At 31.6% G+C, this 72,089-nt stretch overlaps 2 protein-coding genes across 2 annotated transcripts; both read left to right on the top strand.

The window, feature by feature from the left end:
• The first annotated feature begins 24,504 nt into the window (after window positions 1-24,504).
• Window positions 24,505-52,064, top strand: LOC139526381 (microfibril-associated glycoprotein 4-like). Its single transcript, XM_071321521.1, has 7 exons — window positions 24,505-24,537; window positions 25,840-26,104; window positions 46,072-46,132; window positions 46,483-46,615; window positions 47,509-47,605; window positions 50,474-50,638; window positions 51,635-52,064. The coding sequence occupies exons 1-7, from the start codon at window positions 24,505-24,507 to the stop codon at window positions 51,886-51,888; spliced, it is 1,008 nt and encodes a 335-aa protein (XP_071177622.1). The 3' UTR covers window positions 51,889-52,064.
• A 12,681-nt stretch (window positions 52,065-64,745) lies between these two features.
• On the top strand, window positions 64,746-71,486 carry LOC139526082 (ficolin-2-like). Its single transcript, XM_071321238.1, has 6 exons — window positions 64,746-64,933; window positions 67,225-67,296; window positions 67,896-68,023; window positions 68,643-68,739; window positions 70,592-70,756; window positions 71,196-71,486. The coding sequence occupies exons 1-6, from the start codon at window positions 64,858-64,860 to the stop codon at window positions 71,447-71,449; spliced, it is 792 nt and encodes a 263-aa protein (XP_071177339.1). The 5' UTR covers window positions 64,746-64,857; the 3' UTR covers window positions 71,450-71,486.
• The last annotated feature ends 603 nt before the right edge of the window (window positions 71,487-72,089 follow it).

The following is a 72,089-nucleotide window of genomic DNA, read 5'->3' as shown; positions in this document are numbered from 1 at the left end:
CCCTTTTGAAATAAGTTTTCGAAAGGTACAGTCAGACTTGTAGACTATATCTCTGTATCTAAGGACGAATTTAGTATAGGGTTTTTGTAGAAACGAAATCACTGAATTAATAATTAACTTGTAAAAAGTAAAATCACAAAAATACTGAACTCCATGAAAATTCAAAATCAAACACATCAAACGAATGGACAACAACTGTCATATTCCCGACTTGGTACAGGCATTTTCTTGGGGAGAAAATGGTAGATTAAACCTGACTTTATTCTTGATCATTAAACGAATCAAAATAAAGATAAATGTTGTATGTATACATGGTATAGTTACAGAGGAAAAAGGAAGAACACGTGTTAATAACTTTCGAAACAAATTTTATAGTCACCTTGTATCTCTGCGACTAAATATGACAAAGGCTAAGGCTGAAAGAATAACACTTTAAAAATTCGATAGTATTTTTTACTATTTTTTTTAAGACTTCTCAAAACTTTAATAACTTGATAACGCAATGCATATACACTTTTGAGGTTTAAACTTAGTGTTAACTATGCCATCTGATAATAGGTAATACTCGACTTTGCAGTAAAAAAAAATCGCATCTTTTCTTAAAATATGTCCCAGTCCTAGTCGATACAAACGCTGTTCACAAGAATGTATTATGCATAAATCTAACATCATTAGAAAAATGAATTAAAAGGTACAAGGCTGATCAGGAGCCTGTATTTCAGTGGTTGTCGTATTTTTTATGTGTTACATATTTGTTTTTTCGTTCATTTTTTTTTTATATAAATAAGGCCGTTAGTTTTCTCGTTTGAATTGTTTAACATGGTCATTTCGGGGCCTTTTATAGCTGACTATGCGGTATGGGCTTTGCTCATTGTTGAAGGCCGTACGGTGACCTATAGTTGTTAATTTCTGTGTCATGTTGGTCTCTTGTGGACGGTTAACTCATTGGTAATCAAACCACATCTTCTTTTTTATATTATGAGTTGAGAAGATTTTTTTTCTCCAAAATATTAAGATAATTTCGGAGAAATTTGTTTGAAAAAGAGAATCCTTTTTATCTTATTTTTTTTAGACCATCTTCGTAAAACATGCTGCCGGTACCATGAAATTAATTCGTATTGTAAAATAAAAGAAACTTACGAAAGTAGCTTCATGTATAATGATTATGACAAAAATATATGCAAACAATGTCCTCAATTAATTGAACTAATTGCTAAGCACTTACCTGTGTTGTAAATTTGACTGAAAATGCCCAACCGTACCAGAAGTTGTTTATTTATAAAAACTGATAAAGTTTTTGACCTGGTTATTAATGTAAATACATCAAATTTAAACTGAACAAATGTTAGTTCCCGTAATATACACAAGATAACTCTTATCATGCATTTACTTATGTCACATAAAACATGACAGCCGTCACTTTCAATATAAACAACGCACAAAAATTAACAAATATCAATATCAATACCTATACCACAATAAGACTAGTAAAGGTTTATTATACAAAAGCAATAATGTTTTTTTAAGATATTCATCTGAAAGAATATAAGGTCTTTAAAAGTATAAAACAACATTTCTGGATGTTGTATGTTCTTTGTAGAAGATAAAGAATGTTATTCTGGTAAACAAGATACACAGATAGTCCGAGAAGATCAAGTAAGGGGTGAAATAGCCTATTCACAACCCAACATTTATTATTGTATTAAAGTTAAAATTTCCTGAATTTCAAACATTCATATTAGATAATGTATTTTATTTTCGAATAAAGTTACAGACCGTCAATGTCAAAACCAAGACTTATCTTTGTGGATGCTATATAAACTATCAACATACATTTGGTTCTACCATGATAAGGGGACGACCATTTGATATTCGGGGGGGGGGGGGGGGGGGGGCAGGAGGATTTGTTTTGGATCGGTTATTTATTTTTGTAAACTAAGAGGACATGCTATCTATTTTCTGCACTATTGAAGCAAGATTTTTGATTTTCATTAAAGCAAGGGATTGATTATTTATTTTCAAAACAAATATTTATAATATTCGAAAACATACAATTTTTTAATTATTTGTTTATAAATTATAAATAATACATGTATAGTTAAGTCATCATGTACCATTTAATCAGAATTGATCATCATCGTCTGCAGAAAGGAATCTTCTATATTCCCAACTGCATATACATGGATTGTTTCCAGACACTATATTAAATATTGATTGTATCTAGCCTGTTTAAAAGGTATTGGCAAAACCTGGAACGCCTAGCGGAGCGAGGCAAATTTTTTTTTAAGGGTTTTGGAGCCACTGAAGGCACAAGCAGTTTAAAAAGAAATGATGCAAAATCATGCTTTCTGGGTGTTCCCCAGACCCTTTCTTATTTTTGGTCTCAAAACAAAATGTATACATTCAGTGTAAGACTTAAGTTTTAAGGGACAACATCAATAGACCAATATGCATAATAAAGCAAAAATGTAATTTACATAGTTGAAGTCTGGGGCTCCTGTTTTTTTTAAAACTAATGATCAAGTTAATAACAAAATTACTAAATTACAAAAGGAATGCAACACTAACAGAATACAGAAGGGCAATCAATGAACAAAAGACAAATAAATAAGAAACATTGATCCCGAAAAATCAGGGGCTACGTCTTAGGGAGAACAGAATGTTACTTGCAAGGCACTCGACGTGAAAACAATTTGATGGAGACAAGCGTTTGGTTTGAAATTTTCTACATGAGGCATTTGCCTCAATGTACATTGTAGTTACGGCCCTGTTAAATAAAAGTGAGGTAAGTGTTGCTGAGAAAACATACCTCAAGTTAAATGAAGCCAATTTACAGACATTTCAAGTATATCTAAATAATATTTATACTTTTATTATTAAGCAATTTGGTCAGTGTTTGCCGAAGGCGATTTTTTTTTGAAAAAAGATGAATTTATGAAGAATCTGGTGCCATCTCATACTTTTGATTAGACCTGCTGAGTTATTTATTTTCAATACATTGCAAGTCAGGTAATTTATTTTCAAACTACCACAGAATAAACCATTTATTTTTGTGATTATCAAGGCTGAGTTATTTATTCTCAAAATCCTCCTGACAACCCTCCCCACCAGAATATCAAATGGTCGTCCCCTAACGATTCTGACAACTTTAATTGAATACCAACATTACCAAAGCGTATTTAATTGACAGCTTTTTGTCGACCTGACTTGAAATCATATACTGAGATTACACACGGAATCAGCATGCGTAGGTGGTAGAGGTCCCTAAACTGGTAATTGTAACTATCACTTCTCTACAAAAGTATTAACAATTAAAGAGGTTCATGTTTTCGTTATACTACGGAATTAATTCGAATATGTATATATTTTCTCTGCATTGTATATATCTACAAACATAACACAATGATTTAAAAACAGAAAATATAGTACACATGGTACACACGTACACAATATTTTGTTCGTTTCATACAATTTCAATGACTCATGAAAAACACATAAGAAAAATAGTTTAGGATTTCGTGATGAAGAAACATCTATGTCTGAAAGTTCAGCTTGAATATCTCACAATAATGAATATTTGATGTGTTTGAGCTTAGGATTTTGCCATTTGATAGGGGACTTTCCTTTTTGAATTTTCCTCGGAGTTCACATGTTCAGTATTTTTGTGATTCTACTTTCTGAAAAGAATACATCTTTTTATACAAAACCCCTTTATCAATATTGATAAACATGTTTTCTTTAAAACGATTGGATCATTTGTGATACTTTTACGTTTTGGTCCTATCAGCACTCTTTAAAGCAACACACTAGTTAATTGACCAAGAGAATGTATGTTTACATCTCTGATACCAAGAGTGTCGCCAATAGTACTAAATCTATCAACCGTAAAACGTCATTGGATCTTGCTATCAACTGTAAAAAATTGGAAAGACCTACAAAAGTATTTGTAATTAATTATCCCATTATTAACTGACGGCATAGTAATAATATAAATTTAACATAAATCTATGCGTAAAAATCATACTAATATATGATTTACACTGGTTTTGCAAATATCTATCTTGTCTTATCATTTTCAAAAAATTATCTTCATACATTTAGTTCTGTTATTGCTTTGCTCATCAATCAGAGAGTTCTGCTATCATTATGCTTCTCAAGACAACCCAAAATTTACCGATGTTCCAATCTCGTTAATAAGAAACAAATCAAGGCAACATTGTATTTTAATGGACCGTACGTTGATCTTTGCACAACTGTCTTAATGGAGATTTAAAAAAAATAATCTATAATCAAATAAACGTAATTTATATTTTCAGATGAACATCCCTATGAAAAATATGAAAGCTGTATTTTCATACCAAATCTCTTCTAGGGATAACGATATCAGAAGTGGTTTGGCTTTTCCGAATTGTAATGAAATAATCAAAATTTACAGTCTTTTTATCTTGATATCAGTTCCTGTCAAGATTACAAAGCCGTAAAGAAAATTCAATTTTTCTGTAAACAGGAAAAGGTATTCTGAATATTTTAGACAAATCTATTTGACTGTAATTACACAAGAAAGACGGAAAGTAAAGTTGTCTTTGAAACTCTTTTATAACCCTTATAGCCATACATCTCAATAAAAAAGTCAGTAAATGACTGCTGCATTCAAAATGTTAAGCTTGCTATCTATACATTTGAGGCAAATATGCGTCGAATATTTAACTTCCCTGTTAAAATCTTTGTTTTTTAATTTGTTGTGACACTATGTAGACTCACAAACTTTTTTGGTTTCGGGCGCACATGTTTGAAATTTATTTGAATCATATACATATAATGCGTGCCTTGCACAGTCGGCGATCTCTGCTCCTTTCAATTGAGGTTCATGCGATTCCGATTGGTTTGTCCACTTTTACCAGGACTCGTTATATTTGAACTGATAATGGTGTATAATCTTATAATCTTCAAAGTGCAAACGTACTTTAATTTTTTAATTCGATCAAAAAGATTTTTAAACAAATGATTACGTGATAACAAACCAACGAGCTAAATGCTATTATTTGTAACAATGTGTACGTTATTCTTCGTTAATTTCTGTTCTCATTTGGTCTCTTGTGGAGAGTTTTCTCATTTTTCAATTGAACCTTATCTTCTTATTTTTATATAAGTGATTCTTCATCTACAACATTATCATTCTGACTATTCATTATATCTCAAGGCTAAATTATTGATATAAATATTTAAGTGGCTTAAAAAAAATCGAAACAACATTTTGTGTCTTTTTAAAAGGATTTTTTTGTTTGCTTGCTATTTCCATATCAAACAAAGGAAGTATCCCGATTAACACTTATAGATTAACCCATGATGTCAAAGTTACGAGGACCTGATACACCACAACAAGACAATATCGTCAGTTATCAGATAAAACAAGTGTTTTTCTTCTTTTACAGCTGTTACAGAAATTAATGTCCAATCGTACAATATAATATAAGTTTTTTATTTCAACTTTCCGGGTAGTAAAAATTTTAAAACCTCATGTAAGGTTCTAACAGTGTGCCAACTAGTAGGAAGCTTATATATTTTGGAGTTCGATGAGGTGTGGATGTTAATTATGAATGTATGATAATACTGCTGCACAACTATCTGTCGTCGGACAAAACAATGCAAATTTATCATGAAATCAACCATATTGTCTCTTGTATTTATATTCTTCAGCATATGAAATAAAGTAAAGTACATGTTCTCTTCAATTACAAACATGAATCACGTTTAAATGAATATAATTAACAAGGTGAAACTAAGATTAAGTACAATTTTAGTTTAACTTTTCAGTAGGTTTTTCCTCTTTGTTTTGACATGACTTAAGCCGTATTTTTGACTATCCGTCCTATTCATTTCCTAAAATGAGCAAACACATTTTCACTTAGTCCAGTGTTAGCAATCTTTTGCATGCTGTTCTCAATTTCATTTTCTCAATTTTGCATACGATGTCTAAAAAAATTCCCACAGAAAAACTGATGATGTGCTAGGATTGAGGGACGTAAACAAATATCAAAGAAAATTCGGCATCACGTCAGCAATAGTGCAAGTAATGCACTGGCAATATTAGATACTAGCATATTTAAGATAAGGTTCAAAAACCTTCTTTAAAATGTGAATGTACCATGAATCAAATTCATAAAATGTGAATGTACCATGAATCAAATTCACAAAATTACGTTGTATGTCACTGTAAAAAATAATATTCTATTTTGTTTTATAGGTAACCCAAGTGCACCTATTCGTGTAAGCAGCGATGTTTTTACTTGTTTTTGAAAACCAGAAACCGTCATATCTCAGAAATCATACGTTCTAAAAGAGGAACATCCCAAAATGGTATTTCATGTCATGACGATATTATCAAGGGTGCTGTTTGTCCTTGAATACCAAGAATAAACACGGATGACTTCAGACAACCATAGGCTATTCTTGAGATTGTCTTTTACAGTGTTGTACCACGATTTGAATTTCAGCATGATTTCAAATGTCAGTTAATGACAACCCTTTTTGATCTTAAACGACAATCATTTAGTAGTAGGAATTTTACAGAAACAGAAGAGAAAATCCGATTAGGATGTACACCCGTTTTAGACTGTTTAAGTAGAGCCAGTACATGCTGATGATATGCCAGCATCAATTATAACGTCCAACAATCCAGCAAACAATATGGAAAGGATTGACAAATGATGTTTCTAACACGTTATTGGACTTTGTTAGAAATATTAATAATGCAACAGTAAAAAGTTAATAAAAAGCACAAGACAATTTTATTTAAATATTCAAATTTATGTCAATTTTCACATGCTTTCTGATTGATATTGTTGTACTATATTGAGGTTTTTATCGGAAGATTCTTCCGCTAGAATTTCAAATGCTACCTTGAAATACATCTGTTAGATTTGTACTCATTTGTGTGTGCTTTTTTGGGTTTATTGTTTTAATCTATCTCATCAATTTCAGAGAAGTGTAAACAACCATAATAAAACGTGTATCTACACAGCTGTCCGAGTTAGGCAGAACTTATTGAAAGAAAACAGTTAGCTTTGTTTACGCAAGTTTTGATGTGCAAAGTAAATCCATATGAATATTTAAAAATAAGAAACTATATTTGATTTGGTTTGGAATTATCTCGGAAATTAATTCTTTATAACATGATATTTCAACATCTGATAAAAATGAATAACCATTGTACTAGTATATAAACGCAAATGAAACATGAAATTGAATAAGATGCAAAATTTACATTTGAAAGTTTTTCGATAAATTAAGGAAGACATTATAAATTTAAGATGTTCTTAGGAGGTTTTACAAGTGAAGAAAGTTCAGAATGTATAAAGAAAATAATTTTCATTGAAACCTTCGTTTTTGAGTATGTTTGTTTTTATAAAATATATTGATCAGATTGATAAGATTTAAAAAGATATAATCAAGATGATTGAAGACAAAACTGTTAACGAAAACAGATAAGTCATCCGTCTTCTTAATTCGAAGTACACACCATCTAATTATTGTATGTTTGTTACAAAATGTTTGTCTGATATCATGTTTAAGAAATGTGAATTTTTTATATATATCATTTCTACTTTATTAATTATTAAATTGTCATACACATAGCAGTGATATATAATCCTTATTTGTTTTTTGATTGTATATTATTGTTTACATATAATTGTATAAATGTGTGTTATAATACACATGTCACTATAATAGATAATTACTTACTTACTTACTTATTTGCAGATATCTTTTGTAATAATATTTTTTTGTTGACATCTGCTAGGTAAATACTAACAAACATGTACAAAGCAATGAAATAGAAGCAAAAATAGAGACATAATGTCCTATCCAATATGCATTTAGGCTTAATCTTACCAGTTTGTTAAATTTTAATGCAATTCACGTTGATGAAATTTACCGCCATACCTATTCGGAACACAAACTCTGGTCTTTTACTTTCCATTTTTTATATTTGCGTTTTGTAAAGCTGATTACTCCTACTGGATAAATTTTAAAATTAATGGGTTTGTATGTAGAACTTATATTTGTTTGTTTGAATAATGGATATACAGATACCGAAACAAGCTAGAGGTCAACTCTTTGAACTGATGATACGACCATACACCTCACTAATGCAATAAAACAATCGTACATTGAATCATATTGTTTGAAAAGCATTAGGATTGCTTCAATGGATTTATGTGTCAAAATTTCTTTAAAATGTTAAAACCGTGTAAGAAGTAAACGATGTCGCGAGAGGGTCGTCTGATTCTTTACTTTATCATGCACTCTTGATGATACAACACCTTAGTGTTGACATGAATTATGATTGACATGGTCGTCGTTATAGAGTATTGATAAACTGACACAACTATGACGTTTTTCTAAATTCTATTTGATAATTTTGGATCCTCAATGCTTCATACTTTCGTTGTTTATATTACTTTTTGATAAGAGTGTCACTGGTGAGTCGATTTAGAAGAACCGCCCGTTTTGCTACTTTACGGTCACCATACGGCCTTTTATATTCAGTAAAAAATCTTAACGCATAATCAGTTATAACAAGACCCAAAATCACAAATGTAAAACAATTCAAATGTCAAAACTAACGGCCTGATTTAAATGCAAGATAGTGACCGAAAACCAAATATTAAATACAGCAAAAAACAACAACCGCTGTTAGTATAGACTCATGCACAGACTCAAACAGAACATGTTTGCGGGCGCCAAACCATTTCTCTAACCTGAAACAATGGTGTTACATCACAGTATATGAACAAACTATAAAATCAGACAGAAAGGGCGTAACTCGTCAGAACGATATACAGCACAAAAAAAACCAAAAAAAACCCAACATAGAACAGACATGAAGGGTATTGGTTCATCCGACAACAATAATATAGGTCTGAGAGTACTCACAGTTACAAGCCTGATATCTTTAAAGAGTTTCTATATCGTTATAGATAACTTGTCCATAAAGTATGTACATCTTATATGATAACGTTTGAAAACTGTAAGAAAGTTTATCTATTTCTTTATAAATATCTTCAATACGCGTACGGTTAAGAATAGTTGACACTTGAAAAATAACGATACATTAAAACTTATGTATATATATATATGGATATTTTTCATACGTTCTGATCGCAGACTCATTTATATGTTTACAAGTGACCTTATGTTTTCTCATTGTAACAAATCGATCAAGCGAAAACAAATTCGGGTTAAAAACTTAGACCGATGGACACATATGTCAACTATAAGAGGAAAACAACGGACAACAGAAACACTGAAAATAAAAAGCATCAAATCCAAACGCTAACATATATAAAAACGGACTATTTTATAACTGCCATATTCCTGACTTGGTACTGGACATCAAGATTGTGTTCAAAGTACACGGATGCCCCATCCGCACTATCATTTTTCATGTTCAATGGACCGTTAGAATGGGGGAAAATCTCTAATTTGGCATATAAATTAGAAAGATCCTATCATAGGGAACATGTGTGCTATGTTTCAAGTAGATTGGACTTCAACTTCATCAAAAACTACCTCGACCAAAAACTTTAACCTGAAGCGGGACAGACGGACTGAATTACGGACGGCCGAACGAACGGACGAACGGACGAACAGACAGACGCAAAGACTAGAAAACATTATGCACATAAATAAGGCATAAAAAGTAAAATCACAAAAATATGGAGGATTTGATAGACGATAACAGATGTATTACAATTAAAATACACCGGTTGTATATCAAGAAATTGCTTAAAACAGTGCATAGAATATTTAATACATTATTAACTTTTAAAATAAACACCCCCAAAAAATTAACTAGCATTTAGATAATTAAAACTCATTTAAAAGTCACATTTCCACACCTATATTTGGGATGAAAAAGCAGTATCAAAGCCATCTAAAACCTATTTAAAGTTTACCCAACATCAATACAAATATGTATACCTCCAATTCAATTGCATAATTATTCAATATGTTATAAGCGGTAAGTTCCTTTAAATAGAAATTAAAAATAAAGAAGAATGACGTTCTTACTTTCCTTAAAAATTAACTTTTTCCAATAGCTGATATCATAATAAAAAAAGAAATTAAAAAAAATACCTAAAATTAAGAATAGAAATCATTTACAATTTACATAAATTTCCATAATGAATATTTTGTTAGTATAATAATGATGGTTAAAGGTAATCTACATACATTCACTAATGTTATCGTTTTGATCATATTTCCCAGAGTTCAGCCAAAATGGTATACTTGAATTAAGTCAACAGTAATTTACCAATGTTAAATCTCCTTAATTGGTTTAGAACAGACAAATCATGGTAACATTGCTGATAGGCGTTTTCTCGCTAACACTACGTTGCACTCTTTCCTGCACAACTGTCTCAAAAGAAATCCTCTAATATTTTGTTTTCACTATTTAAATCTCGAATAACCAGTTTCTTCCTTTAACATCTTTTCCAGCATAAATATTTTTTATTTCAATAACTCGTCAACAAATAAAATGTCATTTCTATTTTCATATGTCCATCCATATCAGAAATACTAAACAGTGTTTTCGTAAAAGAAATATTTCCTCTTGGATAACGATAGTAGACATGTCATGGATTTTCCAGATTGTTATGAAATAATCAAAATTTTCGAGTTTCTTTTTATCTTGCTATCAGTACAGTTAAGATTACAATTACTTAAAGAAATTTAGATTTTCTATAAACAGAAAATGGTATTCGAAATTTTCTTGACTGATACTTTTCACAGTAATAACATTAAAATTATGGAAAATAAAATTGCTTTTAAAACTATTTTATCACCCATATAGCCAAGGAATCGCAATGCAAAGCTTAATCATTGACAGCTTGATTAATTATGTATAGCATACTTTTTGACTGATTGCTTACATTATCGCCACCATTTCTACTCTAGTGGGTAGTTGTTTCATTTGCAATTATACCACATGTCTAATTTTTATATTTGTGTGTATTTGGACATGAACTTATGAAGCTATCCGGCAAAGATATGTTAAGGTAGATACATGGTATACCGCCATCTTGGATTGTACAATCACAGTACAAAATCGGTCTAGTTATTTGCCCTAATCTGCTATTTTTGAGACAGATTTGCAACTTAATGGTTAGACTGTTGGTTTATATTTGGAAAACTTGGTGATTTATTGTATTAACCAAAATATTTGAACAAATATCATTTTCTTTTGTTTTTAGAATCATTTTTTCAAATGAGTCATTTAAGGGGAGATAACTCTTTTAGTAAAAAAATTATACTGGACTAATAGGGAAAATTTTTATTTTTACTTGGTGTAAGAAAACAAGTTCTGTGACCCCCTTTTTTCTTTTTATTTTCTTAAAACATGTAATAAAACCTCTCTTCTCACAATTTATTCCAAAATTCTATCTCATAGAATTTTTTTTATGCACACAAGTGTGTTTTTTCATGTACAATCTAACCAAATTTAGACAATTTTCAACAACTCATAGCTTGAAAAATAGCACGGTGACCCATACTTTTTATTATATTTTTGAAAAAAGCATAGTAAAATCTTCATTTTGGCAGATTATAAGAAAATTCTGTCTCAAAAAGTATATACTTATGATCTACCTTAAATATTTTAAGTTTCGGACAAATGTAAGAAGAATATTCCAGCAACTCTGAACCTGGTATTATATACTAAGGCTTTCTACCTCAGGCATAGATTACCTTAGCTGTATTTGGCATAACTTTTGGGATTTTTTGTCTTTAATGCTCTTCGACTTCGTGCTTTATTTGGCCTTTTTGGCTTTTTTGGATTCGAGCGTCACTGATGAGTCTTTTGTGGGCGAAATTTTTTTGTCTGGCGTATACACAAAATTTAGTCCTGGTATTTATGATGAGTTTATATATTTGAAAGTCATTTAATTCATATACAGATGCCGCGAGCAAAGCCCTGGACACGCATTATGATCCACTCTAGCTGCAGATTTTGCGTTCCGATTGAAATACATATACTACTTCTACCAGGACTTGATAATGGCGTATATAAACTTCACAATGTAAACATCTTAAATTTTCAAAATAGATCAGGATGAGTTTTTAACTAATAATAACGTGCAAATAGACCACCAAGCTAAAGACGAAAAGGTTCTATACTATAAATGAACCTCGTCCATAAAGATTAATTAACATTTTGTGTTATTCAATGATTATTTATTATCACTCAATGTTATTTTATTGACATAACGTATAAATTATAATTAATTCCACAATTCCAAGAAAGGTTCATTGATGATGAAGTCGCTTTTGAAACAAACTTTTTGTGTTTATGAAAAAGGAAATTTTTGTTTGCTTAGCAATTTCCATATTAAATAACGGAAGTATCCTGCTTATCAATTTGGGATTATCCCAGGATGTCAAAGTTTTGATACCTTATACACCTGAACAAGCCATTATCATTAGTTATCAGATAATAAAAGAGTTTTCTTCTACAACAGCTTTTACAGAAATTGATATCTTATCGTACAATATGATTTATTTAAAGTTTGTTTATATCAACTTTCCCAGTAGTAGAAATTTTTAAAACCTCATTTATGGTTCTAATATTGCGCCAACTAAAAGAAGGCTTATATTTTGGAGTTATTTACCATGTTGAGGGGTGGCTTTGTGTTATGAATGTATGATAATAAAGCTGCACAACAATCGTCGGCAGACAAATTAATGCAACGTTATCACGAATTTAACCCAATTGCTACTTGTATTTATATTCTCCAGCATATAAGATAAAGTTAAGTACATGTATTTTTCAATTACAAACATGAATCACGTTTAAGGTGGTACCCAACACCTTCACTAGAATTAGTTTGGCTCGTTTAATTTTCATAAATTTTCATTCAATTTGACCCTTTGACAAAAATATAAAACTTTAAAAAAATGTGAACCAACCGTTTCATCAGAAAAATTACACTGGTTATATAGCAGTTTGCAGTAAACACTAATTTTGATCGTTGATCATTCACAACGCAACATAATTAAAACGTTTAGCTGATTTTACAGAGTTATCTCCCTGTAGTGTTAGGTACCACCTTAAATGAATATAATTAACACGATGAGATGAAAGATATAGTACAATTTTAATTTAACTCTTCAGTAGGTTTCTCCTCTTTGCTTTGACATAAATATAGCCGTATTTTTGACTATCCGTCCTATTCATTTTCTAAAAAATGAGCAAACACATTTTCACTTAGTTCAGTATTAGCAATCTTTTGCATGCTGTTCTCGATTCCATTATCTCAGTTTTGTATATGATGTCTAAACTGAATCCTCCATGAAAACTGATGATGTGTTAGGAATGAGGGACGTAAAAGATGTCAAAGGAAATTCGGCATCATGTCAGCAATAGTGCAAGTAATGCACTGGCATTAGTAGATACTAGAATATTCAAGATTAGGTTAAACAACCTTCCTTTAAATGTGAATGTACCATGAATCAATATCACAAAATAAAGCTGTATGTCACTGTAAAAAAAATATCTTCTATTTTAATTTATAGGTTACCCAAATGCGCCTATTCATTTTAAGCAGCGTATTTTACTTGTTTTTAAAACCAGAAACCGTCATATCTCATAAATCATACGTTCTAAAAGAGGAACATTCCAAAGTTGTATTTCATGTCATGACGATATTATCAAAGAAGCTGTTTGTCCAAGAAAACCTAGAATGATGACTTCAGACAACCATGGGCTATTCCTAACATGGTTTGTGACAGTTCTGTCCCGTGATTTGGATTTCAGCAATGCTTCAAATGTCAGGAAATAACAAATTTATATGGCTGTAAAATAACAACCATTTAGTAAAAGAGATTTGAATTTAACAAAAGAGAAATCAGAAAGGGATGTTAACAAGTTTTTGATAGCTCATGTTGAGCCAGTTCATACTAATGATATACTGGGATCGTATTTGTATTTGCATATTATTAAAAATATATTAAAAATGCAAAAAAGAGTCAATGAAAAACCAGAGGACATTTTTCAAATTTTCAAATTGATGTCAATCTTAAACAAGCTTTCTGATTGATGTTATTGAGGTTTGTATCGGTATAGTTCTTCCACTAAAATTTCAAATGCCACCTTGAGATCTATCTGAGAAATGTGTACTCTTTTTTGTGTGTTCTTTGTTTTTACCCAGCCATCTCTCTAATCTGAGACAGTGGTGTTACATTACAGCATATGAACAATCTATAAAATCCGACGGAAAAAGTGTAACTCATCATATCGATATTAGACACAAAACCACAGACTATTTATACATCCCACATCAAAATTAAAGGCACTTAATACAGATATGTTACAAGCCAGATATATTTGAAGAGGTAATATATCAATATAGATAACCTTTACAAAACGTATGTTCATCTTATATGATTACGTTTGAATACTATAAAAAAAGTTTATCTATTTCTTCATGTAAATTTTCATTACGGTTTAAAATGGTTGAAGAATAACGATACGTTAGAACTGGCTACTAGTATATTAAAACGTTTTGATCACAGACTAATTTATATGTTAACCAGATGCCTTATGTTTTCCCATTGATTTAGCGAAAACAAGTCTGGATTACAACCTTAAACCGAGGCAAACATATAAGGTATAAGAAGAAAATAACGGTACACCAGAATCACTGAATCTAAACAGCAACAAAAGAAACGCCAACATACATAGAAACAGACTATTTGATTACTACCATATTCCTGACCTGGTACTGGACATTATAATGGGTTGAACCTGTTTTATAGGCTATCAAAAACTCCCGCTTATATGGCATTTGGGAATACAGTACAAATAAGCGCAATATCACTCAAGACAGAGTAATACATACATAAATAATATAATAGTACATTTCAACATTGGAATTGTCTTTGCAGTGTTTTGTAGACTATTGTTTGCTCTTCCGTCATATTTTTTCTACCGTAATTTTTTTCTCACTTTTTTGTATCTGATTGCCTTTAATGCATTTTTTTTCTGATAAAAAATTTGGATATGTCGACTAAAAACCCCGAATGTAACTTAAAATGGAAGATTTTATAGACAACAACAGATGTACTATTATATAAAAAAACCATTGTAATTAATTAAATTAATGATTAAATCCGTGCATGGAATATCCAATACATAAATAATTTTCCTGAAATAAACACAATAAAATAAACAGAATTAGATTAAGTAGCATTTCAATAATTTAAACTTATTTTAAAAACAAATTTTCACAACTATACTTGAGGTGAAAAAGCAGTAACAAACCAAATTAAAAACCATTTGAAGTTTACTCAACATCTATATCAATATATACCTCCAATTCCATTGCATAATTATTAATTATGTACACATGGTAAATTACTTTGAATAGAAATAAAACAAAAGAAGGATGACGTTATAACTTTGCTTAACAATCAACTATCACAATATCTGATATCGTAATAATAGTAGAAATAAATCTAGATACTCAGCTACTTTTGCATAGGTACTATTTCTGTACTAAATTATGTAGTACTGGAAATTTACTTTTAATATTTAGTACCATTTCTTTACTTTAAAATTATTGTAATATTTAGGTACTTGAATTTTAAAGTACTTGATTTGTACTAAATATTTTGGTACAGAAATAATACAATATTCCATGCTTGAAAATCATAATTTTAAGAGATTTGAAATAGAAAAACTTTCAAAATGCTGAAAATGTAACAGTAGTAACCAAAAATCTGTAGTACCTAAATTTCAAGTACAAATAAAGTACTGTAAAATACAGGTACCTAAATATTACAATAATTTTAAAGTAACAAAATAGTACTGAATATTAAAAGTAAATTTCCAGTACTACAGATTTTTAGTACAGAAATAGTACCTACGCAAAAGTAGCTGTGTATCTTTCGTTCTAAAAGACCATCTCAAAATTGCATTTAATGTCACTGCGATATTATTAAGGCGCCGTTTGTCCGTGGATACCTAGAATTAATACAACCATACGTTATTCCTGAGATTGTTTGTTCCAGTGTCATTCCAAGATTTGAATTTCAGCACAGTTTCAAATGTCAGGAAATCACAATTAAAATTGATGTAAAACGGCAATAATTTATTACGAGTAACTTTACGGCCACAAAAGAAAGAATCAGCGTAGGATGCACGCCTTTTATGGATTGCACCACTAGAACAAGTACATGCCGATAAAATATTCATCAGTGTCAAACAATTCATTCAAGGAACAATTTGCTAACGATTGCATCGTAAAATTATGAAACAACAGGAACCAAAAGGTTTATATTTTTGATATTGTATTGATATTTTGTCGTATACTTCATATATTTTGTGCAGGTTAACCTTTCAATATCTAAATTGTCTTTGCAGTGTGTTTGATCTCCCGTCATATTTCTTCTAGCCATAATGAGCCTTTAATTGGTTTTAACCTGATTGCCTGGAAAACACAAGTTTAAAGAAGATAACAGATATATTATAAAACAAGCTATACATAAACTAAATAATTTTAAAATTTTAGCGATTTCTGTAATTTAGTTCTTTTTTTTCGATTTACCAAAATTTTTTTCCTATTAGTTCAACAGAAAAAAAGGACATTAACAAAAATTTATGCTTCTTTTGGAGGCAGATTGTGAGCTTAAATGAACGGTGACCCCATATTTTTATTTTATATTTCTATTAGGTATAAGATAAAGTTGAATCATAGGAAAAAATAACAAAATCCTATATTAGAAAAAAAAGTTGATTTAGACCCACGAACCCCCTAAAAAACACTGTTGTAAATCTAGCAATTACTTAAAACCGTGCATGGTATATCTTATTTATAACTTTCTTGAAATAGACAGCACAAAAGGAGAAAGAATAAAATTAACTAGCATTTATTAATAAATAATTAAAACTTATTTTAAAAACACATTTTCACACCTATATTTGAGGTGAAAAGCAGTAACAAATCCAATTAAAAACCCTTTGAAGTTTACACTAAACATTTATATCAATATATACCTCCAATTCCTTTGCATAATTATTCATTATATATGCTAACCACGGTAAATTACTTTAAATAGAAATATAAAAAGAAGAAGAATGACGTTATAACTTTGCTTGACAATCAACTATCCCAATATCTGATATCGTAATAATACTAGAAATAAAAGAAAAACCTAAATTTAAGAAAAGAAATTATTCACATTTTACATTAATTTCTAGAATAATCATTTGTAAATATAATTATGGTTGAAGATAATCTACTTACGTTCACTACTGATATTGTTTTGGTCATCTTTCCAAGAGTTCATCCAAATTTGATTAAGCCGACAGTATTTTGCCCATGTTTAAATTACGTTAATTCGTTAAGAACAGGCCAATGAAAGTAACCATGCTGCTGGGTGTTTTTCTCGCAAACGCTTCGTTGCACTACTCCATGCAGAACTGTCCCAAAGGAGATCCTCTAATATTTTGTTTTCACAATTTAAATCTAGAATAACCAGTTTCTTCCTTTTACATCTTTAATTTTTTTTTTTAAATAAACTCGTCAAGAAATAAAATCTCGTTAATTGGTTTAGAACAGGCAAATCCATGTAACATTGCTGCTAGGTGTTTTCTCGTTGTACTACTTGTTATTACTCCCTTCATAACTGCCTCAAAGGAGATCCTCTAATATTTTGTTTTCACAATTTAAATCTAGAATAACCAGTTTATTTCTTATTCATCGCTCATAGCATAAAGACCTTTTTTTTGAATAACTCGTCAACAAATAAAATGTCATTTCTATTTTCATATGTCCATCCATATCAGAAATACTAAACAGTGTTTTCGTAAAAAAAAATATCTCCTCTTGGATAACGATAGTAGACGTGTCATGGATTTTCCAGATTGTTATGAAATTATCAAAATTTTCGAGTTTCCTTTTATCTTGTTATCAGTACAGTTAAGATTACAATAACTTAAAGAAATTTAGATTTTCTATAAACAGTAAATGGTATTCGAAATTTTCTTCACTAATACTTTTCATAGAAATAACATTAGAATGATGGAAAATAAAATTGCTTTTGGAACTCTTTTATCACCCATTTAGCCATATAATTTCATTACAAATCTTAATCATTGACAGCTTGATTAATTATTTATAGCATACTTTTTGGTTGATTGCTTACATTATCGCCATCATATCTACTGTTTCACATTTGCAATTATACCACATGAATACTTTTTATATTTGTGTGTATTTGGACATGAACTTATGTAGCTATCCGGAAAAGATGTGTTAAATATTTTAAGGTAAAATGGATATTCCAGCACCTCTAAACCTGGTATCATATGTTGGAAATTCAAATGATTCATATACTGATGCCGCGATCAAAGCCCTGGACACGCATTATGATCCACTCTAGCTGCGGTTTTTGCGATTCCGATTGAAATACCTACTTTTACCAGGACTTGATAATGGCGTATATAAACATCTTAAATTTTCAAAATAGATCACGATAAGTTTTAACCTTATAATAACGTGCGCATAGACCACCGAGCTAAAGACTATAAGTTGCTGTATATGCTATAAATGAACCTCGTCCGTAAAGATTAAATAACATTTTGTGTTAATCAATGATTATTTATTATCACTCACTGTTTATTTAATGACATACTTATGCATAAATTATTAACTAATTTCTCAATATAATGAAAGGTTCATCATTGATGAAGTCGCTTTTGAAATAAAACATTTGTGTCTATGAAAAAGGAATTTTTTGTTTGCTTAGCAATTTCCATATCGAATAACGGAAGTATCCTGATTACCAATTTAGGATTATCCCAGGATGTCAAAGTTTGGAAGACCTGATACATTTGAACAAGCCATTATCATAAGTTATCAGATAACTAGAGTGTTTTCATCTACAACACCTTTTACAAAAATTGATGTCCAATCGTACAATGTGAATCATTAAAAGTCCATTTATTTAAACTTTCCCGGTAGTAGAAATTTTAAGACCTCATGCTGTTATATAATGCAGCTCACAAACAAAATGCTTCATTAACTACTACTAAACAAAGAGAAAAGAACCCGATCTTGAAAAATGGTATGTCATAAGCAAAAAGACCATTATAATTTAAATTCTTTAAATACTTTGAACTCATCACTATTATACTAGCGCCTCAGTTAAGTTCACATCTATGGCTTTATCTAAAATTGTCTGTTTTTCTTCCCGAAATTTATAAATATAAAATACGCCAATTTTAAAATGTTTAAGAAAAGCATATTGAACTGACCGACACCTTTGTCAATTTCATTTTAAACGTATGGTATTAATTGCTGGAGCACAAATAACATACTTTCAAATTAAACAACTACCTCTTTAATTATTAGAATAAAAAGAACTAAATAGTTGTTCCACTATAAATAAATTTTTATTATTTGGATTCTATATAATCTTAATTATAGTACCGACAACATTGTAATTTCCGATATTAAAATTTTGCATTTAATGGTCCGTTTAGTTCAATAATATCAGATTATTACATGGCATTTTTCATATCGCATGTATTATCAGCCCTAGGTTCAATATCAACCCGAGAGCCGCATGGCTCGAGGGCTGATATTGACCGAGGGCTGATAATACATGCGATATGAAAAATGACATGTTATGATCTTTTTATCATATGCTTCAACAGTAGAGAAAAATAACAGATTCACATATTGATCCTCTACGTGGTTTCCGAAAAGAAGTTGAAAGAGTAAAAAGTTCACGGACGTCGGACCCAAAATTTGATACATTCAATATGAAATCTTTCCATCATATGCCTCAACAGAAGAAAAAAAAACCCACATTTTAATATAGACGAATCGACAAAAAAATAATTCAACAATATGATACATAATGAACATTGTTTAGAAAAGTCAACTTTTTTAAAGTAACTTTCTAAATTATGTTTTAGAAAAACTTAAAAAATTCATTTATTTAATATTCTTTTTTTTAATTAAATTTAATTATTTTACACAATATACTTTCCAGTATTCAAATAATTGTTTTGTACACTACTTTGTAATGGTAGCATTGAGATGTATTTTCCGGAATTTGCCGAGTATCACCGAAATGCCATGTGATAACGTTACGGAAAGGCATGTGATAACAATCGAAGCATGTGATAAACTTTTCATATCAGCCCGCTAAGCACCAATTCGAAAAATATGGAAAATACTTTAATTTAATGCTATTATCATACGGTAAAAATCATATGTTATTTAGTCTAAGTATATGATAATTTATGTTACATAAATAAAGCATATTATCACAGTAAATGCATAGAAGTGTTGTCATCAGAAAACATCTCCATTGTGATGTGAAAGTAAGATTCTAAAACAGTAATCTTTGATTGAATAAAACTTTACTCATCAATAAAGCATACTGTGGATTCATTTATTTCCATGGGTACCAGTTTTCGTGGAATAAGGAAAACTTACATGCTAGTGGATATTTATTATCGTGGTTTTGTCAAAGTCTGCACACAAGCCTATAGAAAACTTGCTATTTTCGTTGAACATGTAATTTCGTGGTTCCTCTGTCTGACGAAATCCACGAAAATTGGTATCCAACGAATGAAAAGGAATCCACATATCAAACGTTTCATAGACCAGATTTAGTACAATTACTTTCAAATGTGGTGGGTTTAGCAGGAGTCTAATAGCGTTCCAACATTCTAATTTTTTTTGGAGATAATATCCGCGATGGGGCGTTGCAGTGTATTTGACATGTTTATTATTCAAAGTTATCCAGAAAAGGAACATTGTTCTCTAAAATGTAATCTTTTGTAGTCAAAATTTACCACTTATTTTGTAAAAATTATTTCAAATTCTGTGATAAAATAATAACTATAAGTTCCTTTTTTTTTTTTAGACTGCCATAATTCGCCTATTGATTTTATCAGCGATGATTTTAAAAGTCTTTAGTACCAGTGATAATATTATAGAAATCAAAAAACGTAATATCGCAGATATCTTTCGTTCTAAAAGATCATCTCAAAATTGCATTCCATGTTATGACGATATTGTTAAAGACGCCGTTTGTCCATGGATACCTAGAATAAATACAGATGACTTCAGACAACCATACGTTATTCCTGAGATGGTTTGTGCCAGTACTGTACCAAGATTTGGATTTCAGCGTGGTTTCAAATGTCAGGAAATTACAATTAATATGGATGTAAAACGTCAATCATTTATTACGGGCAACTTTACGGCCACAAAAGAAAGAATCAGAGTAGGATGCACGCCTGTTATGGATTGTTCCGCAAGAACCAGTACTTGCTGATAATATATCCATCAATGACAAACAATTCATTCAGGGAACAATTTTATATAGCTTTCAATTTTATTTTGAAACAACAGGAACCAAATAGTTTATATATTTGATATTGTCATGATATTTTGTCATATACTTCATATATTTTGTGCAGGTTTACTTTCAATGTTTTGTTTACATTCTTTATTACGGGCGAAAAAAGTTTAACAAAAATACCAAAGCAAATTTAAAAAGGAATATCCTTCAAAATTGACAAGATTAAACGCTACCAATCAACGGAACTTATGAAAACAACTGCCATTTTCCTGACATGGGATTGGCATTTTCCGAATCAATACAGCTGTTAGAGTAGGTAAGAACTTATTTGAAGAAAAGAGTTTTTTCTATTTATTTAAATTATAGTTTTAGATTTGATACTCAAGTATCAATATGTAAGAGAAAAGTAATTTGTTTGAAAGAAAACGAGAAATTTATACTTTTACCAATAGAAGTTTGCAGTACGCAAATATCTTTTTTACAAAAACTGGCAATATAAATCTGCTTAAAAAGGGGGGAAAAACTTCTCCCATACAATTTCAATATATGATAAAAATAGACATCCTTTGCCTTAATTCTAATAGAAATGGAACATGACAAGATTGTAAAGTTGACCTTAGACGGGTTTCTTAATAAGCAGGCATTGATTGGTTTATACAGTTCTTGACATATAAATACATTTTTGGGTTTACTAACTTTTAACTTAGTGTGTTCCTCATGGGGTTCTTGGTTAGGAAAAAAGCAGATTCGGGCATCAACCGATAGCGTAACGAATAAACATCAGTTTATTTTTCAAAATGTTTTGCACCAGCCAGTTAATAAAATTAATAAATATAATCAACACCCTGGAAGACAAAAAAATTGAATGAAAAAATGGTTAACATCCACTTCCGTCCTCTCAATACGCGAATCTAGCACAACAATCTCCTTTTTATATGTATTTTCCTACTTATTGTATGCGTTTTTTTACTCTACTCATTATTTCACTGATCTCACGCATGTGAACGTTAAATGATTTTATTTGATTTTCACAAACAATGTTATTAATGTTATTCATATATATATATAGTCTATAGATTATTTATTTGTAATGTTATGTTTGTATTTAAATTTTATTGTCACAACATATATTTTGCAGATTTCTTTTGTAATAAAAACCTTTATTTAATATTTGCGTCTTACTTGGTATACTCTTTATAGCTGATCCAATGTTTCAGAAGTGTGTAGTACCTTTTAACATGATCACAGAAAAATCGCAAATGATACAGAAAAGAACCACGCATTATCATTCTGCATTTATTTATACTGGATCTTACCAGTTCGTTATATCTTGACAAACCACGAGTTGATAAAAATTTGTCTCGCTAAATATGTTAACGGAAGATTTCGCTTGGACATTTCTTTTTAAGGTGGTACACTACAGGGAGATAACTCTGTAAAATCAGCTAAACGTTTTAATTACGTTGCGTTGTTAAGGGAATATTAAGCTTCTCAATGATCAATATTGGTGTTTGTTAAACTGCTATATAACCAGATAAAATGGTTGGTTCAAATTTTTTGAAATTTTTACATTTTTGTCAAAGGGTCAAAGGGTCAAAGTAAATACTTTGTCAAAATTTTATAAAAATTAAACAGCCAAATTAATTTTAGTGAAGGTGTTTGGTACCACCTTAAACATAGGAAAAGCAGATTCTAACAGTTTTGCTATGTTATCCATTCTAGTTGAGTGTTCAAATTTCAATCATTTAGAGTGAATACACATCATATTCAATAAGGTCGCATTGTAGTATCAACATAGATCTATATATATCTAATATGTATCTTCGTTTTATTTATAAGAAATTATTTAGATAATTAAAAAAAGTTTTAAGAGGAAATTCAATTATTATAACTTATGAATCGACCAGACATTTTTGTACTGCAATAATATTCGAATATGCCTCAGCGTGTTCACACGTACGTTCAATTCGAATTGAATTCGAAAAGAATTCGTTAATCGCGTTCACACACTCTTCCTTTATTTTTTCGAATCGAATTCGAGTTGGCTAATTCGCTTTATCTATTCGCATTAGAAATGTATTTCCGTTAATACGAATTGGTTAATTCGCATTAATTCGAATTAAACTGTGGTGTGGACTCATTCTAAATTATAATTCAAATTCAATTATGATAAATTAATTGATAATGCGAATTAAAAGTTAACGTCGTTCGGACACAATTAAGCGAATTTGACGCGCATTTAAATACAAATTAGAATTTAAATTCGGACGTAAAACGTTTCGAATTCAACTAATTCCAATCAGTTAATGCGAATCGAACTCAAATTACGTGTGAACGCAGCATTATGAACACTCGGAAAAGCAACGGAATGACTTCAATGATACGTTATCATGTAATTCTATTATTTCATACTTTAAATGTACTGGTACATACTTGTATATCAACAAAGGATAAACATAGGTGATCTTTGGTGAGTTGCGATAAGTTAACAATTTTCGGATACACCTCTACTTATAGATAAAAGTTATATGTTTGTAAATACGTAAAATGCTTTTGCATTGTGTGTATTGTTTGCAACACAAGACGGCTTGAACTGCTTAACGCTGAACAGTGGCTTCACTGTGTTTGACAATAAACGAAAACAATTACTCAATACACACACTATTCTATCATTGTCTTCGTTGGTACTGATACTTTATGCTAGTAATGGATAACCCTAAAAATTGGTGCATTTCTAATTAATTTTAGTACACATATGGACTTGTAAGATGTGGCAAATTTGAGTAATTAGAACAGTTTCTTATTCGAGTTTGAATTACTTACATTGGAATCTCAACATAAGTCCTTGATGATTTTATTCATTAACGTGTTGGAACTTGTGCAATGTGAAATGTACTTGTGTGACAGACAGACCTTCTCGTGATAAGATTTTCTATAAAAATGATCGTCTTTTAAATATCAAGGTTCCAAGTCATGTTGTCAAAGTAAATATTAGACAGTCTTCTGTATTTTATGGGCATATTGCGTTAAGCGTTTCTTTACGTTTTGTATATTACCAATTAGAAGGCTCTGATTTTTCCAGAAAATCAATTTAGTAAATAATCAATACATATTCAGGCAATGACAAAGAAGAATGTGCAACCACCTGGAGAGGTGAGTTATATGTAGTGTTTTAACAGTTGTTTGCTCTTTCCTTTTGTTTTGACCGTGATGGTTTTTTTTTGCTTAAATATCTATTCGATTGCACCTTAATATCTAAGGTTGTTTTAGTTGTCATTATGAAATCAACTTTACATGTTTTTTACGTCTGTGAGTTGCCATCTTCTTCGTATCATAAAGTCATCATGCTGAGTTCACACGTAATTCGAATTCGATTCGCATTAACTAATTCGTATTAGTTTGATTCGCATTCGAAACATTATACGTCCTTACGTCAATTCTTATTGGAGTTGCAATGTATGTCAAATTCGGGTTACTGTCCAAACGACTTTAGCTTTTAATTCGTATTAACAAAAGCGTATTTCTAATGCGAATTCGATAATCCGAATTAGCCAATTCGAATCAATTCGAATTAAAAAAGAAGAGTGTGTGAACGCGATTATCGAATTCGATTCGCCTTCGATTTGAATTCAATTCGAATTAAATCTACGTGTGAACGAGGCATTGATATTGACACTACGAACAGAAAGTGAGATGACCTTGATTTTCCTATTGTGATCTTTCCGTTTTCATGAAGAAATACTTCATCAACACTGGCATAGGGAGTTAATATTTACCAGAATATTGATTGTCCGTTTTAGACGATTTTTTTATATGGAATTTATTGAAAAAGGGGGTCTAAATGTTTCTCTCTGCAGACGTATTGCATTCGCCATAATCATTCGTTGGCCATAGTTGAATATCGAAAGCTGATATCAGTGTAACTCCTGTTCTTTTATCCTCGTTTACAGTATCAAATTTGATTGAACATCAAGACGAATGCAACACAAATTATTTCTGATTTATTGGGAAGTTCGTGTTGATCAGTCTACAGTTTTTATAGTTTATGAAAACTTCTGTAAATGATATCATCGTTTTTCTTTTTATCCTGATTTGTCGTTCTCTTTTTAACTTGTGAGTTTTGTTCTCTGTTTGTGGATTCGTCCGTCTCTATTGTACCTTCCCGGAGTACAATTAACACCCTCCTGGGGTACAATTCACACCCTCACGGAGTATAATTCATACCCTACCGGGGTACAATTCACACCCTCCCAGAGCATATTTCACACCCTACCAGAGTATAATTCATTACAAGAAAATGTAAATGGTACAGAAGAAAATGTATATGTTACAGATGAAATATAAATTTTACAGAAGAAAAAGTGAATGTTACAGAAGGAATTGTGAACGTTTTAGTAACAGAAGGAAATGAAAATGTTCCAGTTACGGAAGAAATTGTAAATGTTTCAATTAAAGAATAGGATAGAAACATTCTGTCAGGAGGAAAAAGTAAGTCAACTGAAAGAAAATTTCCGTAAAACAGATTTAGACCAAACTAAAAAAGAACTTGAGAATGAAAAACATGTAACTCGAGATACACAAAAAGATTGGAGGAAATGGAAGAAAAGAGAAAAAGTTGACACAGAAAGCGAGAGAGCAGAAGAGTACACAGAAGGAGAAAAGAATAAAAAGAAAGACACGAATCAATATTACAGTGAAGTTTTTGAAAGGAGTAGGTCCAGTAAGACCCCTTTTTGGCCCCAAAATATAGCAGTTTTACAAAATTGTTAAAATGTAAACTTTTAGTTATTCATTGGACAGTAGAATGCTCCTGCTACATAAATTTGGGCTGATTTTGACAATACAATGCACATATATCAGGTACTAGCACCATTAAGTCATGCTAAATTACTGAAATCTTCACAATTCTAGCATTTTAGTTAAAATTTAGACGGTTTTCGTGTAAAAAGAAAATGGCCGCATTCGTGTTCATCCTTAATATTGAAATGTAAGTTGTATTTTATGACAATACATAACATATATAAAGGTTGAGGATGAACACGGATGCGGCCACTTTCATTTTTGACAAAAACCATCTGATAAATTGCATTTTCCGGCATATTTGGTAGATATTTCATATTTCAGCTTGAATCGGTGCGTTTTTTATGACTTAATCAGTTAAAATCTTTCGCATAAAGTAATTGATTCAAATAAAATAGACACTTAAGTGTTTAAAATGTGGTCAAAATCTTTCGTCAGATGAACTTGAAATTTGAGGCCAAAATCGGTCCTTACCGGACCTACTCCTTTAAGAAATAGTTGATGCAAGCTATCCTTTTTGTAGTTTTAACATGGGTAGGCATTATATTCATGATTATTTTTGCCCGAGCGATAGTGAGGGATTTAGGTGTAATACCACCAAACAATGGTACGTCACATCCGGTTGCATACGAAAGTAGGTCTAAAAAAATATTCCCGTTGAATTTGACAGATGTAGAAAATTAATCCTGCATTTCAATGCACTTAAATTTTTCTGAGTCATAAACATGTATGTTGGGTGTTTGAAAGCATCATTCTTTTTTTATTAGATGGTCTTATAAAATATTTTGGAAAGTTAAGGTTACATAGATACCAAAGCAGGTAACCAGTAAATAACAGTGTAAAAATTGGGTTGTTTACTTCCGGTGATGGTTACTTTCTTATATGCAATGAAATGTAGTGTGAAATTTAAAAGTGCATGAATTATGCAATACCATATGGGAAATATCTAAGCGATATATTGCAAAACAAATATTTATGGCAAGAACAAAATTAGGCGGAAAAAATTTAATTAAAAAGCAATTGTTCAGAGAACAATTGAAGGTCTTTCCACCAAAAACCATGTATTTTTGTCATTTCAATTTTCAAGTGATAGCTTATTGTACGCTGACTGCAAAAATATATGGCTTCTCTAAAATACTTTTATAAACAAGGGACATTTTATGTTACTTCTGGTTTGGAAAATGTTAATTCCGATACCATTTGAATATTTACTTGACACTGATTCCAAGAATATTTGGTTCTATATAATTTCATATTAATAAAGTACAAAAAATAGCTACTTCTGGTTTATACAAGGTCACTTCAGGTTGTTTTTGGTTATATGGTTTGAAACCTATTGCAAAAAGTCTCATGGCTTTATCATGTATATATGTATATATATATAAGGTAAAAGCAAAGGTCAAAATCTAGAACGTTAAATATAAACATGACCTTGAGACAATTTCAAGGTCATAAACCCAGGACTTCAAATCAAAAGTTTGACTTTCACCTAAAATTGATGATTACATAACGTCATAGATTCGATCTAACACTGGTTTATATCAAAGGCTTCATTATGTCAACACACCACATGTGTTTTTTCCAAAACAAAAAGACAAAGCATTTGACATGGCATCTACTTTCAAATGTCTCTGTTGTTTTTCTCTTATAGTTGATGTGTTTCCCTCGGTTTTAGTTCGTAGCCCGGCTTGTTTTTCTGTCGATCCATTTATGAAATTCGAACATCGGTATACTTTGTTTGCCTATATCTATATGTATAACTAAAAGGAAAAGAGTTGAAGAAGACTTATTTTGGAGAACATGTATGCAATGACGTTACAGTCAATTTTTCATCAACAAGATATCGTTGTAATAATACTTTTTTTTTTAAAAGCCATCAATATTCATCATGTTCATATTTCATCCTACCTTTGACAAGGAATAACTTTGGTTTAACGTGAACAAGTTACTGTGTATATCTGATATTGGTCCGTTAGACTTTGTTTACTCAGATACACGTTCAGTGGACGTAATTTATTATAAATGCACATTTGGCAGTAAAACTGAGATGCTTAAATTAACATACATTGTAAACATACATAGTTCTATGTAAAACAAGAAAAAATGTCTTGGAGACATTAGCTTTCTTACTGAAAAAATAAATTGAGAATTTGTGAAATGTTGTGTTAAAACTGAAAATTAGTAAAAGTAAATATCATTTGATTAAGAGGTGGCGACTGGAGGATCTTGTAAACTAGTATTCTGGCCTGGCGAAAATTTAGCGTGAACAAACTTACGCATTGCAGGATACGCTTTGATATGATGCACATAAATACAAGCTAGTCCTGCAAATTGTGGTATGAATATTCAGTCAGATATTCGCATTTAGGTTACATAAGGAGTATAATTTTTGGGGCTTCGGAAGTAGATAGACACTGCTGAAGACTAAGATTGTAATGACTTGTTTATTAATATGAAAGAGAGAAGAACGATACCTAAAAGAGATTGAAATTTCTATGCCGACAATAGACTGACAATGGCATGGCAACAAACAACAGTACAAAAAAACAGAACATAGAAAAAAGACACTGAACACTCTAACCTAATCGAAACTAGGGTTGAAAACCTGTTGGTGACCTTCTGTTGTTGTGGGTTCTATGGTCGGGTTTTTGTCTCTTTGACACATTCCCAATTTCCATTCTCAATTTTATTAATACCAGCTGATGCTCAAGAAGGGAAGGCAGATAGTACTCCATAACAAATATGTAACACTTATATAAAAGTACTTAATGCAAGCTGCTTTATAACTCAAGTTTACATCTGCAGGACTAGACTTTATAATTTTCAGTTTTAGTTCAGCGGCGCTTGAGTTTACATTTAAACTTTTAGAGTTTACCTTTTCATCTATATAATAAGCTTAAAGTTTGGCTCTTTGAATCAACAGCCTAGTATTCGAATATATTTCATAACATTAGCGCTTAATTGCATATCTACAGAGCTGCTGTAATTTGAGTTAGATACATTATTTTCTCTAGAAACAGTTCCCGTGTTATTGTTTTTTCCACCTTTATATGTTCATATCGAGTAAGAGCTACTGAAGAATAAAATGATTCAAATCAAATTCTGAATCGATCTTCATATAGAAACTAAATAAAAATTAAAATCACAATATACTAAACTTCAAGGAAAATTCAAAACAGAAAGTCCCTGAAAATTTGTCAAAATCAAAAGTTTAAACACATCAAACATGTTAAACGATCGGAATGGAAAACAACTGTCATATTCCTGACTCGGTACAGTCATTCATTTATGCAGAAAATGATGGATTAAATCTGGTTTGAAAGTAAGTTTGATCTCTCACTTGTATTACAATTTCATATAATACCATTATATTGACAACAAGCTGTGAAAAAAGCAAACAGACGTAATATTTAAAAATCTCAACAATAGGGGAGCAACATTGTATTATCATTTCAATCACTATAAAAACAAACAAATATGTAGGCAAAGAAAAAGAAAATGTATATTGACAAAGTACATACGCAAAATTGAAACACAAGAATATCTTGTCAATATTATTTAAAGCTTTATCAGTAGGGACAACAACACATTAATCGCAAAGAGATGATATAAATTTAACAGTTTCTATGTCTCTGACTTTGGTTGATCATTCACACAATTTCTGAACTAATGAATTCGACGATTTTTCTGTGACCTGATTGTTTTGACACACTGATTATTCTATGTTCTTTTGTTGTACTTTCACACCACTGTCCAAGGTAAGGGGAGGGTTGGCATCCCGCTAATTTATTTTAACTTCATCACACTCTGTATGTATGTGCCTGTCCCAAGTCAGGAGCCTGTAATTCAATGTCGTTTTTTGATTAGTAACAAATTGTGTTTTTTGTTAATTTTTGTGTATATGAATAGGCTGTTAGTTTTGTTGTTTGAATTGATTTACATTTGTCACTACGAGGTCTTATGTAGCGGACTATGCCGTAATGGTTTTGCTAATTGTTTTTAAAAGACCGTACGGTGACCTAAAGCTGTTTATTTCTGTGTCATTTTGTCACTTGTGGAGAGTTGTCTCATTGGCAATCATACCACATCTTCTTTTATTTCTATTTTTACCTGATGCTAGATACAAACAAAAGAATATCGATAAATAGAAAGAAAGCTTTAAACATTAAACATAATGGTTCATTATTAAGGGGTAAGCGTTTCCCATCATGATTTCCTCGATAGAGGGTTGATGCTCAAGAGAAAGCTGTTAAGCCAAGAGTTTCAAGTGATGAATGTTAACCATCCCTTGGAAATTCTTACGAATGACATAACGAGTTGGTTGACCATTATTGTATATTTGTTTCAAAAATAAAAACGGATATGTTCCAATCGTCATAACTGCCATTCCTTCCTTTTTTCCACCGAAAGTGTCCTATCGAATTAGACGTAGTACTTTCATGAGCAATACGTCGGGTATCACATGTGTAGAATTATATGCTTACCCTTATTTTTGGTGAAGGTTGTGTTGCAAAGTTTTTAGTTTTCTGTGTTGTTTTTTGTTTACTTTAATATTTGTTTGTGTTATGTTTTTTTCTTCTTTCTGGCATGGCGTTTCTGTTTTATTTTTGACTTTTGAGTTTGAAACTCCCTTTTGGTATATTGAGCTTTAAGATATTTTACCTTAAATGAAATAACATTAAAACCTAAAATATCCTGAATTGTACACCTATGTAGTGAAACACGACTGTTAGGATGTCAACCGCTGCTAAAAAAGAACTGGTTTCTGGAAATCTAAATAACTTTATCATCATGGGACTCAAAGCTATGAATATATTTCTTTCATCGAAATATGCTCGAGGTGTCTTTTAACATCTAGGATTAGGAATATGGGCTTGGCATCAAAATTCTACTTTGTAATAGTAAATTACGGTTTCTCCATAAAAGACGATAAGATTGCCCTTCCGGAGCACCTGAGATCACTTCCAGTTTTTGATGGGAATCGGGTTGTTCAGATTTTAGTTTCTTATGTACTATTATTTGATTGTTTATCTTTTTCATTTTAAACCATTACGTTGTCATTTGTTTTCGATTTGTGATTTTGACTGTTCCTCTGGTATCTTTCCTCTCTCTTAAATTTTAAATTATAAAATTAGAGATATATAAAAAAATTGAGATGAACGAACGTAAAGGCTCTTGAAAAACCAGTAACAGTGAATTGTGCGTTATGTTTTTCACCATAGAAATTTAAGATAGGTTTCTAGATACTTTTTCCTTGATTTTACAAATTCATCGCAAGGGTTTACATCTTCAGCTATATATTTGATATATATCTTGTCTGAGTAAGTATTTTAGCGCTGATATTATATCACAGAGCACGTACGCTATACTTTAAATGCAAACCTGTCGACTTCAGATCTAATGCGCTAGCCTAAAGAAACCACAACTCTTCATTTGTAGGCGACCTTATGATCTCCGTACATGTAGTTTAATGATAAAGTTCAGCGCGTGAATACATTTTTAAAATTGTAACACGCTAAAAAATATTTAATTTCAGTGAATCCATATAAGGTGAAAACCATGACTTGAAAACACCATGTATATGTACTTTTTCATGCAAATTCTATAACGTATGCATTTATACCTGGCTTTTAAATGTTTACTTGAGAGCGTCACTGAAAGAAAACATAGAAAAGAGCTCAGGGCGCATGAAATTGATATAGTAATCTCCATCTAATTACCAGCACAGGGACGTAAGTGCTGTTATTGGAATGCAAGTCCCCAAAGGTTTGATGAGCTTATTAGTCAGTGGTTTGGTACTGAAATGATTCATGACATTTTTTTCCGCGGTTATACATTTTGAAATTAACCATAAACTGAACTATTGCAGGCAACCTTTTCTATCTAGATAATTCTGGCTGTTCCTTTCAGACCCATTTTGTTCATATACCTCTAACATTTCTACGTACTAACTTCCCTGGTTTTCAATTAATTGTTTTTCAACGTCAAGTTGATGAAGGTAAACATCAGAAAAGCAATGCGCACGATATGTTATTCTCATTATGATTACTGTAAAATCAACTTTGACAAAAGTATTAATGGGATCGTTGATGTACGAAGGTCGTTTGCAAAGCAAAGGTAATTTTAATTAAAATTCCGGAACATTTGTGACAAAATTGAAAAGGAAAAAAGCAAATCTTGCTCATGCTTGGAAACAAACATATATCGATTTAGAGATGTGATTAAATTCATGTTGATTTGCATACTACAAGACAAGTTTATTAATACACTTAGTCACACGTTGTGTGCAACAAGAGCAACATGAAATAGTTTACAAAATTATAGAATAAAATTATATGTTAAAGAATGATAATCCCTTTATGCACGATTGAATACGAGTGTAAGCGAGTAATCATCACCAAAAACGGGATCGTTATCATTTAGTAAATCTAGTAAAAATGAGTAAATAACCATTTCAAATCATTTATTGATAATTGCTTTCCATGTTAAACAAGTCCGGATACTTTTACTTATTGTAAATAGAGACATGTATACTACATGTACTAGGTTAATCCAACACTATCCGGAAACAGCGACTAATAAAAAATTATAAATTTGACACCTGTCTCAAATTTAATTACAAAATTTTGTTAAGTAGTTTTCAAAATAATTCAGATACTAAGGGAATGTAAGCATACGATAAGAAAAGTTAGAAATCACAATGGTAACAATATTACATATTTTGATACTGTCAATAATTTATTGTTGTCATGGAGACAATACAAACATTGCCCCGATATTTCTGTTTTGATTTGTTTTTCAATGAGAAAAGTTCAGAAATAAAAAAAACCAGCTGCATGATGAAAGTACTAGCGGTTTTTTCTCTTTTCGCCTACTGCGTATTATTACAATCTGGTGTTGGTACACACAAAACAAATTTTACTAATTTCAAGATTACAAAACCAAACTTGCGGAAAGGTAACACCCGGCCAGAGATAGCTTTTATTTTGTGAAGCCAATATGGTCATGTGGTCTAGCGTGCCAGATACAGTGCAGGCGATTTGGTGTCACGATATCTCAGTAGCATGGATCGAATCCCGGCGAGGGAAGAACAAAAAATTTGCGAAAGCAAATTTACAGATCTAACATTGTTGGGTTGATGTTTAGACTTATTATATATATATATGGCCTTCCAAATACCGTTTCGATCCCTAACATCACTGAAGAGAAATTTGTTGTCGAAATCCGGATCTGGTGTACTAAAAAAATATTCACACCGTATGTTTGTGGCATAACATAGTGGCCACAAGTTAAAAAAACTTTTTTTTCTGTTAAGTATTTAATTCATATTAAGATCCATTTTGTTACATCTTGTGATCAATTTTATTTGGCAATCGCCAATAGCAGTCAGCAGGGTTAGAGAACATCAGTTGTTCGAGCTGTTAGTCAAATGCGTTTTGTTTAAATATACTTTTTCACGCTGTTTGTGCTGTTTTTAGACCCTTCTACAACGAAATATGTTTTACATGCACACGTATAAAAATTGCGGTTTTTATCCAACGCAATCATAGGTTTGAACGTAGTTTTCAATTTAGACTCGTTTATATATATATATATAACTCGTCTAAACATCAACCCAACAATGTTAGATCTGTAAATTTTCTTTCGCAAATTTTTGGTTCTTCCCTCGCCGGGATTCGAACCCATGCTTCTGTGATATCGTAACACCAAATCGCCTGCACTGCAGCCGTCCCGCTAGACCACACGGCCACCTGGGCTCTAAAAAAAAAGAGCTTTCGCTGGCCGTGTGTTACCTTTCCTCGTCAGTTTAAATCTAGCGGCGTACTACAGTACATGATATATAAGGCATGAAGATGTTATTGTTACAGATCAGCTAAATTATCTATAGTAAAGGATCCTACAAATTAATGTAATATACAGTCACAGAAAATAATTATATTTATAAGTACGTCTGAGTCAGTGACAACTCTACAACAGATGTATCCATCGGATCGCCATCAATGATGGTGATACATGGCTGTGTACATAATGTATATACAACTCGTCTAAACATCAACCCAACAATGATAGATCTGTAAATTTGCTTTCGCAAATTTTTGGTTCTTCCCTCGCCGGGATTCGAACCCATGCTACTGTGATATCGTGACACCAAATCGCCTGCACTGCAGACTTTTCTACTCTTTATACTAGTATTCCACATTCCGAACTAAAAGACAAATTGAAAGAGTTGGTATTGCTTTGCTTCGTAAAAAAGAATGGCCAACGTAGATACAAGTATCTTGTCTTAGGGAGGGATAAATCCTACTTTGTAAAGGATCACTCTGATTCGAACAAAAAATTCTCTGAAACTGATATTATCAAGATGCTTGATTTAAGAGATAACTGTATTGTATTTGAAGCTTTAAGGACGTCCATCGGTAGATTTACTGTCGCAAATTTAGTTTACCTGGCGACGCGGAGCGGAGACAGGTAAACGGGTATTTGCGACAGTAAAACTACCGATGGTCGTCCGCAAAGCTTCAAATACAATACAGTTATCTCTATTCTAATGCAAAACAATTTCATTATTCAATTTCAATTTCAATCATGATTTCAGTGTAAAATCTTTATTAAAGAAAATTCCGCGAAAAGATGTTATTTTCTTTGGTCCGTTCCCTGGGTGACGTCATAGGTATGTTTCCGGCGTCAAACATAAACACCGGGCGTTTTCTTGCTTCTGTGCCGCTCCAGATTAAAATAAAATTTGCTAAAAAGAAGATTTTTAGGTGCAACATGTGAGTTTTTTGTCTTATTATTGTAGAAATTACATGTTAATATATTCAGCAATTCAAAATGTCGGCTTCCTTAGTTACAGACAAGGAGATAGAGAATTTTACCCGTACTGTCATCCGATCAGAACCATTGTTACAAAATAATTGCATTAGAATTCTTGATTGACAACATATTTGTTACATTCGGAGGACGTGTTTTTCAACAGACTGTCGGCATTCCAATGGGAACAAGTTGTGCCCCTCTATACTGGCCGACTTGTTTCTTTATTATTATGAGGCTGACTTCATGCAGGAACTTCTTAGGAAGAAAGATAAGAAGTTAGCAATATCCTTTAACCCACTTTTCGCTATATAGAGGATGTTCTTTCACTGAATAATTCAAAATTTGGTGACTATGTGGAACGCATCTATCCAATCGAGCTAGAGATAAAGGATACTACAGATACAGTTAAGTCGGCCTCATATCTTGACTTACATCTAGAAATTGACAATGAGGGTCGGTTGAAAACAAAACTTTACGACAAAAGAGATGATTTCAGCTTTCCAATTGTGAACTTTCCATTTCTAAGTAGCAACATTCCAGCAGCACCTGCATACGGGGTATATATCTCCCAATTCATACGATATTCCCGTGCTTGCATTTCCTATCTTGATTTTCTTGATAGAGGGTTGCTGCCGACAAGGAAGTTATTAAACCAAGAGTTCCAAATGGTGAAGTTGAAATCATCCCTTCGTAAATTTTACGGACGCCATCACGAGTTGGTTGACCGTTATGGAATAGCCGTTTCACAAATGATATCGGATATGTTCCTTACGTCGTAACTACAATCCCCTTCCCTTTCATGAATGTGACCTGCCGAATTAGACTATTTACCGGATTTGTTATCACATAAGCAACACGACGGGTGCCACATGTGGAGCAGGCTCTGCTTACCCTTATGGAGCACCTGAGATCACCCCTAGTTTTTTAGTGGGGTTCGTGTTTTTAATTCTTTAGTTTTCTATGTTGTGTCGTGTGTGCTGTTGTTTGTTTGTCTTTTTCATTTTTAGCCATGGCGTTGTCAGTTTGTTTTAGATTTATGAGTTTGACTGTCCCTTTGGTATCTTTCGTCCCTCTTTTACTATAGATAATTTAGCTGATCTGTAACAATAACATCTTCATGCCTTATATATCATGTACTGTAGTACGCCGCTAGATTAAAACTGACGAGGTAAGGTAACACACGGCCACTGAAAGCTTTATTTTTGTAGAGCCCAGGTGGTCGTGTGGTCTAGCGGGACGGCTGCAGTGCAGGCGATTTGGTGTCACGATATCACAGTAGCATGGGCTCGAATCCCGGCGAGGGAAGAACCAAATTTACAAATCTAACATTGTTGGGTTGATGGTTAGACGAGTTGTATATATATATATGTAATATATATATCAACGTTTTGCTAGGTTCAAACCACATGCCTAATCAAATTGTACAAGACGTGAATGGTTATTTAATTCTTTTGAAACCATATAAAACTTAAGAAATGTTGAAAGTTGTATTAAATATAAGATATTAGCTTATACATAGAATAAAACATTCGTCGTTAGTTACCAATATTATATTGATTTCAAGGTAAATATTATCTTCAATTATTGTTTTTCAAAATAGGATAGATTTAATAAGTACCTTTAGTGTTACCAAACAATTTAAAAGAAGGGCACTATAATCATAGGAAAAAAACCACTGATCAAATGATATGCACCATCTGCAAATTCCCATCTAGCTGCATAATTTGAAGATCTTAAGGTGTAATATTATAAATTAAAATATTGTTTAAACAATCAAATAATAAACATTGACGTACAAACTTTAATTTATATTTGTGCTTGCAATAAAAGAAATAAAAATCGAACTCAAACATGTAATTTTATATGGAAATTGTCATTCACTGCTGTAATACGAAAAAGTGATAGATATCTGAAACTGCTGTAAGAACATGTTTTGAAACACATTTGTTATTTTGTATAATGAGAATAAGTCAAATCAGAGCATTACACATGATAATATAGACACTAATAATTTACGTTCTTAGAACATACTCTAATCGAAATGAAAAAAATAAAAACAGGAATGAACAAAAATAAGAATTAAACAAAACGTCTGAATTTCATTATAGTACAGTTTGATCATTCCTAAATTAACATTTGTCTAATTTAAAAAAGGAGAGGTGGTATGATTGCCAATGAGACAAGTCCCCAAAATGACACCGAAATTAACAACTATAGGTCACCGTACGGCCTTCAACAATGAGCAAAGATCATACCGCATAGTCAGTTATAAAAAGCCCCGAAATAACAATGTAAAACAAATCAAACGAGAAACTTAACGGCCTAATTTATGTAAAAAATAAACGAAAAACAATTATGTAACATATAAACAAACGACAACACTGAATTGCAGGCTACTGACTTGAGACAGCACATACATACAGAATGTGGCGGGCTAAACCTGTAAGCCGGATCCTAACCCGTCCCCTAATCTGGGACAGTGGTATAACAGTACAACATAAGAACGAACAATAAACATCAGTTGACAAAGGCTTAACTCATCAGATGAACAAAAATACAAGTGAACGTGGACGGGTAGTTGTACATGCCATCAACAATTAGACAGTAGGTGTAGATTTGAGAGTACTCGCTGTTATATGTCAATAAGTTCAAAACCACTAACAACTAAATGTTGGCAATTCTTTGAGCTCCTTAAAAATATAAACATGGATTTCAAATGGAAATTTTGTTTATGCGCTTATGATGAAAATTAATCAAAACGTAGCACTTTGGATGCATGAGATATAAGGTTTTTATTTTATACTATGTATATACATATAAGGATAAGTGTATTAATGAAAAATATTAGTTTCACCAGTTACAATGTTTTCGTCCTTACTTGAATAACACAAATCTGCTTGTTATACTTTATAGTAAAACCGTTGATATTTAAAAGCCCTTTTAAAGCCATTTTAGTAGAGATGCAAAGGCTTAAATTACAGATATCAAATGTTTAATTGAAGTATTGTTATAGATATGTACAACCAGTAATGATATAGGAACAAACCTTTCTAATATTTCAAAATTTATTTGGGACCAATCTTGTAAAACTTGAAAAGTAAAAGTTATCGCTGATATGTATATGCACATAGACAATCTAAATTCCTAAAAGGTTGCATATATTTTTAACAGAATAGAAATAAGTCTGCCAAAAATCATTGTATTAATTACTTGTTATTCACATTGCCGTGTTAATATTTGATCACGAACGTTCCATCACCAACTAATATTACTTGATTTATTTCATTTGACTGGGCGGGGTTCGCTTATCATAGACTGGTCCATCTATAGATAGTTTTTTTTGGGAATAAACTCACCAATGAAGTGACCAGTTATGGTCATTGATTTAAAAAAAAATTGTAAACACTATATTTGTTTTCGAAAAGTAAATAGTGAGACACAACCGTTGCATGATTTTCGTGTAAAATAATATTAAGTTGAAAAACTTATCACAATTGTCAAACTTTGGAAATTGTGGATATGAAATTATAACTATTCTATTCGTCCCTTATCATACACACTTATTTCGTATATCTATTTTGTGACACTGATACGTGATTAGAAATCAATAATAATTATAACGGTAATCATTCCTATCACACATATCTTCGAATAGACCAATCAATTGAAAAATCATTAGTAATACACATCACCCAAACAAACATTGGTGGTACTTTAATCGCACCTGAAAAACTTTTCAGCAGAATTATTATGATAGTTTTACAATATTACATGACGTGAAGGTTTGTATCATTCTTTTCATTGAACCGTTATTCGATAAATTATATAAATTTAACCAATACTAAAATATCTTGTATTCGATAGAGCTCTTCTGATTGGTTAATGACTTTAAAAAAAAACCTACATTATAATTATTGTCACATAGTTGTAAAATCCTATATTAGTTGACTGTTTAGAAAACTTCATACATTTAAGATATACTTTTGTATATAACAAATCATTCAAAAGAAAGAAAGTTAGAAATGTTTGCACCATGCTTAACATTAGTATGGATTCTATTAATACAAATGTCACTTTCTGTTGCGTTTTTTCAAGAAGGGAAAGGAACTTTTGTAGTTGAGACCAATAAACGATTAGTTTCATGGAACACAATACTAACAGCATCATCAATAATAGAATGTTCAAGTTTATGTGCCAACAATGGTGACTGTTGTTCTGCAAGCTACGATGAGAAAAGAATGTTCTGTTATTTGAACAACGATTGTCCACCCAAAATGGAAAACGATACCAATTCTAAGACAATCATTAGAACATGTAGAAAACCAGGTATTTGTTTTAAATATTTTCTTTTTTTCCTTTTTTCTAGTTTTGATGATTTGTTGGTATTAGATTTAATAAATGTTTGATGCTGTTAAGATCGGTCTGTACATACTTCGTTTGAATTAGTATGTGGGAATTAACTATTTCTCCTTTTTTTATAAAACAAAGTTAATTTTTATATTTCGTATTAGCATTAATTATTATTGTACTTTATTGGAATTTCATTAATTTGTTTTAACCAGGTTACTCTAATTCGGCGTTTCAAAATCTAATGCATTCTGGTTTACATTAAACAAAAGTTTTTATTAAAAGATTACTCTTGTTTAAGAATACAATAGATACATAAAATATATGATAGTATTAATGTGACGTTTTCATTTGTGGTACGCATAATCAAATTATTAAAAATCCCGAAGCGTCTGAAATGATCACCTTTTTATGTTTGCCTGTCATTGTTCTGTTGACTGGTATGGATATTTTTTTTTAAAGCAAAACAAAGTTTCTCGATTGTTAATCATTATACAAGCAAGGGAGGTAAAAGTGTATAAAAAGACTGTTTTTAGAGGAGACCTGCTCTAATGAATCCCTTAACATTCAAAACAATGTTTACCACATAGAGGGAAACAATCACAATTGCTCTAATCTGGATAAAAGTGTTGATTATGAAGAAATTTCAGCCTGTTTTCATGGTCATGAAAAATATCCCTCAAAAACAATTACTCAATTTAGAAAAAAACCCAAATAAAATCAATTAAAAAATTATATATATTCAATTGTGCAATATTTGCTATTGAATTCGTCGGAAAGAAGCAGTCCATTTTAAAAATTACTGATGAGTGCTTGTTTCTACAAATTTATTTTAATGAACTTCGATACATAAAGCAATGAATGTATACAATTTTACTTACATTATGCAAGTTTTCTTGTATTTGGGAAATATTTATAATTTCCCAGGCATCATTAGTGATAGTGTTGCAATAGAAACAAAAAAAGTATATACATAAACTTAAAAAACGCCTTGAAATAGACTAAATCTCTCATACAAAATTTAACGCAGTGTAAAAAAAACGATGGTTTTCTGTGGTCATTTTTATAAATTTCCTGTTAACAAAACTTTGAATTTTTCGAAAAACTAAGGATTTTCTTGTCCCAGGAATAGATTAGCTTAGCCGTATTTGGAACAACTTTTTGGAATTCTGGATCCTGAATGCTCTTCAACTTTGTACATGTTTGGCTTTATAACTATGTTGATATGAGCATCACTGATGAGTCTTATGTAGACGAAACGCGCGTCTGGCGTACTAAATTATATTCTGTTGGTACTGTTGATAACTTTTTACAAGTCGGTCCATCAACAATAATTATTCAAATGCTGTAGTGAAGATTTAAGATCAAAATGGCACTTGATGTTGACATATTAGAATTAGACCTTCTTACCGTTTATACATAATGTTAAGAAGATAAGATCAGAAAATTAACACTTCAAGAAAGGCCAAGCTTAAAATTAAAACATCTCATGTATATTTCAGATGAGAAAAAAAACAATTAATTTAATAAAAACATTGTGGGCCCTGTGCTAGTCTACTGACCAAAAATTAATTAAAAGTTATAATTTTATACAATTCAACACAATAAAAAATAGAACAAAAAGATCTTCTAACTAAATGATAATTGACCATCTAACCTTCCTTTCTATAGAGGAAGAAATACCTACATTATGAGCTGTATTTTTCTTATTCAATCTTAAACTCAAAGTTTAAATGGGAAAGCATGTATAGCTATTTGTTTTGAATCACATTTGTATTATTGGATAATGAGTATCTATATGAAGATCATTGTTGAGCTGAAGTTGAAAAAAAAACCAATTTCCGAATGATTCTGCAATAGATATAGGCTGGATGAAGGCGGACAATTTGAAATGTCACTGGAATCGGGAACAATTAGACAAGGACAGTATTTTAAACTGGGCAACTACGGAACCCATAAAAGAATTAACGCAAGGGTTCTTTAGCAAACAAATGGCGTAGCCATCCAGGGCGGGTACAGTCGGCCGTCGACCCGATGGTCCCTGTTGTCCATCCAACATATTTCTTGTTTGCCGTTCTGGTCGAAAAAGAATTTTCGAGATTTTCCAAAAGTTCCATTTCCCTTATTGGACCCCCGGAAAAATCTGTCAGCAGGCGGCTGCAGGACTTACGACAAACAGCGGGTGGAAAATATAACATCTAGAAAATTTTAATATGAGGGTTCCCACTGACTGCTTCAAGAGTTGGCCCGCTACGTATACATACATAATCAGTGATTCAATATGTTATCAACCAAATGTTTCCTTTGAAAGGAGGGGTAGTCCTTCAGAACCCCTGGATTTAACTACGGTAACACTATCTTAACATCAGTAATAGGCAATGGATTATTGAAATTTGAGATGTTTATCAAAATTAGTATATTGTCTTAAAAAAATATATTTTACAATGAAACAAGACTCAATATTTATAACATATTATACATGAGACTTTTTGTCTGTTACTTTGTGTCTGTGACTTTTTGTCTGTGACTTTCTGTCCTACATTCTGACAGTTATCATGACCAGGATACATGACTTTATACCTATTTATATATGTAATAGGTTTTGCATCAAATGTATATAAGCACTTAGATTGAACCATTAATTTTATCAAATAAGAAAATATAAAATGATTATCGAACATATAAGCAAACGATCAATGTATAGACTTTCGGGAACATTTAAAATAAGACAAGGCTCTGGTATACCTCAAGTTAAGTCCTCCAATACGTTTACTTATATTTTATGAAAATGATTTTTAAACTACGAATATATAGTGAATACAGGTGCTCGGGCATACCTCAAGTAGTCTGCCAAAAGTTTTTTGGTTTGTTATGAAAGTATTTAAAACTAGCAATATATCCTGCACAAGGCTTCGGCTCGGATTTATCAGCTTACACGTATTTATGGCTTACTTCAAACCTTTTGTGTGTTACTTTTTATTTGTGATCAAACGTTTCAAATTATAACCGGTTATTATACGACATAATTTACAACACAGTAAAATACAATATACTTTTAATACAATAAAAGTATAAATAACTCTGTGCTCGTTACAGTACCCTAAACTGTTTTCCCCATTTTTTTTTATTATTTGATAAAGACTTTAACATTCAATCTGTGGTTTTTTAAGCAAATCCTATAAGATATCATTAAGCATTAGGTAGTATAACAATAAGGACACAGTCAACGTTGGTCAGGTCAAGTCTTTGTTTAGCCAAAAAAATGTATATTTTCCTTTTTTAAAATATAAAATAACACAGAATAATACAGAGAATGAGTGTTAAACATGTTAATTATATTATTGAGGTAGTAAAATTTTTCATTCTACTATAATACATTCTAGTTTTGTATATCACAAATAAAAGAAGCTTGTGTTAAACATCACATTTACGATTTTTTTTATAAAAGAATAAATTACTCACGGTCATAAGAATTGAGAATGGAAATGCAAAATGTGTTAGAGGGACAACAACCCGACAGAGTTCAACATGTTCAAGTCTTAACCTTGTATTTAACTTTCTACAGTCATATTGGTTCTTGGTCATTTTTCGGCGATTGGTTAATAGAATAACGATGCCATTGAATATGTCATTTTTATCGTGTATGCTATGCTCTCATACAGTTGTGTTTGGTCCTGAAAAAGATGTACGAGCCCTTCGGCTTATTGGAAAAAATAACAGTTTTCCAGTAATTTATAGAAAACATAAAACAGATCTTGTCCCTTATCAAATTCTAATTGTATCGATTGCAAGCCTAACTTTATTTATTTTAGTTAATCTTTCTTGTCATAGCACTAAAAGGTCAAGGACACAATTGTCATCCTTTGATTTTCGTTGTCTACAAATAGCGTCACTAATGCAGAGAGTATACGACTAACATTTTGTTTTGCATTCAGTTCCAAATTTATTTCTTTATATTAAATGCATAAAATAGTTAATAAGGAGTGAAATAACATGTACAAAATATTTGGGACATGTGTCCAAAGTAAAAGTAGTGATTTGGTCCAGTTGGAAAACCAGTATGCCTGAAACTGTCACACTGAATTACAGACCCCTAACATAAAATTATCCATGTTTTAAGGTAGAGCCGATAGATGTTTCTATAAGTTTGATATAATTGGTCCCAAACGTAATACACTAAACTATAAAAAATCTCTTTTATATATCGTCGATGTAATTTGTTTTTGAAGAATTAACTGTGTTCTCGGGCTAGAATATCCAACCATAGGGTATGAGAGTATCTTGTGGTTTAAATTATCTACTCCGTAGTAAGATTAACCAAATTGGTGACATTAAAAATTTAGAAAAAAAAACAAACTGTAATATGAAAAAAGTGTATTAGAAGATTAACATTCGTAAATGCAGGTACAATGATGATGAAACGTAAGTTCGAGACTAAAGTTCACACAATTATCAACTTTGATGCGTTAAGATACGTGAATTACATAAAAATTGGCAAATTATTTGATAACTTTTGTGAAACATATATTTTACACATTTTAAACATTCGATTATACTGCTGCAAGAGATTATAAAAATCATTTTTTTTATAATTGGATATTTGGATATTTCAAAGTAAATTTTATTTACTATGCTCTTTATCGCTAGCACTTGACAAAGAACCGAAACAGCAAAGCAAATCACATTAAAGTCATAAGAAACCTCAAATCAAAAAAAATTATGCATATGTTTTTTTATAACTCAATGGATTAATTCTTAAATTTATTCATATTTAGAAAAAGTTTACTTTATTTTAATTGCTTCCTACCAGAAAGCAATTCCCCGACATATTTTCCGAATGCAAAGTGACCTCAGTGTGACCCATCTCGTAAATATCCGGTGATAACAATACGCATGGATGTCCTTAAAATAGACTATTATCTGAATTTACATGTTAAACACGTGCTCAATTTCCATGCTCTTTTGTTGATTGTTGACAAACAGGTGACAATCGTTAAACTACGGCTTCAAAACACGAACTTTAATTACCTGCCATATTTTGACAACAACACTAACCGATTGAAAAAAAATTGACGATTATACGAAATTTACACGAAAAAAATGATAAATTCGTGCACAGAAGACTAAGTTTATGATGTTTGTATGCATTGGTTCAAGAATTGGAAGAACATTATTTTTCACCGGTCACTCGTTTCTTATGACTTTAACATGGAGACAGTCATATGCATAAATAAAATTGAGAATGGAAATCGGAACATTTTGAAAGAATACAGTCTATGTTAGTTGTTTCCAAAATGATATGATAAATTTCGTGTTCATGAATAGAGAAATATTAACAAAAATATGATAGCTATTTGTTGAACTATTCAATGATTAATTTTATCCAATATAGAAGTTTTTTTAGATTTGGAAAAAAAAAGTTTGTTTTAGATTGGAGTGCATTTGTTTAATAGGTCCCATAAAGCCGGACAAGTCATGTAGAAAATCTAAAGATCCTGTGAGGAATTTGAGGTTATAAAATAGACAGACAATAAATCATACGTAAACGTACCGGGAATCACGCATTGATACACAATCAAATCCTTGCTGTATCAGTTATCCGTGATGATATCGATATCAGTCACGGTTGCAAAGGTTTTATAACACCATAAGCTGTATCCCGTCATGCTACGTAAAACGAACCTTTTAGGTAAGGTATATAATAAACTGTATTACCTGTATTGCTTTGTAACTGAGAGACGTCACCTACAATCTGTAAGACAATATTTTTGTCTATGTAATACAATGTACGCATGCGAAATAAAGAATAGCTATGTTTACGACAAAAACTTGTTTTCCGACAGCGACACTACAACACGTAAAGCATAATCAAGAAATAATATAGCAGTGTCTGCGGACCCAACTTATCAAATCAGTACTAAACACACAAAGTAAGAGTATCGACCTACCAATGAGAGAAGAAACTATTTTGCCATATGTCCATTACTAAAATATTAATCAAGCATAAGTATAGTACAAGTATGAGCCTTTCAAAAAAGGGCTAGCCGTCTCTTAGCTAATGAAAATGGAAAGTGTTCTTGCTTTGTAGATTAATTCATTTAGAATAGCCACGTGCATCAATCAACAAATTTTACAACACACGTGAGGTCACACGTTATGAAGTAGTATATATCGTGTGTTGTTTACGGAACTCCAGAAGATTCGACTATTTATAGATAAAAGTAACCTGTGTACCAATATCATGCATATGCATGATTAATGACCAGGCAAAATCTAATTGCTAAAATGGAGAGGACAAATCCGATACTCTACGGGATTGAAGGACATTTACGAGGTTTGGATTGTCCTAATCAATCAATAAACTTTGATGATTCACGTCTCGTAATATCTTCCAATCAGGTAGTAAGAAGCATTCACGCACTGACTGTCCATCGTTCAATTCTTAATATCGTCTCCGAGGAGACGATAATAATAAAAGGACCTGCATGTGTATCAAGGCAACGCAGATTAGGGAAAAACAGATTTTCTTTATTTAGAATTATATATGATTAAGTGTAACGATTCTTCCTACTTTAAACCTTTTATCTGTCTATTTTTTATTTTGTTCACTAATTATACTCTGGTCTTTGTTTTTCATGACCGTTATCTATTATCTTATTTTACTTAATGTAAATCTAGGTGAATTCAAATAATATATGCACTTAATGTTTTTATTTTAATGGATATGTTTTTATGGCGAAGAATCATGGTCACAGGCAAAGGATTTAACATCAAAATGTTTGTCATGATTTAAGTTATTTGTTTTGCTAGTATTTTTCTGACTAACGCTGTTATAGATAATTTCATATTGAAAGTTACTAGTATATAATTAAAAAACTATAATTGTTTGAATACTTAACGATACCAATGCAAACGTTTAGTCTCAATAAAAAAAATATAAGTTACAACAATCCAGTCTACTTCGGAGTAGTATGTGTGTTCTTCTGTTTTAATAAAAACACTATTGTCTGCGCCAATCATCCTGAAATTCTGCAATACTAGCTTCGACCGAGACTTGGCGATAAAGGACACTTTTATAATAAGATGAGGTAAAAGGTATTTCAGAATTTACTATATCATCATTTTGTTTTGTCTCATTGTAGAAGGAAGACCTGTTGACTGTAATGATATTCCTAACACATGTCCAAGTGGTGTATATAAGGTGTTTCCAAATCAAACAAAAGGATTTGATGTTTATTGTGAAATGAATTCCGAAGAAGGACACTGGACGGTTAGTTAGATTGGAGTTTAAAAAATGATAAAACAAAAAGCATTTCACCACAGCTCCTTTTAATGGTATAATAGAAGGACTTAAAATTAATTTAATTGTTCCAAATTTGTAGTTTACCCATTTCCCTCATTTAAAAAATGTATAGGCATAAAAATTAATAGGTTTATAATTTCATACACCAGGCGCTCGATTCGTCCACATAAGACTATATAGTGGCAGGTACAAAGATGTAAAACATTAAAGAGGACCCAAAATTCCAAACAAGTTGTCCCAAATACGGCTAAGGTAATCTATGCAAGGTATAAGAAAATCTTTCGAATAATTCATACTTTTAAAAATAGTCAATTTATAAAAATGACCATATAATTAAGATGCATGTCAAAACAGAAGTGCTAACTACTGGGCTGGTAGTTCCCTTGCTTTAAAACATTCATGAAACTGATTTTTTGCACAAACGCACATACATCATTTAACCGAAGTTTACCATCTTAAGTTAGAAAAAAGCATGTAGAATTATTATACTTCCGTAAAAGATGTGTCAAGCTAGATTTACCATAAGTTTGTCAGAAGAACAGATTGATGAAAAAGGAACTAGAAGAACAGTAAAATAAAACACAAGTCCACGAAAAACAGATAATTCAAAAGTCGAATATAGCAAAATATAAACACCCTCAACAGTCTAGCACCATTAATATTGAAACATTTCGAATGAGTTTAATTGGTTTAATTGGTTTGCTTTTGTTGCTACATTTTAAAGAACAAGACGTATTCTGATATTCACAGAAAAGAAGTTATACATGTTTTTACATAAAAACCCTCAGATTTTCATTACCGAACCTAATCTAAGATTGTAATGCACCACTCATATCAAATTGACATATTTCTTCTTGCAGGTTTTTCAAAGAAGAGAAAACGGCTATGTTGACTTTTACCGCGGATGGAATGAGTACAAAGCAGGATTTGGGAACCCGAATCATGAGTTTTGGCTCGGTTAGTTTGCATATGATTAAAATAATTTAACCATTATCCTAACCATCAGTTGAAATTTAATCAATTGCCCTTCTTTTCTAATCGGGTATTTTTTTTTATACTTTTAGTACATTGCTTGAATTATACACATAACCTTCCTGAAACTGTAGTTGGTAATATTCCGTAAAAAATTACCGACTATTGACTCCGTTCTTTATATTTTTTGACAAGATACCTACGTTGTGGAAGGTCATCCTGGTGATGTTAGAGCAATGTAAAGAAATAAAATCAAGCTTCTAATCGGTAAATTTATCTGAAAATTAACTTCTTTACATTTTTTTCTTTCTTAAAACGATAAAATCATCGGAAGACAGAAACATTTCTTTTAAATTGAACGGATTACATTTCGATTTTACTTCTTTTGGTTGCTACTAATTGACCTAGTACCGGAATTTTCTTTCAAATAAATTTATCAAAAATTGCTACCTGCTGAAAAATTATATAGTCCGGAATCAAACGTCAGTAATATGAAAAGTCTACTGAAAATGTATATCTTCTAAAACTCTATATATCAACGGCAAAACAGACGGTAACTTATGACATACTATCTTTTATTTGATGGGGTACTTGACGGTAGCAGCCTACTATAAAATATCTGAATAAAAATAATCTTCACCAATCAAAATAGGTTAAGAAAATGCAGTTTATCTGGATTTTATAATCAGGCTGGCCACGTTAATACCGGTGACCTCAACATTGTTAATAACACTTCCCTGCGAAAAATGTTATCCAAAGGTCCGAAATATCGTGAGGCTAAATCAGTTAATTGGAAAAACAACTTCAAATACTGATGGATTTAGTCCAGGATTATGCCGCGCAATGGGCTAAGCGCGAGAAGGAAGACGTAGATACTCTATCCAAATGGATAAAGACTGTCATTATAAGATCGTTGATACAGATCAGAATTAATTTAGAAACTAAATGGGTCTATCAATACCCATGCTACGTGAAACTTCAAACACCCAAAATATTACAAAACAAATTCCCTACCTCCATGACAAATATATTGTTGTCCCCGCAGATACATGAATTGCTTGATAAATGAATTAGGTATTGACAATTCACTTGGAAACTCTACATATACCCTCACGACACTTACTAAAGAGGAAATTCTGGATAATCATAGGTCTGTTCTATGTTCCTTTTGGAATTTCAACGAAAGATGAAACATTTGATCTTCAATCACTGCATTGGATGTTTACACTGCATAAGTGTCCTTACAAACAACGATATATTACTGGGTCATCAAAGTGCTCCGGTAAATAAAGGCAATAGTAGTATACGGCTGTTCAAACTCCATGGACAAAAAACAAAATCGGGGTAACAAACTAAAACTGAGGGAAACGCATTAAATATAAGAGGAGAACAAAGACACAACACTACAATGTAACACACACAAGCATCAGACAAAATCCCACGAGAATAACAAATATATAACAAATATAACCTGTTTTATCAGCAATCAAATCCGGTCTTCAAAGTTATTGTAGTACTATATATTCTTAAGGTGGCGTGAATCAGATGTGGATACTAAATAAATTAAAAGATCTTTTATAGTACATACAATCTAAGACTTTTTCAACTTGCAATAATATAAAAACATTTGAATGTTCTACAATTTCCAATTCCAATCTATAAGACATATTGAAAGAGTTGGTATTGGTTTGTTTCATAAAAAAAGAATGTATCTTGTCTTAGGAAGGGATAAATCCTACTTTGTGAAGAATTTGATTTCCTTGATAGAGGATTGCAGATCACAGGGAAGCTATTAAACCAGGACCGGACGCAATTACGAGTTGGTTGACCGTTATGGAATAACCGTTTCACTGTTGATATGAGATGTGTTCCTTACGCCATAACTACAATCCCCTTCCCTTTCCAAGAATGTGACCTACCGGGTTTGTAATAACATGAGCAACAAGAATGGTGCCACATGTGAAGTAGGATATACTTTATCGTCTGAAGCACCTGAGAAAATCCCCAGTTTTTGATGGGGTTTAAGTTGCTTAGTCTTTAGTTTTCTATGGTTTGCTTGTGTACTATTATTTGTCGGTTTGCCTTTTTTATTTGGTCCATTTCGTTGTTTGTTTACATTCGATCTATGAGCTTGTTTGTCGCTATGGTATCTTTCGCCCCTCTTTTTGTAAATATGAAATGAAATTACTTTAAGAGATATATAATGGTTCCTCGTAAGGTATAGGATTAAGATTTTATTATTCAATTCACAGAATTTTTTTAACTTTGTTGCATTATGAGGACAATCGTAGAAAACGTTACGTCTCGGTGGTCTCGTACTTGTGTTCTTATGTCTAGTGCGAGAGGTGTGAGTTTCAATCCGGCAAGGTGAAACCAATTCCTGCAAATATGATATTTTCTGTTATCCGCTATGTTCTATGCATTCAGAAACAACATTTTACTGATTGGCTCAGAATCAGAAATCAGAATATTATGTGTTAATGTTTTGTGTGACATGTCTTCCTGAGGGTTGTAGCTTTGTAAACAAGCACATTAATCAGCACACACACACTTTCTCTCCTATTCATATACGGTTTGTCTCTAAAGATTCCACCCATACATTTATAAAACGGTTGGCGCTATCACATAGAGATTTTTCATCACATGTCAATAGAACATTCCATGCAACCAAATATCAAAATTTACGACAATTACGACAAGGTTGAACTATGAACATGCATGTCAATTGCACTTAGAACCTAAGTTGTGATATTCGTGTCTGATCTATTTGTTATTTTGAACAATACTATACAATACCGATATATTTAAACTAATCTTCCAATATCTTTTTATATTTTATATTTTTTTTTTTAGGCAACGAAAACTTGCACTCTCTAACATCACAACACAACTATGAAATGAAGATCGATTTATTGGATTTCGACGGAAACACTGCATTTGCAAACTATAAAGAGTTTGCAATTGGAGATGAAAGTTCAAAGTTCAATTTAACTGCTAATGAATATTATGGTACTGCAGGTACGTATACATTTATGTTTATTTTTTTTGATATTCAGAGTTTGTTTTTGCTATGTGTCTTGTCGGTATGCCTTTTTATGTTTCGTTGTTATATATATGACGTAGCTCTGTACATCACGTCACTGTTTTATTGTGATATGGTAAATTTGTGTATTCTTGTCTTTAATTTTTGCTAATATGAATGGTCTATATGTCATTTTGTGCTTCTTTGTCACATATTTGTATTTTTTTTGTTTAAGTTATTAAGATAACAACATAATTTTGACTGCTGTATTTTTGACATTTGTTACCTATGAAATCTGCTTGTTTTGTTCACGAATCGTAAATATAATGGAATTTGATGCGACTGTCATACAAGTTGAAGGTAAGGCTAGCTATAAAACCAACTCCAATCCACCATTTTCTACATAAGAAAATGCCTGCACCAAATCAGGAAGGAATATGGCAGTTGTTATCCATGCAGACGTTTGATGTTTAACTTTTGATTTTGCAATTTGATTAGGGACGTTACGTTTTGAATTTTCCTCGGAGTTCAGTATTTTTGTGATTTTACTTTTTAGTTGTATGTGTACAATGTCATTGAACATGATTTGATCAGACGAAACGTGAATCATTTTATTGATAGAATGTTGAATTTTTTATTAAGGTTTATTAATTAAAGTAAAACAAATAGCCTGGAATTAAAAGGTTCCAACAGTCAGGCTACTGGTATCTCTTCTTTTATGATTTTATATCTTATCTCCATTCAGGAATATATTCCCTATATTCCTTAAGGAATTTATACCTTAACTTACTATAATTATAGGAAATACTGAATATTGATACAAACTTGAGCAAAGCGATCCCTAACAAAACGCAGATGGACCCGTGCAAAATAAACTATAAAATGAAATGTTTTACATCAATAAACATTTAGCTACTTAAATGTTCTTCCAAAAATAAGAGCAAAACAAATTAAGTAGGGTTCAATTTTTTATGGAGTATTTATAATTTCAGGTAACAGCTTGGAACATCACAACAGCCATTGTTTCTCAACGAAGGATAGCGATAACGATAACCACACTTTGCACTGTGCAACATTGTATACCGGAGCCTGGTGGTTTAATAATTGTCTAACATCTGATCTGAATGGTCAGTATTTTCAGAAGACACCAGACTCCGCCCATCGAGGAGTTTATTGGCGTTCATGGAAAGGAATAAACTATTCTTTGAAAGGCTCATTGATGATGATGCGTAGAGTGTCAAACTAGATATTGTTTTTTTTTTTATAAATTATAAGTATTTGATTTAGTTGTATTCAGTTTGTAAATGCATCGGTCAAGTTTACATCACAATAGACATTAATTCGGCAGGTAATTGACACAGATTACATTCACACATCAATAATCTCAAGAACAAATGTGATTCATCCTGTACTATCATACCTTTACGACACTAAACATCTACAACTCCTATTCGATATTAAAGTACACAATATCTGTACAACTACGCAGCTTTGTTTTGTGTTTATATTTGACAATGCTATTAAAGGAGACAGCTTTATATTTTAATCACGTTCCCTGATAAAATGATAAAAGATCAAGATTTAAGAAGGAATGTCAAAATATTTTTTAAAATTTGCGATAGTTTTATTTATCAATATATAAAATTACGAATTTTACGGTAAATCTTTCATTGTTTTCCTTAATGAACAATTAGAAATATTTGTAATTACACTTTTGATTTTTAATTATTGTGTATGTTGAAAAAAATAATTAAAGAACATTAACTAGGTGGTTCTAACAAGACTATAATTTGTCGTCTATTTTTTTTTTATATTGAATTCTATATATGACTGTGTTTAGGGCATTACACAATGTACCGTTTGTCGCTGCTGTATGAAAAGTACAACTACTAATTGAGTATTTGACGATTTCATTATATAGCCATATTTATTATATATAGATAATGTCCTTTTAACTGAATAATGAATAGTACATATTTTTTTTTACCTTGTACATGTTGATCGTATCTATGTAAAAAAAAATTGAAACAAAGGATACAACTCGCAAAGTTAAGAATGCTTCATATCTTGACATCAATCTAGAAGTTAACGACGACCGTTCGGTAAAAAACTAAACTGATAACGCAAAGGAGATTATTCAATGTTTTCCATATCAATCTTTCCGTTTCTTGGCAGAAAAATGTAGCTGTACCTGTATATAGAGTATACACCTCTGACTTTATACGATATTCCAGGATGTGCGTTTCCACTCATAATTAATTTGTAAATGGCTACAGTTTAGATGAAAATTGTTGAATTGTTATTCCCGTTAACATATTTTAAAGGATATCCTCATTACATGGTTTATGATTATTATTTTAAATAGCAACAATTGAATTTACACAGTATCCGATGTCTACGGATTTTAAAATGTCTGTCCTCATATTTTATTTTTTCACTTATTCTGATTTTTTTGTAAAATTATTTTTTAAGTCAAATCTTTTTTGATTAAGGAAAACTTTTATGTTCAGATAATTTGTATGGCTTCATCTGAATAAATTGTGTTTCTCTTATTCAAGTCAATTGTACGTTTCTCTATTAACATGATTATTGTTTTGAAATAAACCTTCTAGCATCATTTAGTTAGCATTAATTTGTTTTATTCTGAAGAACCTATATGCGAATCGTACTTTTTTATTCTGATTTTTTTTTCAATTCTGATAAAAAAACAATTTGATTTTAAACATATTTTATTCATTAAGATATGAAAAGGATTGAGCAACAGGCACAGCCTATAAAAGCTCTCTCCCTATTACATGTACATGGTATAATTAAATTACAACAACTGTATTTAAAAAATAATGCAATATAATGTAAAAATAATGCAATATAATAAAAAAACAATTCTTATGAATGTATTTTTGTTGTTGTTTTTGTCACGAAGTTTATAGAATTCGTTTACATTGTGGTGATTGCGTGCTAATTTTTTGTGTTTTCAAGCGTTAATGATTGTAGTAAAGTTTAAGAAAAATCATTTTTGTCCACATGGAGACTTTTGTGCTCTGTACATGCTCATAAAATAGAGGATGACTTAAGTCTCGCTTATCCCTAGAACATCTTTACCAGATAATAATCAGATATAATACATCAATTGAACCACAATACATAAATACATTCACTCATCATATGAATATAGACATGCAGAATATATTTATAGAACCACAACAATTAAACAAAGAACCACATCATATGCATGATATGACAACAGAACAATAACATACAATAATGAAACCACGACTTATAGCTCAAAACCCACAAGAGATGACGATATGTAGATATTATTTCGATATGTTTGATTTGTTATCCAATGAATAAAAATATTCTAAATAAAAAATGGCTCATCGCTGATGTTGTCGATGGCAAGTTAAATTAAAAACACACAAAAAAAATGTCATTTAAATAAGTTCTTGGGAATCCGTGATATAGCTTTCAGTTTAACATATTTATTCGAACGACATTAAACACAACATGATTGTAGTTATACGCAAATAGGTTCGATAACAATATTGGTTTTATTTTAATCTTTCGCCCTGTCAATCGGAAAAAGGAAATTATTGCTATTCAAATAGGTAAAACAATATGTAACTAGGATATGTGTCTCAAGGCTTTGGCCTATCGTTTCCGATGTAAAAAGTCATTATTGATCCAAAAAGTTGGTTGAAATTAAGTGGAAACAGAAGAGTTTCGGAATAATTATGTTCTTAAAGTAGGAAATTCTTAAGTTACTGCTATCAATTCTGATACATTCATGAACAGATTTTAATTTCATGAGATTTGCATCATATAAATTTTAATTAAAACTACTGCTTACCAATGCATAATATGTATGGCATGAGTTGTCTTTATTTTTCTTATACAAATGTATATGTTACGTTGAATAACAGTAATTTTACCGTGTTATTAAATCTTGGTTTAGGTTGCATTTCTGTTAATATTGACAATGCAATTTCCCATAGGAAGTCCTTTTACTGCTAAAACTGTACTACTTTTACTATGAAGTTTTGAAAAAAATCTTATCCTAGAAAGTTCATAGTCACTACAATTTCTTTCAAAGGTCAAAATATAGGGCTGTGCGGCATATTTTCAACGTTTATATTCCCTGAACTTATCAGAGTTTAAACTAACACTAATGTTCTTAACTACCCCTACCTCGAATGAAGGATTACCACAGATGTTAATGTAAACAATATGCACATGTATATTTACTGGTAACATATATCTCTATGAGATGGAACACAGAGAGCATAACTGGAAACCAGTGTGTAAACAAAATAAATTTTCTATAAATATTCTAAATCTCCCCAAAAGAGGCGTTGTATGAGAAACAGCTGTATTTACAAAGTGCAACCTATAAACCTCAATTTCACATTCGAAAGTAAAAAAAAAGCTTTTCATATATTTCTCCCATTTTCTTCATTTCCCTGACAGAATATTGAACTTATCATTCCTTAATGACTAACGTTGATCAAAACACAGACACAAGTATACAAAAACAAAAACAAAAAACACTGGAGAGAGTGTCTATGAAACACGGTACGCCCAAATTAGTCATCATATGGATTTTAAAGTAAAATCTAACAACAGTCATTTAAGTGTAAAATATAGGTTAGAATGACCTTAATAACAGTGATTTATATTCAATACTTCCCAAGACCTGTCCACTTACAAAATATCAATGCCTTTCCATGTCTAGCATCTGGGGATCGGACCTAACTGTAAAATTTAACCACAGTCATTCATTACTAAAATGCTTAGTGAACCCTGTAGTACTTCCCAAGACCTATCTACTGACTAATTATCAATTCTACACCGTGTCTAGTTTCTGAAAAACAGACCTATCCGCAAAAATCAGCCAAGAACAGGATGTACGAAAAGACGTTCGTTCTGACGGACAAACAGGGGTAAAATTATATGCCCCTTTCACATACGTAATCGGGGCATAAAAAAACTGCAGCCCATTTTTTTTTTATCTTTATCATGTTAAAACATTGTTGTGACGTCATTCTATTGTTTTACCTGTTCTTTATGTCAGTGATTGGACTATCATTTACCTGTAAGAAACCATTATGTTACCTTTAGCTTTTGGACAGCTAATGGTAGCATAACTGATTCTTACAGATAAATTATAGTTCAATAACTGAAATAAAAACTGTTTAATTACCCTTATCGTTTTCATTATGTAAAAAAAATACAACCAAAGAACAAATGCTAATTAAAAAAAAACACCATTTGATTAAAGTCAACTTCCAATACAATAATATTGTCACTCATCAAAACGGTTTCTTGAGGAAACAAATCACTTTCAAAATGTTTTTTTTACACTACCAATACTTATATCACAGCCATTTTTCTCATGTTTTTGGTTTGTCTCTTTTCGCACTAATTAGTAAGTTGATTATGTTCGTTGTAGTCTTGTTTTTGTTGCCTTTTTGAATTTCTTTTTTCAAAAATAATAAACTCGTCCGTCTTAAGGTGGTACCTAACACTTTCACTAAAATTAATTTGGCTCGTTTAATTTTCATAAAATTTTGACAAAGTATTTACTTTGACCCTTGTACAAAAATATAAAAATTTCAAAAATTTTGAACCAACCGTTTTATCAGAAAAATTATATAGCAGTTTGACAAACACCAATTTTGATCATTGAGAAGCTTAATATTCCCTTGACACCAAAACGTAATTAAAACGTTTAGCTGACTTTACAGAGTTATCTCCCTGTTGTGTTAGGTACCACCTTAAGGTATTCAAAATTGACATCTGGTGTTGCTCTTATTCTTTCTAACATAATTTTCAACAACAATTAAAATGAAAAAAAAACCAATAAAGTAATGCCTCTTAAATTTGATAAATCATGCCGCAATACAAGGGCCACGAACAACCTAAACCTTATTCTGTGTACAAAGTGCGAATCTAGAACTTCCTTCATGAACTAGGGGACTATATTTTATGTTTAGAATTTTCAGGTTTCGGTGTTGATTTACAAGTTGTTGTTGTTTTAGGTTATTGCTTTAATATGAATATAATGCAACTCTTCGCTTATGAACGACGATAAATAAGGGAAGCAGAATAAAGGAAGAGGTTATTTATTTTTGTCCATCTGATGAGTTAAGCCTTTTCAACTGATTTTTATAGTTCGTTCTTATGTTGTACTGGTATACCACTGTCTCAGGTTAGGGGGATGGTTGGGATCCCGCTAACAAGTTTGACCCCGCCACATTATGTATGTATGTGTCTGTCCAACATCAGGAGCCTGTAATTAAGTGGTTGTCGTTTGTTTGTGTGTGACATATTTGTTTTTCGTTCATTCTTTTATATAAATAAGACCGTTAGTTTTTTCGTTTGAATTGTTTTACATTGTCATATTGGGGCCTCAGACCTGTCCAATATTTTTTTTAGAATGGACTGTTATCGGTTTATATCCCTTATTTAAACCTCTATTTGTCTAATGAGTCTTTTTTACAGAATCAGATGGGATTTTTTTTATGATAAAAATAAATGACCTACATATCTATCTAATATCAGAGGTAGGGTTGTATATAAGGGTAAATAAACATGATTTGGGATGTGGTCTTAATAAACTTTTATATGTTCCTCTAAATTTATAATAAAATTATTCTTGTATGTCAAGTTTTTTCTTTGATGATGTCTTTTCAAGATGCAAGTGCAAGTCCTAAAAAGCAATAAATATGAGAATACGTATTTGAGCTGTAAGTGCAAATTTTTATTAAAAGTTTATATAGCTTTCTATACCCATATATCTTGCTGTATTGATAACATTTCCAAATATTCCCCTTGATTATAGTTACATTGTATCATTAAGGTAACGTATTAATCGTGCTAAGAGTGACTTTTATTGATAAGAAAACCCCAGTTTATTTAATTAGGTCTTTCCACTTTTCCGTGGAAAGACCTTTTGGTATTCTTCTGATTATTATTAGGTCTTTCCACTTTTCCGTGGAAAGACCTATTGGTTTTCTTCTGATTATTATTATTAGGTCTTTCCACTTTTCCGTGGAAAGACCTATTGGTTTTCTTCTGATTATTATTATTTTTTTTCTTCCGCCAACTTTTTGTTCCTTCGCAATTTTTTTGTTTCGCAAGATGTCGCTTAGATATATGGTATATGATATCGAGCAATTAATACGCTTTTGAAACTGACACCGCGTAACCAAAATCTTTTCAATGTAAGAGTTATCTCCCCGAACACTGTTTTTCTTGTGATCGCTTAATATTCGCAACCGTATAAAAAACCGACAAATTTATTTTACCAAATTGCTCGTTATATCCTCAGGATGATTTGATTTATTTTGACCGAAGCTTTCCGTAGACTCCATATGAGAGTTATTTCCCCTTTTATATTTGATATAAGTGATATGCATTTTTAACTGGAAAACCATAAGTGTTAGAGGCCTAGGGTCTTTTGTTTTGAGGTCCTTGGTCCAAAAAATTGAAAATGAGGTCAAGGTCAAAGATCAAGGTCATGATCAAAATTTTGATTTTGGCTTGTTATCTCTTATTTTCAGAAATCATATAAGATATTGACAAAATATTTTCATAAAATTGTTAGTTACGACATGTAGTAACACATAAATTTTAGTCGAAAGGGTACGTAGACATTTGACGTGAGTTTTCCCCCTTTTTATATCTAATATCATATGTATGGTAATATAACTCATAAACAATATAAAATAGAGGACTAAAGTCTTTTGATTTGAGGTCCTTGGTTGATGACCTTGAAATTGAGCTCAAGGTCATTGGCAAAATTAACGTTCTAGATTTTGACCTTTGCTTTTACCTCATATGTATACATGATAAAGACATGGGACATTTTGCAATAGGTTGCAAGCAATGTGACCTTGTTAAAACCAACCGGAAGTGACCTTTTGTTTACCGGAAGTAGCTATTTTTTGTTCTAAATAAATGTAAAAGTATATAGAACCATATATTTTTGGACTCAGTGTCAATTAAACTATCGAACTATACCGGAAATTACGTCGTTTGAACCGGAAGTTAACAATTATCTCCCTTATCTATACCTTTTTCCATAGAAACCATACATTTTTGGAATCAACGTTCAATAAGCTGTCATTGGACGGTTCAATTGACATTTAAAACCAAATTTTTATTATTTCATATAAAAAAAGATCCTTACTGGTGGAAAGACCATCAATAGTTCTCTGAACAATTGGTTTTTAATTAGGTCTTTCCACTTTTCCGTGGAAAGACCTATTGAATTTGTTCTGATTATTATTAAGTCTTTCCACTTTTCTGTGGAAAGACTTATTGTTTTTGTTCTGATTATTATTAAGGTCTTTCCTTTTACTAAAGGGAAAGACCTTACTGTATTTCTTCTGATTATTATTATTATTATTATTCTTCTTGTTCCGCCAAACTTTGACAAAATTTCCCTCCGTAACCGTAAGACGTGTCGCTTTCATGTTCACACTTTGTATCGGTGTCATGAATACCTATCTGGAACTCACCCTGTGAGTCGAAATATTTTGTCGGTTCGGAGTAATCCCTCCGAAACCCAAAAACCTTGTTATCGTTCCAACACCGTAACCGTAATAGGTAGAAAAAAAATGAAGGGTGAAATTTGTTCAGGACCAGACCCCGGTTCTTCGTTACATTTGGATCGAAAAGATTCAACGACTCATTGGTAGGGTTATGCCCCTATGAAAATTAACCGGTGTCGGTTGGCCACCAAAACTCAGAAACCGTAAGTCATAGACACATAGGATCTTCACCAATCATCATCATTTCATGTATCTTTAAAAAATACCTCAAGGTCAAATTTGTATGTTGACCTTGACCTTTGACCTAACACCTTGTTATGGGATAATCTCAGAAACCATTATACTTACAGAAGTTTTAAATGGTGGAAAATGTTTGGGTCATTATGGCGCAACTTTGTTACATTTTGACCAACGAGATTTGACCTTTCTATAAGGGGCATAACCCCTGTTTTAGGTTTTTGAAAAGACAAAATCAGCTTTTACTATATAACCAAAGGTCCTAGACCCTTGGGGTCTTCAGTAATGGCATTGGGGACCAATGACCTTGACAAAGGTCAAAAGGTCAAAGGTCAAGGTCATGTCCCAGACAGCGAATTTAGTGTTTTTAACCTTATTTAAAGGATTTTTAGTGTGTTTTCGAGCTTTTTAAGGTTGACCTTGACCTTTTCAATACATTCTACGTCTGTTGGAACATGTATTTTACATTAAAAAAGGAAAGACCTCTCAATTGTTCAAGAACAATTGACAGTTTAATTATTATTATTATTATTATTTTTTTTTTTCTTCCGCCTAATTTTTTTCTTGCATAGTATTGTTGTTTAATAAGTTGTCGCTTAGATATTTGGAATATGATATCGTATAGTTTATACGCTTTAAAAATTTACAACTGCGTAACAAAATACTTCACGTTGTAAGAGTTATCTCCCCAATCACTGTTTTTCTTGTGGCCACTACTCCTTCGCAACCGTAAAAGATTACGACAAAATTATTTTACCAAATTGCTCGTTACATCTTCAGGATTAGGATTTTAATTTTGACTGAAGCTATCCAGAGACTCCATATGAGAGTTATTCCCCCTTATGTATTTGATATAGGTGATATGCGTTTCTAACTGGTAAACCATAAGTGATAGAGACCTAGGGTCTCTTGATTTGAGATCCTTGGTCCAAAAAAATGAAAATAAGGTCAAGGTCAAAGGTCAAGGTCATATTCTAAAATTTGATTTTGGCTTATTTTCACTTATTTTCAAATACCGTATGACATATCGACAAATATTTTTTCCTAAATTGTTAGTTGCGACATGTCCTTACTTGTATATTTTGGTTGAAAGGGTGCGCATACAATAAATGGGAGTTTTTGTCCATCTTATATTTAGAATTACGCGTAAAGTGGTATTACTCATTAACCAAACATATTAAAGACCTTGGGTCTTATGATTTAAGGTCCTTGGTTTGTGACCTTGAAATTGAGGTCAAGGTCATAGGTTAAAAGGACGTTCTAGATTTTGACCTTTGCTTTAAATTCATATAAATACATCATAAAGCCATAGGAACTAACATTTTAGACTGATTTTTCATATTTCAATATCAAAATAGCTCTTTACTAGTGGAAAGACCTTCAATTGTTCTCTGAACAATTGGTTTTTAATTATTATTTTTTTTTTTTTCTTTCGCCTAAATTTTTTTCTTGCGTAGTATTGATGTTTCAAAAGATGTCGCTTAGATATTTGGAATATGATGTCGTATAGTTTATACGCTTTAAAAATTTACAACTGCGTAACAAAATACTTTACGTTGTAAGAGTTATCTCCCCAAACACTGTTTTTCTTGTGGCCACTACTCCTTCGCAACCGTAAAAGATTACGACAAATTTATTTTACCAAATTGCTCGTTACTTCTTCAGAATTAGGATATTCATTTAGACCGAAGCTATCCGGAGACTCCATATGAGAGTTATTTCCCCATTTGCATTTGATATAAGTGATATGCGTTTCTAACTGGTAAACCATCAGTGATATAGGCCTAGGGTCTTTGGATTTAAGTTCCTTGGTCCAAAAAAATGAAAATAAGGTCAAGGTCAAAGGTCAAGGTCATATTCTAAATTTTGATTTTGGCTTATTTTCTCTTATTTTCAACAACCGTGAAAGATATTGACAAATTATTTTTACTAAATTGTGAGTTGCGACATGTTGTATCTTATAAATTTTGGTTGGAAGGGTGCGTAAACAATAAATGAGAGTTTTCGCCCATCTTATATTTAAAATCATGCCTAAAGTAATATAACTCATTAACCATACATATTACAGACCTAGGGTCTTTTGATTTAAGGTCCTTGGTTTGTGACCTTGAAATTGAGGTCAAGGTCATAGGTTAAAAGGACGTTCTAGATTTTGACCTTTGCTTTAAATTCATATAAATACATCATAAAGCCATAGGAACTAACATTTTAAACTGATTTTTCATATTTCAATATCAAAATAGATCTTTACTAGTGGAAAGACCTTCAATTGTTCTCTGAACAATTGGTTTTTAATTATTATTTTTTTTCTTCCGCCAACTTTTTGTTCCTTCGCAATTTTTTTGTTTCGCAAGATGTCGCTTAGACATATGGTATATGATATCGAACAGTTATTACGCTTTTGTAACTGACACCGCGTAACCAAAATCTTTTCAATGTAAGAGTTATCTCCCCGAACACTGTTTTTCTTGTGATCGCTTAATATTCGCAACCGTATAAGAAACCGACAAATTTATTTTACCAAATTGCTCGTTACATCCTCAGGATGATTTGATTTATTTCGACCGAAGCTATCCGGAGACTCCATATGAGAGTTATTTCCCCTTTTATATTTGATATAAGTGACATGCATTTTTAACTGGAAAACCATAAGTGTTAGAGGCCTAGGGTCTTTTGATTTGAGGTCCTTGGTCCAAAAAAATGAAAATGAGGTCAAGGTCAAAGGTCAAGGTCATGATTAAATTTTTGATTTTGGCTTGTTATCTCTTATTTTCAGAAATCTTATAAGATATCGACAAAATATTTTCACATAATTGATAGTCGCGACATGTAGTTACACATAAATTTTAGTCGAAAGGGTACGTAAACATTTGCTGCGAGTTTTTCCCCCTTTTATATCTAATATCAGTCGTATGGTAATATAACTCATTAACAATATAAAGTAAAGACCTAGAGTCTTTTGATTTGATGTCCTTGGTTCATGACCTTGAAATTGAGCTCAAGGTCATATGTTAATTTAACGTTCTAGATTTTGACCTTTGCTTTTACCTCATATGTATTCATGTTAAAGCTGTTAGACTTTTTGCATTAGGTTGCAAGCAGTATGACGTTAAAAAACTAACCGGAAGTGACCTTTTGTAAACCGGAAGTAGCTATTTTTTTGTAATAAATTATTGTTAAAGTATGTAAAACCTTATATTTTTGGAATCATCGTACAATAAGTTGTCATTTGACGCTGAAATTGACATTTAAAACCAAATTTTAATATTTTCATATAAAAAAAATCATTACTGGTGGAAAGACCATCAATGGTTCTCTGAACAATTGGTTTTTAATTATTTTTTTTTTCTTCCGCCAACTTTTTGTTCGTCCGCAATTTTTTTGTTTCGCAAGATGTCGCTTAGACATATGGTATATGATATCGAACAGTTATTACGCTTTTGTAACTGACACCGTGTAACCAAAATCTTTCCCATATAAGAGTTATCTCCCCGAACACTGTTTTTCTTGTTATCGCGTAATCTTTACAACCGTATAAGAAACCGACAAATTTATTTTTGCAAATTGCTCATTACATCTTCAGGATGTGCTGTTTTATTTTGACCGAAGCCGTATAGAGATTCCATATGAAAGTTATTTCCCCTTTTGTATTTGAAATTTTGAAATGTATTTTAAACTGGAAAACCATAAGTGATAGAGACCTAGGGTCTTTTGATTTGAGATCCTTGGTCCAAAAAAATGAAAATTAGATCAAGGTCAAAGGTCAAGGTCATATTCTAAATTTTGATTTTGGCTTATTTTCACTCATTTTCATTAACCTTATCAGATATCGACAAATTATTTTTACTAAATTGTTAGTTGCGACATGTCGTAACATAATAATTTTGGTTGAAAGGGTGCGTAGACAATAAATGGGAGTTTTAGCCCCTACCACATCTAAAATTATGCGTAAAGTGATATTACTTATTAACCATACATATTAGAGGCCTAGGGTCTTTTGATTTGAGATCCTCAGTTTGTGACCTTGAAATTGAGGTCAAGGTCATAGGTAAATTTGGCGTTTTAGATTATGACCTTTGGTTAAAATTCATATCTATACATCATAAAGCCATAGGAACTGACATTTTAGACTGATTTTTAATATTTTAATATCAAAATAGATATTTACTGGTGGAAAGACCTTCAATTGTTTTCTGAACAATTGGTTTTTAATTTTTCTTTAGTTTGTACTGTTGGTGTTATTTTCCCCGATTTAGTTAAAGTCCCTCAACTTTCGATTTTGTCTAACATAATAAAACTTCAGTCACCTTGTAACTCGTATAACAGTAGATGAACGCATATTTACCCTAATTGTAAAAGCAAGTTACATTGACCTATTATAATATTTCATCGTGAAGATACGCACGTCGCTGTCATTTTCTTGTTTGACACTGGTTTATGTCCAATTGTCTTTCTTTGGTGTATCATATTGTTTCTGCTACTGGTGGAAACGGTACATTGGCTATTTGTTGACAGCTACCATTGTTAAGGTTATGTTCTACAATAGGTCTGTAAAATGTCATTAAATTATATTTAAATTCTAAGATACATTCTTATCATGATACCTTCCAGCAAAAATTCTTATCAATATTATCAATTTTATTTATTATTCAACGTGTCATCAGTTCGACTTATGAATCATGCTATAGTTTACAATGTGATGGATCTTTTTGCAAGATTTCATATTTTTGTTCTGATTATACAATCCTAACGTCAGGTTTAATACACAATATTAGACGAAAGGATATGCCTGTATCAAGTCAGGAATATGACATTTGCCCCATTCGTTTGAACTTTTGATGTTGCAATTTCATGACTTTCAGTTTTTTAATTCCTCGGAGTTCGGTATATTCACCTTTTAGAATGAATCTTCAAGTCAATGATAAAGGAAATCTTATATTTTTTATTCAGAAACTGTATTTTACTATTAAATGGACTCACATGTCAACATTACACCTTTACAATGAAAGCAGTAATCAAAGATGAAACACAAGAAACCTTTTTCTCAAATTTTATTATCTTAAACCTGACAATGTGATTTCATATCAATCTAATTAAAATCAAATCTCCACATTCGCTCATTTCGTTATGCTTGTCCCACGTTGCGACCAATCATAAAAAAATGAGCGATTGCGGAGATTTGATTTTAATAGGTTAATTTTATATATAATAAATGATTATCTTTAAATCATGTAATTGGTAAATTTCCTTTTCGGAAGTCTTGTTTTCCGGTGATGTTGTTTTCCGATGATGTTGTTTTCCGATGATGTTGTTTTCCGATAATGTTGTAAACATAATCTACGCATTTTTAATCTACAAATAAATAAATTGTGTAACAAAAAGGCTGTCATATGAATGTATAGAGAATTTAAAGTCTGTGCAAAATGGTCCAGAAAAAAACAATATCTATATGTGTCTTCCTTGTTTCGTTAATGGTGAGTGAAACTACTCAAGAACCTGGTAAGTGATTGTTCAATTAGGGGGCTACCATTTGATTTTATGGAGGACGGGTCAGGAAGGCTAACCCTAACTATGTAAAAAAATGTCAGGATAAACTGATAAAAATTTCAAGACCGAATAGCATGAAGATAAAACGGCAGGATAGAGATAACAACTAAAAGAATGCAGGACAATAATTGTCATCCTTGCCCACTAAAAATCAAATTGTAGCTCACTAATATGCTTAAACTTTGTAGACATATCATCAGGAAATGATGATTTCAAAATTCAGAAAGAGGAACTTTAAATGAAGCAGTGTTGGTGCTTGACGAGAAAAAAAAATCAACCGTCAAATAATTGTTATATTGCTAGAGAGAGAAACGAACTTGTTCGTTATATGTATGACTTCGTGAGACGTTACTTACAACCTTTATTATGATATACTTTGTCGTACATAATTTAAATACATATAAATTGATTAACTCGTGCTGTACATATCAGCTTTTCTTGATGATATCGATATAAGTCACAAGTGCAAAGGTTTATAAGACCTTTAATACATATGACGTTACATCATCGATCAAAGTCACTGTTGCAAAGGTATCTGTTTTACAAATTCAAATGACGTCATTTTTTCGTCATTTTTCAGTTTCAAATAGGACGTCACTTGGCGTAGAGGTTTAAACGTATTCGGATGTGTCTACTTTCGTGTTTCAAATGTCTGGTTATGTAAATGTATTTCAGTTGTTTCCTGTAATTAGTTAATACTTCAGCTTTATCATGTACATCTTTTGAATATTCATTTTATTAAATTTACTGTTTGCAAAAGTATAAATTACTCTAAATTATAGGGATTTTCTGGTAACTAACAGAAAACCCTTGCCGTTTTTGGCACAACCTTTTTGATCTTTTGGTCCTCGATGCTATTCAACTTTGTACTCGTTTCGGCTTTCAAACTTTTGTATCTGTGCGTCACACGTAGGTCTTGTGTGGACAAAATACACTTCTGGCGTATTAAAATTTTGAACTTGTTGCCTTTTGTTGGGTGTTGTTCGTGTGATATTTTGTCAATTGTGTTCTCCAATTTATTTATATTGTAGTCCTGTGTTGTCATTTTGATGTTATATTTCACATGGCCATAAAAGTGCGAGGTTTGGCATGCCACAAAACCAGGTTCAACCCACCATTTTTTCCTTTAAAAATGCCCTGTACCAAGTCAGGAATATGGCCATTGTTATATTATAGTTCGTTTCTGTGTGTATTACATTATAACGTTGTGTCGTTTGTTTTCTCTTATTTTTGAGTATAAATTCACATTGCGATTAGACGTGTCACGGTACTTGTCTATCCCAAATTCATGTATTTGGTTTTGATGTTATATATACATGTATATGTTATATTTGTTATTCTCGTGGGATTTTGTCTATGTGTGTTACATTTTAGTGTTATGTCGTTGTTCTCCTCTTATATTTAATGCGTTTCCCTCGGTTTTAGTTTGTTACCCCGATTTTGTTTTTTGTCCATGGATTTATGAGTTTTGAACAGCGGTATACTACTGTTGCCTTTATTTATCAAATCCTAATATGTATGACGTCATGCCACGTCACAAACATCTGCGTGTGGTATTATATAATTATTGTATTACATGCGCTGCTTTGCAATTGAACACGTCACTAACATGACCCTATGTAAGGCATTGTATACTTGACACACGAAGAATACATATGTTTACGTCCAAACTGCATCATCGACAGCGACACAACAACACGTACAACGAATAAAGTAGCAATTACTAAAGTCCAAACTTGTCAGCTCGGTACGTAACACATAAATTTGGTATGCAGCTACCCCGCAGTAAAGAGCAAACCCAATCGTAACTACTCGGCCATTCTCGATATGCCTGCAATATTGTAATAAAAGGACCTAATATATACTATTGAGGACCTGTTATTGTGTTACACAGTTCTCTCTTTTTTTAAATTATATATGATATATATTCGCTATTTTAGAAATTTTGGTCCCCAATGCTCTTCAACTTCGTACTTTATTTGGCCTTTTTATCTTTTTTGAATTCGAGCGTCACTGATGAATCTTTTGTAGACAATAAGCGTGTCTTGCGTAATACAAAATTTAATCCTGGTATCTATGATGAGTTATTCCTTCCTATTTAAAACCTTACTTTACTCAATTCTTGATTGAGTTTACCTATTTTTTCTCTATTCTTCGTTCTTCTAGCCTTAACACTATATATACCTCCATATTTTATGTCTAGGTAAATTCAAATATAGATGCACTTACAATTTCTATTTCAGGAATATGTTTTTATGGAGAAGAAGCTTGGACACAGGCAAAAGATTATTTTACACAACCATCAACTTGCCATGGTAATAAAATTTATTAACTATGGCTCAGTAAGACTGTTCTCCTTAAAGGTTTATTTGTATTTCTATAGAACAGTGGGAATTTAATTTTTAAATGGTATCTTCTTTTATCGTTTATTCTTAACTATTAAAAACGAATAAATAGTGTACAAAACACTGCACCAATTAAAGCTAGTTATACATTTGTTTTGCCATTATAAAGGGTTAAGAACTCGATTATGTTTTGTGAATTACATGTAGAACACGTCTCATTAAAACAAAGCAATATTTAAGATTAATCAAAAATTAAAATGTTTGACTTGATTTATGTTATTTCTTTCACTAGTATTTTTCATGCTATAGATGATTGTATAGGTTATCTAATTAAAACAAGTATAATTGATTTAATGCATAAAACAGCACTGCAAATGTTTAGCTTCAATAAAAAATGTAAGGTACACCAATCTCATCAACATTTGAAAATTAAACTAGTCCGTTCCAATCATCCCGGAATTCTGCATCACTATTTTTGACAGCAACTTGATGATGAAGGACACTTTTGTAATAAGATGAAGTTAAAGGTATTTCAGAATGTACTATATCATCTTTTTGTTTCATCGTAGAAGGAAGGCCTATTGACTGTAATGATATTCCTGACAAATGCCAAAGTGGAGTTTATAAGGTGTTTCCAAATCAAACACAAGGATTTGATGTTTATTGTGAAATGAATTTAGACGAAGGACACTGGACGGTAAGTAAGATTAAAAAAAATGATAAAACAAAACTTTTAATGGTAAAATAGAATAACTTTAATTGATTTGAAAGTTCAGAATATTTGGTTTTCCCATTCTCCTAGTTCAATGTAGTTAAAGAAATGTATAGAATTTTAAATGTTGTTTTTCTAAAACACTAGGCCTCTAAGTTGATAGTGCACATATCATAACGATAACCGTAGATAACAATTTATAATCGTGGTCTCACAAATCTGAAATCCTCACTTTTTTTTTTAGCTATATCTGTTTGTCATTTGTCCTTTTCGTTTGTTAGACAACAAAAGTATCATACTTCCTGAAAAGATGTGTCGATCTTGATTTACCATAATTTTGCCAAAAAATGAAAACAACCATATGAATAAAAAAAAAAGAATTAAGAGAACATTAATAAAAGCATAGGTCGACGAAACACAGATAATTCAAGGTCGAACACAACAAAAAAACACCCTCAAAGTATTAATATTCATGAGTTTTGTGTTGTTGTTGTTGTCACGTGTTCTGACTAAAAAAAAAACAAAACATTTTGATATAAACCAAACCTTTTCTAAAATTGTGTAATGTACCACTCATATTAAATTGACATATTTCTTTTAATAGGTTTTTCAAAGAAGAGAAAACGGATATGTTGATTTTTACAGGGGATGGAATGACTACAAATCAGGATTTGGGAACCCGAAGCATGAGTTTTGGCTCGGTTAGTTTGCATACGATCAAAAAGCATTTAACCATTATCATAACCATCGGTAAAATGTTAAATCATCAGTTCACTTTTGTACATTGATTAAATAATGCAGCTAAATTTTACTGAACTACAAATGATAATATTTCCTGAAATTAAAAATGTTTACATTCTTTAACTCTTTAAGTCTCTATATCAATGGCATAGCAGACGGAAACAAATGACATACTTTGATTTATAAGATAGGGTTATTGAGAGTAACAGCTTAAGTGGTTTAAAATATATGCACCAATCAAAACAGGTTTAGAAAATGCGGTTTCTTGACTCACTACGTTAAAAAGTATGAAACTAAGCATTGATATACATATACCAAATGTTTTAAAATAATTTCCGAATAAAATAAAAAGAAATAAGCTTTAAGCAATATGAAATGCTTTACTGAGGTGCTTTGGGACAGTATTTTATTATTCAATTTGAATAAATTTGAACTTTGTTGCATTATAAAAGCAATCGCTTAAAAACGTTACGTCTAATTGGTCTCGTATGTACTTGTGTGCTCACCGCCAGTTCGAGAGGTGTGGGTCTTATTTCTGACAAGGTGAAACCAAACACTGTAACGTTGGCAGTTGCTTCTTCTCCACAAATTAAATCAAACTAGAGAGTGTAAGAGCAAATATTGCCTGATCGGCTCGGATTCAGAATACAATGTGTCAATATAGGATGTGTCGATTCTTCACAAGGGTTGTAACGTTTGTTAACGAACCATTAATTAGTGTTTCGATCTAGTACAACGCATGCTTATTATCTTTTTGTGATATTCATGAATTTGTAAAATGGCTCGCAACATCCAAATGAAATATTTCAATTCTTCATTAAGGTTTATGTGAATAGGACATTCTATGCAACCACAGTTCAAAATTCTAATGTTACAGATAAAAGTGCCGGAAAGCACTTCCGACAAGGTTTGAACTAGGATCATATTTGTGGATACTGAATAGCAAAAGACAAATCTGTAATTCATGAGTTTGTGTCGGACAAATGTATTTTTATGGATTTCTGATACCAAACAGAAACGAATTCGTGATCATGGTCATTTTTATTCTATTATAAAAAAGAAGATGTGGTATGATTGCCAATGAGACAACTGTCCACAAGAGACCAAAATGACACAGACATTGACAACTATAGGTCACCGTACGGTCTTCAACATGGTCGTTTTATTAAAAAGTACTTATAATGTCTTTTTTGTAAGAAATAGATAAATAATACGGATTTTTAATGTTTTTAATATAAATGCGCGCGAGTACCCTTCCATTAGCACTGTACTTGATTTTGTTAAATTTGTCTTCCCTCATGTCATTCTAACGAGTCTAACCCTTTCCAACTAAGTTTAACAGTTTGTGTTCCTACATTGTGTTGTTACACCACTGTTTCAAGTTAGGGTGATTTAGCGCTCGCAAACTTGTTTGACCCAGAAACATTCTGTATAATATGCATGTACAAGGTCAAGAGATGTGCCTTAATGGTTGTCGTTGCTTTACTTTTTGTCGTACTCGTACTGGTAGTTAATTGCTTTTTATAAACATAATAATTGAGACCGTTTATTTTCTAGTTCGAACTGCTTTACATTTTATCTTTTCGGGCTTTGTTCCGCTTTCTATGAGGAATGGTGTTGCTCATAAGTTGAATATTTTGCATGTATACATATATCATTGACTTTCAAATTTTTGTGTTGGAGCGTTCTTATTATAACATATAGTTGCTTACAAACAAATTCCCGCCATTACGTGTCGTTTTAGTCGTTGGCTCATTTGGCAGTTATCCAAAATCTTTTTATTTTATACATAGTACTTTTTTTTATTTTTAGGCAACGCTAATTTGCACTCTCTAACATCACAACACAACTATGAAATGAGGATAGATTTAACCGATTTCGACGGAAACAGGGCATTTGCGAAATATAAAGTTTTTGCAATTGGAGATGAAAGTTCAAAGTTCAAACTAACTGTAAATGGATATCATGGAACTGCAGGTACATATATCATGTTTTTAGTATTTTATTCAACCTCCCGTGCAGAGTTATCGATCCTTGTTTCTCTCTCTCTCTCTCGCATGCAAATTGATCGGTTCTTGCTCTGATTGGTATTTTGATATTCACAGTATTTTTTAGAAAGTGTTTGTCAAAATGCAACTAAGGTAATGTATACGTGGGGTAAAGCTTTCTTGGTTTTCTTATAATATAAAAAGTTTCATAGACAGCTAATTTATTATTATGACCAATTTATCAATCATAATTCATGTCAACGCAGAATTGCTTACTACTGGTCTGATGATAACTTTGCTGTCAATTGTTTTCATTTTAAGACATCTTAACTTGTTACCATAGCTTGTGACATAAACAGTACAACTTTCTCATGATTCGTCAGAAAATTTATATGATACAATTTTTGATAGAGTATTTGTATTTTCAGGTAACAGTTTAGAAGATCACAACGGCCAGGGTTTCTCAACCAAGGATAGAGATAACGATAATTACAATGGTCAATGTGCTTTAGTGTATCTAGGAGCCTGGTGGTTCAGTAAATGTGTAACAGCTGATCTGAATGGTCAGTATTTCCTGAAAACCCCAGACTCCGCCCATCGAGGCGTTTACTGGCGTGCTTGGAAAGGATCAAACTATTCTTTGAAAGGCTCATTGATGATGATGCGTAGAGTGTCAATCTAGAATTCACACATTGATAAATTAAAAGTTGAAAATTTAATTCAGTAGCGTTTAGTTTTTAGATGAATCGGCCCAGTCTACGTCGGACTAAAATGTAGTTTGTGAGAGCATCGAAACAGTTAACATCTTATTTGGCACACCTTTTTGGAATTTTGGATCCTCAATGCTCTTCAACTTTGTACTGGTTTGGCTTCATAACTATTTTTATATGAGCGTCACCGATGAGTCTTATGTAGACGAAACGCGTGTTTGTCGTACTAAATTATAATCCTGGTACTTTTGATAACTACTATGCCAAATATGATTGATCCTATAGTATCGCCGCAACTGCGATACGTTTACTAGTACTTAGGCAAGCATATAGATATAAGAAGATTTTGTGTGTGCCAAATGAGACAACTTCCCATCCAAGTCACAATGTGTACACGTAAATAAGTAAATCATTATATATCAAACTACGGCATTTAACACATATCTTTGGCTCACACCAAAAAGATAGCATGTTACTATTAACACTGATTAACGCAATCATTTGCGTTAAACGCAAACATGTAGATTTCAATTATTCACTAACTTTTTGTAAATTTGTAAATTTAACAAAAATCGTCTGTTACAAACGCGCAATTAATTATATAAAGATGGT

The sequence above is a fragment of the Mytilus edulis genome, chromosome 6 (genome assembly GCF_963676685.1).
Source record: "Mytilus edulis chromosome 6, xbMytEdul2.2, whole genome shotgun sequence".
Classification (NCBI taxonomy): domain Eukaryota; kingdom Metazoa; phylum Mollusca; class Bivalvia; order Mytilida; family Mytilidae; genus Mytilus; species Mytilus edulis.
Note: the sequence above shows the minus strand (reverse complement) of the source record. Positions and strands in the feature narration are given on the sequence as shown.

What these genes read in the sequence shown, in the direction of transcription:
- LOC139526381 (XM_071321521.1), top strand. Translation starts at nt 24,505, where the DNA reads ATGACAAAGAAGAATGTGCAACCACCTGGAGAG. An exon ending in ACATCAAAATGTTTGTCATG is followed by an intron (nt 46,133 to 46,482) that starts ATTTAAGTTATT and finishes GTTTTGTCTCAT; the next exon opens with TGTAGAAGGAAGACCTGTTG. An exon ending in CCGAAGAAGGACACTGGACG is followed by an intron (nt 46,616 to 47,508) that starts GTTAGTTAGATT and finishes TTCTTCTTGCAG; the next exon opens with GTTTTTCAAAGAAGAGAAAA.
- LOC139526082 (XM_071321238.1), top strand. Translation starts at nt 64,858, where the DNA reads ATGGTCCAGAAAAAAACAATATCTATATGTGTCTTCCTTGTTTCGTTA. An exon ending in ACAACCATCAACTTGCCATG is followed by an intron (nt 67,297 to 67,895) that starts GTAATAAAATTT and finishes GTTTCATCGTAG; the next exon opens with AAGGAAGGCCTATTGACTGT. An exon ending in TAGACGAAGGACACTGGACG is followed by an intron (nt 68,024 to 68,642) that starts GTAAGTAAGATT and finishes TTCTTTTAATAG; the next exon opens with GTTTTTCAAAGAAGAGAAAA.